Below are 56625 nucleotides of genomic sequence, written 5' to 3' on the forward strand. Positions count from 1 at the left end.
GTGGAATATAAATACAAAGCAAAACAGAATGAACAAAACAGAAGTAGACTTATAGACACTGAGAAGTGATTAGTGGTTACCATGGGGAAAGACTTGGGTTGGGTGTGTAGGGATGGCAAGGTGGATAAAAGGGCACAAAAATTCTCAATAATATCAAAGTTGGTCACAGGGATAGTAGTACAGCATGGAGAATATAGTCAATGATTCTGTAACATCTTTCTATGTTAATAGACAGTAACCACACTAGAGGGGGTGAGGATTTAATAATATGGATAGCTGTTGAACCACTGCTATATATTTGACACCAATATAAGATTATATATCAACAATAACTTCAATATTTTTAAAAAATAAATAATAAAATATGTATATATATTTACACACATACATACATACATACATATATACACACAGACACACACACAGAAGTTTTAAAATGTAGCTGTCTGGGCCTATTTAGGATAGAAAAACAGCTCTGAGGCATTTAAGGTATTATGAGAATGCACTGGATTCTGCGAAAGAATCATGAGGCTTCAGGAGTTCATTACATTCAGTTTGCTCCCGACAGGAGAGTCGGTGTGTGTTTTATTTTAAAAGTTTATCACATAATTGGTTAAACATCTGGGACAGAGCTAGCCATGTATAAGTGCGAGGCTGATGATCATGGTAAACATTAATGTGACAGAGCCAGTAAGTGGCTCACACTCAGTCCTCAAAAGGACTCAAATTCAGTGGTACAACCCAGAAAAGGGTACAACCCTTTTCCCCACACGCCTCTTTAATACCACTAATATTTTTTAACCTTCTAATTTTGAGATAATCATAGAAAAACAATACATAGGGCTTGTACTACTCAAGGATTTATCTCAAAGCCAAAGACCACAACCAAGGAAAACACTGTCAGCTCCTCAGGTCCCCAAGTCCCCTCAGTCTCACCCCCACCTGACTTCTATGGGGACATCCTTGCTTCTTCTCAGGTTTACCACCTACACATGCATTCCTGAACACTAAGGTTTAGTTTGGCTGGTTTGGGAGCTTTACACAAGTGGAATCAAACAGTAGACATACACAAACCCTTTTTAACTTAACATGTTTGTGAGATGACACCTATCCATTCAATTCCGTGAAGCAAAAAATAAATAGTTCATTTTCATTGGTTTATATTATCTGACCACCTTTGACTCAAAAATGACAATTTCATAATAGTATTTCACTGTTTCTGTCACAGTTAATATTCTATTCTGTTAATGGACATGGACATCTGAGCTGTTAGGGCTGTGTGTGCTGCACTGGGCAATTTTGTGTGTGTCTTTTGTGAACATATGCACACGTTTCTCTTGGCCATATGCTCAGGAGTGGGCATATATACACTGGGCTTGAATCTCACTATGGTTTAATCTGCGTTTCCCTCAGTTGTGATACAGAGCACCTGTTAATGTGTTTATTAACTAGCCTCATTTGTGAAGTGCCGGTTCTAGATTAAAAACTGGATTTTGCTCTGGATCTCGAAGGCATTCTTTACATATTCCAGAATAAGGTCTTGACCAACTGTGTGTTCTGAATCTCTCCTTCCACTCTAGGTCCCTTTTCACTCTCTTAAAATTGTCTTTTCTTTATATGCTTAATACATCATGTCTCCTATTTAACAAGCCTATCCCTATTTGGGTTTCATGAACGTTTGTCTCTATTGTCCTCTAGAAATCCTGTTATTTTGTCTTTTACATTTATTTAGATAAATTATTTTGTGTATAGGGTGTGTTAGGTAAAGGGTCAAGTTACATTTGTTCTCACTGGGATATCCCTTTATTGCAGATTATCTTTATTACTGTTCTGCAGCTTATTGTTGTAAACCAAGTGCCCAAATATGTCCCCGGGTTTTCTCTCTTTCATTCCACTCATCATACAAGTCCTTTGGGCATCCACATATCCCAATGAAGAAAAGGAGGCAAGAAAGTAGTAAAAAATTTGCTGATTACATGGATGAAACTGGTAAATGTGTTAAGGTCCTAACACTGCCACTTAGAAGTCCTGGGACCCCTGTTTCCTGGTCTTTGTATCTAGCTCATTGTGGTATTAGGATTAATGACTTAATATATGTAAAGTGTTTAGAATGGTAATTGCACACAGAAAGCACTCAAATAGTGTTCATGATATATATAATCTGCAATTTTAAAACTCATTCAGTACCAAACCCTAACTTGAATTGATGATATAAACTAAAATTAATTCCACTTGCAATATATATACATTTTTACAGCAAAAATATCAATGGGTTTGATTTCAGGACACTGTCCAGGTCCCAATGGAGTGTCTACATCATACTTTCTAAAAATGGAAAGTTCTAAAATCTGAATCACATCTGGCCCCCGGGGCTCAGTAAGGCATGTGAGCCTATACTAACTCCTAGTTCTTAGCTTGGGCAAGTCTGTGTATCATTTCACAATGATATCATTTAATCCCATCTATTCTACCTTACAGGATAAGAGTATGAACAAAAATGTGCTGAATGAAAGTACTTTAGAAAGTTAGTGTGTAATGATAAGCTGTATGTTTAAAGTACTGAATGGTGATAGCATTCTGTATCTGAGATGGAATGAAGATAGGAAACTATTCTGCAGCAAGACTGTGTTCCCCTAAAGGGAGAAATTCTAGAGTCTCTCTCCCTCACCATCTACACTTCCTCCACACTTTGCACAAAAAGTAATGTAAAAAACTACCATCCAAACTTAGACTCAAACAGATGTTCCTGATCTATTACCAAGCTCCATAAACATTGAAAAAGGTTTGGCTGAACCAGCACTTTGCGTTTTCAGTTGGAACATAAAAGGGAAACCTTTCCTTATCCAAGTTTTCAAAATTTCAATCTATTAGCTCCTTGTGTGGAGTGATAGAAAGACAATGTGAAGGCAGTTAGATCTGTGCCCCACATCAAAGCCCACAGTTACTGCGGGGAGGTTTGTGGGGATGAATGTCCAATTAAGACCCTGTGACCCCTGAGGGCAGCGCCCTTGCCTAGGGCTGGAGGCAGAAGTCAGCTAAACCAACATAGGCCCCAGGGATCCTTATCATCTGTGAACTCGGCTTTACAAGTCCCTCCAAGGAAAGGTGCTGGTTGATCATGATCACTGTCTCCAAGGGCTGGCTTTTGTGTCCAGCACCCACTAGGAAATCCATTATCCCTAATAAGAACAGCTTGGGCTAATTTGATTCTAATTCCTACCCTTCAAACATAACAGCCACCCAGTTCTGAGCAGGGGGGACCTTCTCCAAGCCCAGAGAAACACCTTCCCTGGGGCGAGAGGAGCCCCTTCCTAGTTAAGGCTAGGAGGCAAGGGGCATGCAGAGGGTTACTCAGGGTTTGCTGAGTAGGGATCTAACCTGGTCTTACTCCCAAACCCAGGACAGGTGGCTGTCCTGGCCCTTTGACTGATGTAACCAGCCTCTGAGAAGGCTATGGAATTATGACCTCAGAGTGCCAAGCTTCTAGACGAGTGTAATCAAAGCTTCCCACCCATCTCCCGACTCCAGAGGTTCCAGACAAACTATAATGGTTAGTGTCTAAGTGCTCATGTACCAGGTATGTTCCATGTACTGTTTATGTATAATGTGTTAAATAATTTAGTTCATTGTACTCTAACAGCTACGGGCCATTTTTCCTATTTCACACATGAGCAAATAAAGGCAGGGAAAGCAAAGGACAGAACAGGAAAGTGACCTCAGGCACTCTGACCCCCGAGTCAGTGGGTGTAACCACTAATGGACTAACTCAGCCTCACAGACAGCCTGGCCCTGCGGGTTCCTGAAGGCAGCCCTCCTGACTTCTTCCCTCTGACGGAGGCCAGAGCTCTTGGTTTGGGAATGAAATCAGCCTGGTTCCATTCCAACAGGGCACTTCCGCCATGAGCTGTGGGCAGCTGGGCAATTCGCGAGCTCCCCGAGGCTCACCGCCCTCAGTATAAAGCCAGGGCTGCGTGGCAGCAGCGGGAAAGGGCCTGGGTTTGGGAGTAAGACCAGGTTAGATCCCTACTCAGCAAACCCTGAGTAACCCTCTGCATGCCCCTTGCCTCCTAGCCTTAACTAGGAAGGGGCTCCTCTCGCCCCAGGGAAGGTGTTTCTCTGGGCTTGGAGAAGGTCCCCCCTGCTCAGAACTGGGTGGCTGTTATGACAAACGTCACGATGGGCTCTCCCAGAGGTAGGTCTTCTCCCAGCCAGGATGGGCAAAGTTGTGTGGCCACAAGGGAACACACAGGGCAGCGCAGAAGGGGAAACAGGGCTCTGGTTTGCGAAGCCCCACCAAGCTGTTGGGGAGCAGATCTCCTGGAGGGGAGCAGCGCCCCTTCCCTTTTGTCAGCCTGGCAAATGCAGCCCTGGCCTATTGCAGACCAGGCCAAACAATCCTGGCTTTGTTTTGGGAGGATTTTTCCCTGAGTTTCTAGTTGGCGTTTATCTGTATCTCAACGTCTCTGACCTGTTCAGCCACAAAGGAGCTAAACTAGAAGATTCAGGTTGTCGAGGAGGACAGAAGGGGACAGACACCACCCCAGCCCCGGCTTGATGGGCCCCAGGGGCCCGCGTCGGGGCGGGGCCTTGGGTCCTGGCGACCATCAGAGGTTTCTCCCCTCCGCCCGCCTTTCTCCGCGCAGGAGGCGAGGTCACGATGGGCTGGTTAAGCCGGCAGGTAGGCAGTGCCCCGGCGGCCGCGGCTGCTTGCGGTCCTGGAATGTGCGAGGGGCGTGATGACACCAGCTGCCGGGGGCCTTTTTGCGCAACATCTCGGTTATATACCGGGGCCGGCCCGCTCCCCCTGGGTGCCTCCCTGGGCCCTGGACTGCGCGGGGGCGCTGGTGAGTACCGCGGCTGGGGCCAGGGCGCCTCCTCCTCCCTTCTCGCTCTCAAACCAACTTTAACTGGCTTCTAATTAGTTCTTTTAGATATCTCTCCATGCTGAGCTTCAGGAACTTGGCTGGCTTTGGGCTGCAGAAGGGAAAAAAATAATACACATCCCCCAAATTTGCAGACTTTTTTCTTAATGTTGCAGCTATTGCTGTTATCAGGACCCCACTACTGCTGCTGGCTGTGTTATTAACCAGCCACACAGGGACTCTAAAGTTATAGATTATTAGGGATTTGTGTTTGGGGAACAAAAATGGTGACTAAGGTATCACTGGACTCTATATTTGACCACTAACTAGCTGTGGGACCTAAGACAGGTCCCTGTGAGCCGCCTGGCCTCAGCATGCCCCTCTTTACCAGACGGGGATGGAACCACCTCAGAGCCTGCCAGTGATGCCATGTCCCCAGGTGTGACTTCCATGTGCTACCATTCCTGTTTGCAGAGTTACCTAAAGTGACTGCTCCACACAGTCCTACTTTGCTGTGACCATCAGATCAGCAAAGGGTCTGTCCTTCAGCCTGGCTTGGGAGAGCAGAGCCCACAGTTTTCTGGTGTTTTCAGATTCAGAGGCCACCAGGCGAGCAGGCTGGGAAATGGCTTACAAGGAGATGAGTGCAGGTGCTCTTGGGCTGAGCTTCCCAGGGAAAGAAGGTGGCACATGGACAGGAGTCAGTGCAGTCATCAGATTCCCTGGGGCAGGTGCCGGCCATGGGCAGCTGGCACTGAACTGAAGCATTTTCCTTGCCAAGGAGGCAGCTTTCTCAAAGATGTTGATTTCTTGGAGGCAGCATGTGGATCTCCTCACTTGGAATCCCTTCTCCCATCCTGTTTAGGTTCACCAAGAGATTTCTGTGTTAGCTCTGCTTCTCTGGCCCTGATTGTCTCTCTTCCTTTCTCCCCTTTTCGGTGCTGGAGTTCTTTTAGCCTGGTCTGTGTTGGGTATTCCTGAAAAAGTGGTGACTCATACGAGGGACATTGATTCAGGCTTTTAAGAGTGTTTGAACCTGTCCGCTGTGCCAGCCAACCTGCTGATAATGATCTCTTCTGTATTTCTGTAATGTTGGGAACTGGTGGCAAGAAGGGCACGCGTTGTAGAAGGTTTGGATGTTAGACCGATTGCCCCCTCCACAATCCACCCCAAATCACTTAAACATGTCACTGAAACAGGTCCCAGGGGTGGGAGGACTGTGGTGTGGATTATTGCTGTTACGCACAAAGCCAACATGAAAATAGCCTGGATTCAGTTTAATGAAGAAAACAGCTTCTCGGGATCAGTGATTCGGAATACAGTTTCAATACCACTTCAGCCACCTTCCGCCCACCTTCCTTACTCGAGTGGCCCCCTCTTCACCCTGGGGACAGAAAGGCAGTATCCACAGGGCACGGTCAGGACATCCCAGTGAACTAAAATGCACAAGAGTACAAAGTCAGGACTGCAAAGGATTGCAAGCTGTTTAAGACATTTATTTCTACTTATTAGCCCTTTTACCCCCTAATGCAATGCAAAAGAATTGATGTTAATTACAGGATTATTTAAAAATATCATAAATAGAAATCAAAATGTACTATGAGGGTGTGGTTTCTTATTAGGGTTCTAGTTAAATTGACAGGGTAAAAGACATTAAAATCCTATTTGTGCATATCGTCAAGTCTAAACTAAAGCCATTTATTAATGTAAATCTCAGGCCAATTGCTTTTCTGTCTCCTCAGAGGTGCCATATATATACTTCCCACTGCCACCACCTCCGTGGGGAGGTGGGGCATGATTATTTTGCCTTGTGATGGCTAAAAAAAGTTGGAGAAAAGTAGTCATCACATTCTTGGGAATTTTGGACGTCTTGGTCATTCTTTCAAAGTATAAGCAACTATTTCTTGAGCATATTGAGAATACTGGAGTCAGACTAGCTGAGTTTGAATTGTCACTGAAGGTGTAGTGTCCATGTGACTTGAAGCAATTAATTTTTCTTTGTGCCTCAGTTTCCTCCTATGTAGGATGGGGATAACATAGGTACTTAAGTATAAATTGCATGGGAGATTAAATGGGTTAATGATGTGTGGGGCTTACAGCAGCACCTGGCACAAAATGCTTAATAATACCTGGCAGGCTACTATGTGCCACACACCGTCCTACATGCAGGGGCTGCAGAGGACTTCCTCACTGTGCTTGGGGAGGCCACGGCCTGATGTTTCCATCTCTGCAGGACACTGGCCCATGCCTCCCCCTCTCCCCACTTCTTCAAAAGGTCTTGGCAAAGCTATTCTGAGCACAGGTGGCCCCAGAACAGGTCCGAGTTGGAGAGGCTCAAACAATGCAAAGCTTGGGGGTTGGTTGACTGTCAGGAGCCCTGCATTTACCAGCTACCCAGGTCTGAGAAGAGCAGAAAAGTTTCTCTCCGTGGCCTGCAAGAGTTCTTTTTGGCACTGGGTACCGTGTGGGTGCAGGAAGTTGAGCCCAAAGGGTTATCAGTCCAGCCAGCTGGATTGTAAGGCAGAGTGGTGTGAAGCAAGGGAGCAGATGCATGACCACAGCCCCTAACCTCGTGTCTGGGCATTAAACATTATCTTTCTGGGTATTAGTGCCAAAGTGCCCAAGTGGATGGCTTTCCCCTTCCTTCTCTGCTTCTTCTGGCGAGTAGCAGCACTGCGCTGAGGATGGCTTTGGGGGAAGGCAGGGAGAGGGAACAGGTGGGTCAGAGGAACGGGCTTGGGGGAAAAGCCTGTGGAGGGGCACAGGGGCTCCAAGGACCCCTGCTGGCCTCAAGCCCCTCCCTAGGGAAGCTGGCTCCCCACAGAGGGGTGTCTGCCACACCCCAGGATCAGTGGCCTCAGAGTCAGACTGCATTCTCTATCCAGTGCATCCAGTGCTGCCCCTGCTCAGCTGAGACTCCTGAGAGGCTGGGCCTCCGCCCAGTCCAGGCCTCTGGTGTGCCCGAGCGTTGTGGGGACTCAGCAGCCTGCCAGCATAGCATCCTTGGCTGGCACTTCCAGCTGGCCGAGTGACGAGGCGGGAGCAACCCCTGCACAGGGAGAAGCCCAGCCAGTGATGCCAGGAATGCCCGGGACCCCCAAGGCCTGGACCTGTGCCCCTTGGTGCCTTGGCTGCTCTGGGCTCAGGGGGGTCCCCTCCCTCTGTGCCAGCTCCTGGCTCACAGGTCCTTGGGAAAGCCTCATTTTTGCAACTAGTAGTCTGGGGTTCAAATCTTCACTCCATCTCTAAATAGCTGCAGGACTTAATTTCTCTGTGTCTCAGTTTGTTTGTAAACTGGAGAGAATTTTCTTATTATAAGACTTGATGAGGTCACAGATGACATACGATACTTTCCCGTCACACAAAGAATATTAGCTCCTTCCTCTTGCATGGTTTGAGTTCATTTATTGCACAAGTATTTATTGAGGGCCCCCTGTTGTGCTGAGCACCCTGATGAAGGGCTTTTGGTCTAGGCCAACATGGAGTTTAGGCTATTCAGTGTCCATGCAATTCATTTCACAAAGTTATGAGGGTTCACTCTGCCAGGCACTCTGCTCAGGGCCTCGTCCATGCTCTGTGGTCAGTTAGTTTGGTAATAGCTCAGTGAGGGAGATGGTATCACCCCCATATTTGAGATGGTGAAAAGGGCTGGGAAAGGCAGGATCTGAGTGAGCAGCAGGGATCTGCAGAGCCGGTTCTCACCCACTGTGGGGTGCTGGGCACTGTGTGGCAGATACTCTGATGAGGAGTGGGTGTGGCAACTCAAGGGACTTGGGGGAGCCCTGAACAGCACAGAGTCTCAGAGCTGCTCATGGAATTTGCTCCAGGCCCACCCTTTACTGCAGATCTGTGGGGTCAGCCTGCACAAGACCTGGGGCTTTGCTTCCCAGGAGGGCCCAGTGAATGGAGCTTGTGTACCCACACGGCTGACTGTAGTGTTTGGGAGCCAGGTGCTCTACACTTTCCCATTTTCCGCTAATTCCTGAGTCCTGAGCAGAGCAGAGGGAAGTTTCAGAATGCTGGGCTGGCTTGGATGGCTCTCCTGGCTGCCTGCCCCTCAAGGGGCAGTGCTTAGGTGTGAGGACCTGAACCTCCTTTCTTACCTGCAGATGTCCAGCTCAGGGAACACTCAACAAAGGGTGGTGGGGACATGAATGTACCAGAAAATGAAGTTGCCTGGGGGAAGGCCATTGCTTCCTCAGCGAAGTGTCTGTAAAGAGGAAATGGGCTTGTGATGGATGGCCGAACTCAGATTAGGGAAGGCAGGACTTCCAAGCAGGAGGAGTAGAGACATTTAGTAAGAATCTATCATTGCCCTTTGGTGATGCTGACCAATAGTAAATGTGGACGTGGAGGTGAATGAAGCCAGCACAGGTCTTCACCCAGAGTAAGTATTTAGGACATTTTAGCTTGTTCGGTCCCTTGCCATCATTCCCTGTTCCTCCTGTTCAGTTCAATGGAAATGCCCATTCCTTTGCTTGTAGTGTTATATATCACTTAGGCATTGAGCCATGGAAGAGTCTGCTTCTGTATTCACAGATACTTTCTGTTCACTCCTTGCAAGAAAATCATGCTGATCATAGAAACCCAGTCAATAAAAGTGGAATTTAAATAATAGGCAAATCATCCTTCTTACACCTTACGTGCTGGGTCTCCGATGTGGCATCCAGACTGCAGTTTCTTGGTACAGCTGCTCCATGCAACAGATCTTGGCCAACCTACCTTGCATATGGGAGTGAGAAACAACCACCGTCAGTGAGATCCAGCCTTGATTGTTTCCTACACACGACCAGCATGGATCTAGGGCATTCCTTCAGGCACACTATATGTGGACTCTTCCTTTCACAAATGTAAAGTGCCTACTATGTGCCACCTACCAAGCCCTGGGAAATAAAGCATTAACAGATGGTTCTTGCCCTCTACAACTTCAGTTCTAGTTGAGAAGACAGCGTAAGTGTGCAAGTGTGCATTAGAAATAGGATAAAAATTCTAGAGTGAATGAAGATTATGAGACAGTAGGTAGAGAGTCTCAATAATCAGATTTTTCCTTCAAACTGACCCCAACAGCAGAAATACAGGTATGTGAATCTCTGGAGGTTTCAGCCCATTCCAAGCTCAAAGCAGTCATTTAAAAAACATTTTTAAATCTTGCATTCTGTACTATAATATCCTTGCTTGTTTGAGTATGATAGGTGACAATCACACAAGGTTTACAATGTGTCAGTTACAATTCTGAGACTTAAAAACATAACACTTAATCCTCACAGTAACTCGTCAGAGGTATTGTCATCCCCCAAAGTCACAGAGGGAATGGCACCACTGAGACTTGGACCCAAGCAGTGGGCACCTAAAGTCTAATATTTTAACCTCTAGACCAGGAGTTCTTCACTCTGAACAGACATTTGGCAGTGTCTGGAGATATTTTTGGGAGAAAAAACTCAGGATGGGATATGCTTCTGGCATCTGCCAAATATCCTACAGTTCACAGGACAGCCACCCACAAAATAGCGTTATCTGGTCCCAAATGTCTGAGTACCAACATTGTGAAACCATTTGCTCCATGTAAATATCATTTCAAATGTGAAGCACCTCCCAGTCATATTACTCACTATCCCTATTCCCAGTTATGGGAGTAAAATGAGTGATGCAGGAAGATGTTCATCTCATGGCCAAGGATGTGGGGGATAAGGGCCCCAACCGCACTGACAGGTAGAGCTGTGTTGAACACTGGCTCTGTCACTGACCCAGTGGGTGACTGCAACAAGCTGCTTAATGTCTTTGAGCTCCAGTTTTTCCCATTTGCAACTGGGAAAGATCATAATCCCTTTCTTGCATAAAAATGAATATTGTCACGCACCAGCACAGCACCCAGCACCTCTTTCGTGCTCATTCAATGATGGCTGTTCTTAGAAATCAATTATAAGGTGTCACTTACACACGTGGGGTGTGATAGGCTGCCGGATGAGTCTCACAGGTACAATGGGCACAAGGAGGGCAAGATCAGAGAGGCCTGTAAAAGTCAGGCAGACGAGGGAGGAATTGGGATGCACCCAAAGGGGGGACAGAAAGATGAGGGGGAGGCTGCTGGGCAAGAGCAGAGGGTGGGACTCATGGAGAGGACTCAGGGTCCCGACCTGAGGCCAGTGTGACCCCAGGAGGGATCATTTGGGGGGACTGTGGGCAATAAAGACATGAGGAGCTCTCCTGACCATGGCTGTGTGTTAGGGCAGATAACCCGGGGAGGGACCTGGGCCCACACCAGTCACACAGGTTGCCGGGTCTGTCTAGGCAGCAGATGCTGAGGCCCAGCGCGGGAGGTGACGGGACCCAGTGACCACAGACCAGATGCTCCCAGGTAGAGCCAGGGGGTCCTGGCGCCGGGTGGATTTGGGGTTTGGAGATGACTGTGAGGTTGTGGGAGGACGAGAGCAGAGTCCTGTAAACAGCAGTTCCACAGAGGGGACGGTTTGGGGTCATGAGGAATGGGTGGGATTTCAGTCAGAGAGGCCCTGAGGTGCTGCTGACTGCTGTAAATGGTCCGTGAACAGTGAGGATGGGAAGCCCAGAGATCAAATGCAGGACAAGTGCTTTTGTCTGAGTACCTGGGCTGGGAGGTGCCTTGAGATCCAGATCACAGCACCCTCATCTCCCTGGATTCTTACACAGTAAGTGGAACACTGGCGTCCACCAGGATGCTGAAGCATCTTTCCCATTTGCCTAGTAGTGGATCCTTAGTGAGACACATCTCACATTTGGTGCTATTAGTGCCTGACTCACCCCTCCTAGGAGTGTCCCAGGTCATGTAGCAACTGAGAGACAATCAAGGGCTCTGCAGTCAGAGAACCTCGTTGTGCCTGTGGCCTCAGGCTGAGAGGCTTCTCCCCTCTGGGTGCGTGGGGCTCGTGTATGAAATGGGACTGACACCCCTCCTGGGATTGTTAGAAGGAGTGACACAGGCCAATTCATTGGCCATTTTTTTGTTGCAAGCACTTCACAGAAATTAACTCACTGAGGCACCCTAGTAACCCAATGGGTATAAGCTGTTCAGTGCGAATCCCATTCTACAGATGGGAAACTGAGGCACAGCAGCCAGGTGACTTGCCCAAGGTCACAGTGTTTCTGGGGCAGACCTGGAATTTGCCTGTGAACGTCTGTGCTGTGTGAAGTCCCCCGCCTGGTGCCTGGGTGAAACTGAGAGCCCCGTACACTACAGGGATCCCTGTGTGAGGGGAGTCACAGAAGCAGTCATGTCAGCTACAGTCCAGAAACACCCGCCAGCCTGCTAACCTCTGCGTCTCAGACCTGAGCCCGACCCCCACACAGTGGCCTTGAGCTGAGGTTGGGTCCCTCCCAGGTCAGCCTTGGTCTCTTCTCCCCAGTCACCCAGCTCCTCAGCACCGCCCCTGCCAGGCCCCGCCCTGAGCTGCCTCTCAGCTCACCCAGGCAGGAGCCACAGGGTAGGCCTTCAGAGCAGGCTTTGGCCCTCCCTTGAGGTTCAGCTCTGAGGAGGCTGTCCCCTGAGCCTGAGGGAGGAGCCTGACCCCTGGGACAGGCCCCACAGCCCCGCCCCCACCCAGCTTCCCCAGCCACCACCTGAGTGGCACGCGGAGCTCACCCAGCCCAGGTGGCTGCAGGAGAAGGCCGAGTCCCAGCTGACCGGGGTCGGGGCTCCTCCACTCGGGCAGGTCACTTAGGCTCCACGTGCCTGGAAGGCTGAGCACAACCTGGCTACCAAACACTGGCTCTTGCTGACTAGGCACCTCCCAGCATCCTACTCAGAAAAGCCAATCAAGTACCAGGTCCTGAGCTGGGAGCCACTTAAGCTGAAATGAAAGACCTGGTCTGTGTCTTCATGGAAGCTGATGGCTGCAAGATGTTTCCTGTGATCATGCAAGTATGTGCCATGCCTGCATTTGCATGGGGAAAGGAGAACCTTCCTTGGGCTAAGCAGATTCATGCAAACCCATCATGATAGGAATTCACAGAGTCAGCTTATTTTAAGTCCTAGCTTTATCAATACTAATAACAGGAGCAATGCAGGTGTTCCTGAACCATCTTACCTTTGTGGGTTTGCGGATTGAGCAGCATCAAGTAAATAAATTAGGAAATTTCAGAGAAAAGAAAAATCCACCCAGCTTCCCACCACCAACTCTTTGAGTCCCATGGAACATTTCTGGATCCATATTGAGATCATGCTTTGTGAATAGGACAAAAAGTCTGCCATTTATTCACAATTTATCTGAAACTTTTTCCTGTTTTTTCTTGTAGTAGTTGATGGAGTCCTAAGAAGAGTGAAGTTTAGGGTGCTTAAAAGACCACACAGCAGGTACTAGAAGGTGTAAGTACAACACCCCGTCTCTCCCCCCAGACCTTTGCAACCACCCATTGTTCCTGTCACAGCAGCAATTCAGTGACTGCCTCTAAGCTCTGGTTTCTCATGTGCAGACCATGGTGACTTGGCCGGAGTTGGAAAATGCCCAGCCCAACGCCAGTAAATACATCGAAGGGACCACAGGTCAGGAGTCCACCGGGCCTGCGAAAGGCAAGGAGACTGACAAAAGTAAGTGCCGCCCATCAGCCCCAGCCTGGCCCCCGTGCGACCCCACCGGACCCAGTCTGGCTCCTCATTCCGCACGGCCTTTGCCGCTTATTTGGACAGGTGACACGGGGACCCCAGTAACCAAGATTGAACTTCTGCCATCCTACTCTACTGTCGCACTGATAGAGGAGCCCACAGGGGATGCAGACCCCTGGGACCTGCCCGTGCTTCAGAGCACTGGGATCAAGTGGTCAGGTAAAAATGAGGCCCACGGGAGCAGGCGGGAGGGCACTGCCTGAGGACACCACCTTCATGTATCATCTCCATGTCATCTCCCGCTTTTCTAATGTTCTTCAAATGGAGGTCTTCCCTAGGAAGGCACTGTGCAGTCTTTGAGACTTGGAGCCGAAGCACAGTGTGAGGATTGGGGAATTATTTTTTGTTCCATCCTTCATTCAACAAATGTGCCAGCACTGGGGTTACAAGCAGGCCAGCCACTGTGCTGCTCCTTATGTATATGGATTATCCATTGTGTGCTGACCAGCTCCTGGGCTGTCATGAGCTGCTACAGAGGCAGCAGTGAACAGAGCGGGTCCCTGGTGTGAGTGTCCCTGGGTGGTTGTTCCCTCACCTAACTGCAGGCAGCAGGGAAGGCTTCCAGAAGACAGAGTATAAAGCCTGAACAGTACAGGCAAACACTGCACTTCTTTTCCAGGTGCAGGGTGTGGGGGCTGTCTGCAGATCAGAAGGAAGGGAGGGGAAGGGAGCTGGAAGGGAGGAGGTGAGAGCCTCTTTAAAAGTGAGTGGAGAAAACAGCAGCCACAGAAGCAGCATTTCAAATGCAGCCTGTGATTCTATCTTGCAGCCACATTCTAGAAAATATTCGGTGCTGCTCTGAGTGCCTGGTAGAGCAGTTGTGTCTGAACTCCACACTTAGCAGGTGTTGAGTGCTCTAGACTGCCTCTCCCAGTGACACTGGCTCAGCCTAGCATGGAGAATGGCTTCCTGTCTGTGCTCCAGACCACACTGAACCCCTCCTCCTGATGCAAAGCCTTTAGAGACACTTCACACGTTTCAGCTAAATGGACTACACTGGTAATTACTTTCAAAACTGCAGTCACATATGCCACACATCCCAGGCCTTGTATACAGAACAGCTTACAGCCACTTATCAGGGAGGAAAGGTGGGGGAGTTCTGTGCTCACTTTCAAACTTGTTGGTGTTTCAGACACTAAAAGCCCTTGTGCTTTATCTCCTCCCCCAGAGAGAGACCCCAAAGGGAAGCTCCTCTGTGTCTTCCAAGGGACTGGGAAATTCATTCTGTTCCTGGGATTTCTCTACTTGTTCGTGTGCTCCTTGGATGTGCTCAGCAGTGCCTTTCAGCTGGTTGGAGGTATGGCCGAATGGGTCAGAGGGGTGTGGTGGGGGTGTTCTCCCTGGATTTGCTTCAGACCATCATAGCCCAGCAAGCCCTCTTCAGCACCAGCCTTCTGGAGTGTTTTAGGACTGGAAGCCACTTCAGGTCATCCTGTAAAGCCATGCTCTCATGTCACAGAACAGAAAACTGAGTGAGGCCTACAAAAGAGCTGTGGCAGGCTAAGATAGCTTAGACCCAGAGACAGGGCTCGAGCCACTTCCAACTCACTGACCATTGTGTTTGTCCACAGTCCCTGGACAGGAAGCTGTTTGACCTAAAGGCTATCTAATAGAGCCCTGCTGTGCTTGGCCTCCCTACCTGGGGGGATTATTGGATAAAGATGCTCTCTTAGGCTAAAACAACTGCCCAAATCAAAACTAGCCTGTGCTGGAGACGGACAGGGATCACCAGTTGAGAGAATCTGCATCCATATCACATACTTAAGCATCTCCCAGGACTGACTGTGCCTAGGCAGTATGAGCGGGTGTGTGGGGTCCCAGAAGTGAAATCGCCATGTGCTTGTTCACCTGTGAACTCCAAGGGACAAGAACAGTGACAGCTGCTACTTGGTATGCCTACTGGGTGTCTTAAATATTCCTTCCCAAAGCCCTTTCCATTTAGAGACGCAGAAACTGTGGCTCAGAGAGCACAACCTGTAATCGGCCTAGCAGGACTTCAACACAGAAGACCATATATCTGTGTACCCCTTGATGCCTTTCCTGAGAACTTACCTTCATGACCTGGGAGAATTGGGGAGAGGCACCTGTTGGGAGTGTGAGCGGCAGTCTCCCTACCTGGAAGCCACTGTTGGTCCCCCTTGTCCGAGGCAGCTACAGCCCGGGCTTTGCTCTCTGTCAGATCAGTCACCCCTCCACTCTCTGGACCTCAGTCTCCTTTAAAATGGATTGGAGAGAGTGGGTTAATGACTGCAGCAGAACACTCTGCAAAAGTGATGCTCCCAGCATGCAATGCAAGCAGGGGCTTTGGGGTGGGGTTGGGAGTATTAGTTAGGATAGAGAAAAATGAGAAGATCCCCTCCTGGAGTATAAATCTGAATTGGAAATACATCCCATAGAAAGGAATTAGGGCATCAGGAGATTCACTGGTACCACTGGGCCAAGCGCAGTGTTGAGACCAGGTTCATGATCAGAGGTTGGAAGAGGACTTGCTGATGGCAGGAGTGGTAAGAAGATGAAGGCAAGGGTGAAAAGTGAAGGGAGAAGAGGAACATGAGCATAGGGGTGTGTGGCAGCCATATTTCAGAGGTGGAGATGCGGCATCAGGCTGCCTGGGAAGGAGCAAGAGGGTGTGGCTTCCATCCAGTGGTACCCACAGGGCTGGAGGCTCAGCTCCCCCGCCCACAGCCAGCTGGCCTTGGCTGGAGACTCGTGTACTCACCACCCATCCAACCCCTCATCGTGCGGTCCTGGGTTTGTCTTTCAGGAAAGGTGGCCGGGCAGTTCTTCAGCAACAACTCTGTTATGTCCAACCCAGTAGCTGGGCTGGTGATTGGTGTGCTGGTGACCGTCCTGATACAGAGCTCCAGCACCTCCACATCCATCATCGTCAGCATGGTGGCCTCCTCATGTGAGTCCAAGAACCCTTGAATTTAGGCACTTTAGGCATTTCCTTGTGCAGCTGGGGAGGCTGGACTTTACTCTGAATATGTCCAGGCCTGTCACCACTATCCTGCCATCCTGTGCAACCAGGATGTGTTCTGCTTTGATCCCAGGCAGCCTCCTGTTTCCATTCCTGTGTCCGAGTCTGCCAATGGACCCAGATGCTTAAAACTCAGCTCTGAATTCTAGAACAGTGCTGCCCAATCTGAAAGCCACTATGCACATGTGGCTACTTAATGTTATTTAACCTTAATTGATTTCAATTTAGAATAAATAATTCAGTTGCACTGGCTCTATTTCAAGGGATCTGAGTCAGAAGTGGCTAGAGGCTGCTATGTTTGACAGCAAGGATATAGAACATTTCTGTCCCTACCTAGTGCTAAGAATAAAGACATCTAATCACATGACCCACTGGCTCTGGGAGAACTGAGCTTGGGGAGCTAGCACTCCGCACTTGAACCTGCTGATACTTGCTCTGGCTAAGTTGGGACACTCTACGGGGGACGATTTGAACAGGTTCTTTCTCAGTCCAAACAAACCTTCCAGCCAAAATTACCCAAAACTTTTCTGGATCAAATTGGGAAGAGGTATTACTTCTTTCAAATAACTTTACTTTCATACATTAGAACATTTTGGCAGTTTTGTAAGAAAAGGAAATGCTGCCAGCAATTGCCATAGTGTGCATACATGCCCTTAGGCATTGTTTCATGGTCTCCATTAAGCTGGCCTTGCTGCCCTAGGGAGGACAGAGAAACTTAGAGTCACTTTATGCCGGGGCCCATAGGCGGGCTTCATGGACTCTGCAGATACCCCCGAATTATGGGCTGGACACACACGGACCTATTTCCAGGTGAGCTGCCCTGGCTTTCATCACATTCAGTGAGGTGCTGCCCTGAGAGCAATTAGGAACTGCTGCTTTAGGGGATCACCAGCCCAAATGAGGTCAACGTGGCCAGAAAACCTTCCTGAACTTGCTAATTTGCTAACTTACCCTTTCCCACCCTGTAGTGCTGACCGTGCGGTTCGCTATCCCTATTGTCATGGGGGCCAACGTTGGGACCTCAATCACCAACACCTTGGTGGCGCTCATGCAGGCAGGAGACCAGAGTGAGTTCAGAAGGTAAGAGGCTCAGAATCAGCCTTTGCCACCAATTGGCCCTTGGGTTTTGGCCAGGTTGTGTGGCTACCTTGCAGTAGTCAGTGAGAGCAGGCTTATCATTCGTGGCACTCAGAATAGACACAGTGGAGGCCTTCTGGGTCCTGGGGTCATGTACTTACCAGTGGTTAAACTCTGCTCCCTGATCTGCACAGCTGCAATAATAGTATACGTCACCACTGTGTTGTCTAAAAGGAGTAAACATACTCACACAGGAGAATGCTTAGCAAAGAGTGTGGCACACTGTCAGGGCTTCCTCAATGTAAGACCTGGGCAGAAGTTTTCCTACCGAGTGATGTAGGTGAAACCAGGACAGTTAGGCTAGGATTCTCTGTCCTGCTTAGTCACAAATAATTATAACCTCCTAAAGTTTCCATTCTTGGTCAGCCCAACCCATACTACCTTTTCTTTGTTTTTTACTTGCAAGCCAACAAAAGGCAAAATGGAGCTTTGTGGATGAATAAGATCTGAAAACGGACGGGGTGGGTCAAATATAAGCATAAGCAAAGGGATGCCTTTCCTTTCAAAAGGGTAATGTGAAAATTAAGCACATTTCCCAACCTGTCTTCTAATTGGTGATGGGGTTTTCCATGGTTTATGAAGATACAGAAGCACTTCCCAGCATCATGTATGTGATGTCCCCACCAGGTGTTCAGACAGAGGCATTAATCAGGCTGCTTGGGTGGCCAGCGAATGTCATCCCTCACCCACTGGTGGACTGGCCAGCAGAGGATGTCTCCAAAGCCATTCATTTCTGCTCAGCCACACAGAGCCTTCTTTGGTCCCTGATAAAAGCATCCTGAGGGTCACAATAATAATACACATCATCCAGGGAGTTTGCTTATTTGATTTTCTCCAGAAGCTAAGTAGATTTTTTCCATGTCCCATTTTATTAATATGGACATACAAAGAGGTTAAGTAACTGCACTGATGGGCATACCCGGGACTCCTTCCATGTTTTATTATTCCAGATTTTGGATTTTCACTGTTAACACTTATTTTTGCTTCTGGACAACCTATGAGATATAAACATGACTCATGAAGGTTGTTCCACATAGGGTTATGATTGACTTAGCTCACCCCATTTGGGATATTTAAGTAAATTGCCCTCCATAGTACCTTTGAATGTGTGTATCATTCTTTCCTGGTGGTGTGGATTATCTCCTTAGATTTCTAGAACAATAATTAGTATATCAAACACCTGTAAGCCTCTTAAACCATTGTTCCAAACTCCTAAGAAATATTTGTATCCCTTTACATTAGCTCTGTATGAAAATGTCTTAAATCACCCTCTCCAGGAAGAAAAAGTTACTTTTTAAATACTAGCTGATACACAGATGAAAATTTGTACTTGCACATAAACTGTAAATAAGTTTCTGTTATGACCAGTCATGTTGAACAATTTCTCCCACATGTTTATTAGCTGCTGTCCGTTTATGTGCTATGTTCCATCTGGTTTTGCACATTTTTGCAAGTATTTTTTAAAGGAAAGGATTTTCATTGACACAAAAGAAGTCAGTAGAGTTCCTTAGTGTGGAAATAGAGGCATACAACTCAGGGATGTGAATTCTCAGATAGCTGCACATTGTGGTGTAGATTAGCCTTGTCCCCTGTGATGACTGTGCAAATGTTTCATCAGTTTCAAGATCTTTAAAAAAAATTAAGATTTCATTTGTGTAGATGGCTTTGATCTTTGCCTTCATACTGGTCCCCACTTCCCAATGAAAGGTTTGTCTTCAACATGCAAGACTCAAAAGTGCTCTTGATGCAGTTCTTCCCTACCTTGGCCTCTGACCTAATTATTGCAGCTTTGACATGGCCAGTTCCCTTTCCCCCAAACAGAGAGAGCTGGGTGCTCCAGGTGGTGGGGTTGGCTCTGTCAGGTAGTGGGAGACACCAGCCCTGGACCTGGCACCCATGCAGTAGTCTGCAACTCCCTTGTGCATGCTGGCCCTCAGTTTTGACATCTGTTGAATGGGGATATTAAGGTCACTCCCGTTGGGACTGCTCTGAGAATGAAAAGAGAACGCACCCCTGTGGGCATGGATATCACCTGGCAGGCAGTATGAGTAATGTCCTATCTACAATGGTGCCCACTCCCTCATTGACTAATCTGGCTGCTGGCTCGGGGTGGGGTTTCCCTCCTGTAGGGCTTTTGCAGGGGCCACCGTCCACGACTTCTTCAACTGGCTCTCCGTGCTTGTGCTCTTGCCCCTGGAGGCTGCCACCCATTACCTGGAGAACCTGACTGATCTGGTGGTGAACACATTACATTTCAAAAATGGAGAAGATGACCTGGCACTTCTGAAAGTGATCACAGATCCCTTCACGGAGCTCGTTATCCAGGTAACCCCGCTTCCTTGAAAGATGGAAAGGAGCTAGCTCCATGCCAGCGCCCCCACCCACTCAGCTGGGCAGAGACGGTAAGGCTGGAAACAGTGCTTTATGGCTGCCTCTGAAAAAGGCCAAGGGAGGCATAACCTTTGGGACACCTGATAGAGGAATGGGCTTCCTTTGTCCTTGACTTGAGTCCTTGTGTCATCTGCATTGGGCTGGGGGTGTGGAGTGGCAGGTGCTTCTCAGGGGCTTTCCATTGGATACTTGGCACCACTTGTGCACACTACTGACCTCATCCCCAGTGGGCACACTGACAGGGTTCTCCCACTGGGAGCCAAGGAGGAAGGCTGCTGCCCTCTCCTTCTCACTCCGCCCTCTGCTCACTAGGGTCTGTTCATTCTACTGAAACCAGTGAAGGAAGGCTTTGTGCATGTTGCCTTGAGGCGAACCGGCCCACATGGACCTTGACTTTCACTCTTACCTCCTGGTTTCCTGTCACTCAGTCATGCAGTGGGGGTCTCCTGCAGGTTCTCCTAAATACCAGTCCATGGCACCTACATCATTTGTTTATCTATGAAAACCTGCTAACGCCTAGGTGCCGCACTCCATCCCAGAAGTGCAGGTAGAGAGGGTCCTAACTCACCCCTGTAGGGGCTCACAGTCTAGTTCATGCCCTCAGAGACCCTCTTAAAAGTAACCCCTATGTGTCCTCCCATATCTGTTCTGAAGATGCATTGTCTTCTGTCTGCTGCCCTCCTCAGCTGGATAAAAAAGTTATCAATCAAATTGCAATGAATGATGAAGCAGCAAAAGACATGAGTCTGATCAAGATTTGGTGCAAAACGTTTACCAACGTGGTAAGTCTCAAAGAATATTGCTGGGTGGGTAAAGTCTTGTGTCTGTACTTTAAGCAAAACGTTTCATTCAAAGAATGTGAATTTTAAAAAAGGCAAGGTGAGAGAAAACTTGAGACTCCTACAAAATCAAAACTGGCCAGTGAGAATACTTAAGAAAACAAGTCCTAACTGCTGGATGAACAGACAGAATGCAATAGGATAGAAGGACCCCGTTTTCCCCTGCCGGCTTGTTGTTTTCTTGTCTCCTGGATTAGCTCAGCTGCCTCTGTTCCCATCAATGGAGGGGCCCATGGAAATAGCACATTACATTTATAGATGCACATGATTTGTGTCTGCTTCCTGCTGCCACATTGCCCACCACTCCCCACCGAAAGTGAGTCCTGTGGACTATACCTGCCATTTCTCATGTTTGCCATCCAGACTCAGATGAATGTCACTGTCCCCTCACCTGAAAACTGCACCTCGCCTTCCTTCTGTTGGACGAATGGCTCCCACACCTGGACCATCAGGAATGTGAGCCACCAGGAGAATATCGCCAGATGTGAGTGGAAGTAACTCCGGGGAAATGGCAGCCAGATTGGAAGGGGATGTGGGGCTCACACGGAGCAGATAGATTCACCCTGCAGTCATGAGCCCCTACTGTACAACAGGCCCCATTCAAGGCGCAGGGGCTGTAACCCTGAACAAGACGGTGAGTCCTCAGGATGCTCTGATTCAGTAAGAAGCTATACTTTTGCCCCAGGCATCTGTTCAGGACCAACATCCTAGTTCTCCTAATTATCTTTACATCTCCATCTGTATATCTCTGCCTCTCCTCCTCTCTCCCACGTTAAGTGAGCAGTATACCTTATTCTCCAGGTATGGTTTACCTCACAGAATCAACTGAACTTAACACCGCCCATGTTTCAGCCCTAATACACCCTCTAAAATCACCACAATTTGCTAGACTCATCATGGGGATGCATTGGGACTTGCAAGAAACAGAGTTTTATTATTAGCGATAGATCCTGCTTCCCCATCCTGTACCAGGTCACTCCTCAGATGCTTTAAGCCCTCATTATCAAGAGGAAGACCCAGCAAGGGGTTTAGAGATGGAAGAGTGGGGCTGGAGTCTCCCCCTCTGTTCCCATCTATGGAGGACCCAGGACCTGGGTCTGCCCCTGACGAGCTGTATAAATTTACGGATGTCACCTCATCTTCCAGCCTCATCAGATGCCCCTGGTCAGAACACAGCTTTGGGTCTACACTTCACCGTGGGGCAGCTGGGGGATCAAGCTAACAACCACAAGTTACTTTGAGGCAGAAGGACATTGGGGAATAAACAACCATGTGTGGCCTCGGGGGCCCCAGGCCTTCCTCACACAGGCTTTGTATGGTCTCCTCAGGCCAGCACGTCTTTGTGAATTCCAGTCTCCCGGATCTGGTTGTGGGCGTCATCCTGCTGCTGGTCTCCCTGCTGGTCCTCTGCGGCTGCCTGATCATGATCGTCAAGATCCTGGGCTCTGTGCTTAAGGGGCAGGTAGCCGTCATCATCAAGAAGATGCTCAACACAGGTGGGTTCACTGTCCCCCATCCTTGGCTTCCTAGGAGGTGGCACCAATGTGGCCACCACAGTGGGGCTTTAGCTTCTCATCAAGCAATGGCCTCTGCTCAGTATTTCTCTCTTAGATCTGATGAACCGCAGAAATTAAGGTGCCACTCATCCTTAATCATCTTTGGTGTCTTGGGTGGGACCTGGGGAGCAGGCACAAATTTCCACATGCAAGGTCCTCAGAAAGAGCCAGCTCAAATGCAAAGAGCCATGAGCTCAGTCTTCCTTCTTGGCACATTGTCTATATGCTCAGGAATTTTCTGGGTCTTCCTGGATGCATTAGGAAAAGGGTATCAGATGCTCACCCTATTCCCCACTTACCTTCAATTCTTGGAAACAAAATGTGGTTCTGGATAAATACATCAGCATCTTGAGGCAGCCAGGGTGACTCCAGTGAATACATGTTTTGGTCTTCATAACAAACCCACATATTTGGTTCCACCAACTGGATGTGCAGGGTGAAAGAATTCTAAACATCCAGTTTGCAATTCCATACCACAGTGGGGGTGTATACACAACGCAACCTTCCAGCCCAGCCTGTGCTCCCAGATGCTATGAAGTTGCCAAGTAGGCCTTCCACCCCAGAATTGGGGGTAACAGATCTCTTCTTTCTGTCTCCAGATTTCCCTTTTCCCTTTGCCTGGTTGACTGGCTACCTGGCTGTCCTCGTGGGGGCAGGCATGACTTTCATGGTGCAGAGCAGCTCCGTGTTCACGTCTGCTATGACTCCATTGATTGGTGAGTTTCCCCCTGGCTTCTCCCTCTGGCCACCACTACCATCTCCTGTCATCCGTGGAGCTGATGCTATGGGCTTTGTATCTTTCCCCCAGGTATCGGTGTGATAAGCATTGAGAGGGCGTATCCGCTCACGCTGGGCTCTAACATCGGCACTACCACCACTGCCATCCTGGCCGCCTTAGCCAGTCCAGGCAACACTCTAAGGAGCTCCCTCCAGGTGAGGAAATGCTGCACGGGGCAGAGGCTCTGGGTGGGATACAAGCCCTTCTGTGGTTTTGCAAGCAGATGGTTTCTAACAAGAACCAAGCTTTTGTCTGTTATATCCAAAATTCTGATGTAGATGAGAAGCCACAGGAGAACAGAGTTGAGAACAGTCAAAACCATCTAGTCCTTAGAGATAATGAAACTCAACACTAAAGGTTGTATAAAAAAAGGGTGGCCACTTGATGGAGATGGAAGAAGTATTCAGGAAGCATAGGTAATCCTTCCCAAACTCCTTGACCCCCTCTTGGTGAACTCTGGCTGGATGTTGAGAGGTCCATGTGTCCTGGTCCTGGCACTAAGAAAATCAGGGGGAAATGCCTTACCTGCATTAACTAGGTGACCTTGCACAAGAAGACCTTTGACATTGGAACCCTTGTCCTATTATGTAGACACTTACTGACCTTAGACAGGTGACCTAACCTTTGCACATCAGTTCCCCCACTGACAAAGGGGATCCCTATCTCATTAGGATTAGTCTACAGATCTGATGAAGCTCTATCTAAAGCCATGCTGTCCAGTAGAATTAATGTGAGTATATGATATCAATTTGAACCACCCAGCTAATTTGAAGTTTTTAGTACCCACCTTTTAAAAAAGTTAAAAGAAACAGGGAGATCAATGTTAATAATGTATTTGATTTAACCCATTACATTTTAACAAAAATTTTACTTTCTTTTGTGAACAAAGTCTTTGAAATCCGGTATGTATGTTACACTTATACCACATCTCAATGCAGAGTAGCCACATTGTGAGTGCTCAGCTGCCACATGGGGCCAGTGGCTAATGTGTTGGACAGGACTGGTCCAAGACCCTTAGCATGATGCCGGGCACCTAGGAGGCACACATAAAAATGTGGCAAAGTGTGTGGCTTCTGGCTCCTGGCTACCAGGGTTTGAAACCCACCCCTGCCATCTCCCACCTGTGTGACTTTGGGAAAATGACTGACCCTCAGGGTGCCCCAATTTCCTCCTACATCAAGTGGTTGCCCCTCACAGGATATGAGATTCTTAGACTAGTTGTTTCACACACAGAGAGCCCTAAATATTGCTGCTGCTAATTTATTAACTGTAACCATCCTTCCCGCCCTCGCCGCTCCTGGCGTGGGGCACTGAGCCGGGAGAGCCAGCCCTCCTGCAAGCCCTTCTGCCCCACAGCTGTAACTAACTGCTCAGCTGGAAGCAGCAGGGTCCAGGCACAGGTCTCAGGGGGTACATTCCCAAAGCCCAGGGTTAGATTTTGCCTCAAGGGCTTCACGCCCTGAAAGCTGAGCTGTGTCTGGGACCCGCCACCTCCCAGCCAGACCCACAGTGGGGCCCCAAGTCATGCAGGTCCCACTCTGGGCTGAGCTATGAAGACGAGGCAGACCCGTGGTTCTGCTGCCCATGCCCACTGGACGCCCCCCTCCTTCTCCCCGACTCCCCAGCCCACAGCCCATTCACCGGTCCAACCTCCTGTGTTTCAGATTGCACTGTGCCACTTTTTCTTCAACATCTCAGGCATCTTGCTGTGGTACCCAATCCCATTCACCCGCCTGCCCATCCGCCTGGCCAAGGGACTGGGCAACATCTCAGCCAAGTACCGCTGGTTTGCCATCTTCTACCTCATCATCTTCTTCTTCCTGATCCCGCTGGCGGTGTTCGGCCTCTCGCTGGCCGGCTGGCCCGTGCTGGTGGGCGTGGGGGCGCCCGTCATCTTCGTGCTCCTCCTGGTGGTGCTGCTCAAGCTCCTGCAGTCCCGCTGCCCCGGCGCCCTGCCCGCGAAGCTGCGGAGCTGGCACTTCCTGCCACTGTGGATGCGCTCCCTGCAGCCCTGGGACGACGTCATCTCGCTGCTCGTTGGCTGCTGCCAGAGACGCTGCTGCCGCGTATGCTGCCTGCTGTGTGGCTGCGGCAGGTGCTGTCGCTGCAGCAAGTGCTGCGAGGACCTCCCGGAGGCGCAGGACACCCCCATCAAGGCCCCTGAGGCCTTTGACAACGCGGCCATGAGCCAAGATGCCCTGGACGAGGACCCCAAGTCCCAAGCAGAAGCCCCGGGCACGGAGACCATGTCCAGCAGCACAGCCTTGTAGGGCCGCCCAGAGGAGGCAGCAGGCCCCAGGTCCGCAGCGCCTGCTCCCTGCTGGCTCTGCACGCCCTCTCCGCCTCGCGGGGATTTGCCCTCCCTGAGGAGCGGAGGTGACCTCAGTCCTGACTCTCATGCCCCTTAGCCCAGCGGAACAGCTCGCCCTGTACTTTCATCTCACCCCTGCTCCCAGCGTCTTCCTCACCCAGGAAAGCGTGGATTTCCAAACCTTCTCTCATTTCCCAAGGATAGAGGAACTTTGATTTCCTGCCCTCTGTCCAGGCCTGCAAAGCTCCCACCTTCTCTCAGAGGGTGGGAAGCAGGGCGTGGCTGGACCGCCCCCAGAGTCACTGTGGTCAAGCAGCAGGAGGGGTCCGCGCGCGTCTCCGGGTCCATGTGCTCCTTCCCGCCCTGGACGCCTCTCATGCCCTCCAGAGCCCTCCGCTGACTTCACACCTCCTTCGTCCACAGCTTGTCTCCTTGAACAATCCCAGTTCCCCTCGGAGAGTGAGTGACCTTCAGCCAACTCTGAGAAGGTGGGGCGGGAGGGTCGGTATCGCCATCTTGTCTTATCTATCATAACAGGTTGAGATACAAACTGAGCCCTGCCCTGACTCCCCCAGTGTAGATACCAATCCCAAATGGAGCCACTTATACTCTGTTTTTACAGTCCTGCACCAGTGCAGCATTTTTCGTAAGTTATACAGTAAATAGTCATGGGATTCTTGTTTTATGGTGCTGTCTTTGGAAATGATGCTGGGCTCCACTACGAAATGTAAATACCACCTCTGTATATTTTGTAAGGCCACCTTTTCACCCTGCCTCTGCAGCCACGCCCCCGCCACACCCTGTAAATACGTAAATTAAACCTGGTTGGGGCTGCGGCCCTCTACACTCTGATGGTTTTTTAAAAATTGCATTCTTGTCCCTGCATTGACTTTATTTGTTTACTAGTTGTGGGAAGGGAAAAATAAAATAGACAATCAAACCCAAAAGAAGTGTGCTGTTTTTGATTACAGTGAAATAGGGGCCTCCTTCATCTGCTTCCTAGAAACCATTAGATTTTTTTACTTCACTTAACATCAGCACCTTGACCCCACCTCCAGGACCTGCTATGTCATGTATGTAGCCCAATGTTTATAAAGCAGGGGAAGCAGGCCATCACTGGTCCTAAATATAAAAGCTTTCCTTTCCTCCATGATCTTTCTCTCAGGGTATTAAATTGTCTTCTATTTAATGCTATTGTAAGTAATGCAGAAATCGCATGTATTTTGTTCCTACCAAAACAGCAGGAACACTGCATAAAACTAACTCAGTTGTTTTTATTTCTTTTTGTTGTGTGCATATTTTACGAACACTCTCTACCTTACTGATGAGCAAGGGGGCAGTGGAAGGGACCAGAACTACAGGCTGCCTTTTCTTCCTATGTCAAGATCGCTTTCAGCCTAAGTAGATGGCCAGCATTAAGTGGACTGCAATTAATGCATGTGAGAAAGGATGTGATGGGGCTCCTTAGTCATTTTGCTGCATTCAAAGAAAGCTGTGGTTTGAATGGAAAGTGTGTCCTCAGGGCTGTCAGTGCCCAGCTTATTTTGGGTGCAGACATAACACACTTAGCTTGTCCTTGGTTTTGAGCATTGCCACTCGCTGTGGGTCTACTGGAATTCTGTTCTCACATGGGGCATTGCAAATGCCGCATGTGAGTGGGTGGCAGGGAACAGTGAGCACATCGAGCCCATTCTGTGCTCACAGGCAGGCTTCATTGTGCCATTGGACTTTGCTAACAAAACAGTTAAAAGGTAATATTTGGAAATTCAGGACCCTAATAGAGTATTTCAGCCAAAGAGGAGGTCATTTTCAGGATGGGGTTCTGTGTAGCTGCATAAGCAAGAAGCCAGCCTGGTTCACCACCCCATGCCAGTCAAATAAATTGTTAAGGTAGAGTTGGGTTCCACTCTGGGCTCTGTCATTTACTAGCAAACCTGTTAAGCTTTCTCAATGTCAATTTCCTTTTCTGGAAAAGGACAGTAATATGATTTCTTATGATTTTAAAAATGAGGTAACATGTAAATATTTAGCCCAGGATTGGTTTACTGTAAGTGCTCTTGGCATAAAGCCATACCTTAAAATAGAGATGGCTAACTAACATGCATGCAGTTGTACCAGATGATAACTTCCCACACTTGCTTGCAGTTTTCTTTCTCTGGGTATTTCCAAAATGAAACACCAAATCATAAAAGCTGCCATCACCTCAAGCCATGGAAGACAGAACTGCTCTTGGATTCAGGATTAGGATGAGCTGGACAAGGGGCAGTCAGACAGGATGCAAAGAACACTTCATGTTTTAGAAATAAAACTCCTGTTCTCCTCCAGGGAGAGGCTCACTTCCTAGTCCCAATCTAGACCACAGAGACAGGCATGGTTTTAAAAGAGGTTTTCACATTGCTTTTATGTAGGTTAAAGATACAATTTTTGCAGAATCTGTATTGTCTTTTGGCCCCTCCCTCTCCATGCTCCTGTCTGGTTCCACAGAAGCAACCCTTTGCAATATTGTAGTGTTTTCTTCTGGTATTTTGCTTCACAAGAATCATGTGATTTTAGTGGCTTTTTCTTATGCATCTATTCACCACTCTTTCAGTAAATGAAGTTTAGGTCTCATACCTTATGTCCACTGCTACCCATTTTGCAAACTAGTAATCAGTATTTACATTATTATGATTATAGAACTGTGATAAATTGTAGAACAAAATAGTGGACCAACATTATTTTCTCTCTAATTGTTTTCATCACTGCAGTCACATACCTATATATTTTTTGCCCTATTGCTCCAAAGTGTCTGATAACACTTTGGCTTCCTTCTTTCTTTTCTTACATATATATTTTTTTATCTTAAAATATATTTTTTAAAATATTGTCAAAATGACCATCCTGCACAAAGTGATTTACAGATTCAATGCAATACGTATCAAAATACCAACAGCATTCTTCAATGAACTAGAACAAATAGTTCTAAAATTCTTATGGAATCAGAAATGACTGCAAATAGCCAAAGCAATCCTGAGGAGGAAGAAAGCAGGGGGTGTTTTGTTCCCTGACTTCAAGCTCTACTACAAAGCCACAGTAATCAAAACAATTTGGTACTGGCACAAAAATAGATCCATAGATGAGTGGAACAGAATAGAGAGCCAAACTATAAACCCATGCATATACAGTCAATTAATATATAATAAATTAGCCATGAATATGCAATGAGGAAAAGATAGCCTTTTCAACAACTGGTGTTGGGAAAACTGGACAGCTACATGTAAGAGAATGAAACTGGGTTATTGTCTAACTCCATACACAAAAGTGAACTCAAAATGGATCAAAGACCTGAATGTAAATCATGAAACCGTAAAACTCATAGAAGAAAACGTAGACAAAAATCTCTTGAATATAAGCATGAGCACTTTTTTCCTGACACATCTCCTCAGGCAAAAGAAACAAAATAAAAAATGAACAACTGGGAGTACCTCAAACTAAAAACTTCTGTACAGCAAAGGGCACCATCAGCAAAACAAAAGACATCCTACCATATGGGAGAATATATTCCTAAATGACTCATCTGAAGTGGGGTTAACATCCAAAATATATAAGGGATTCATATGCCTCAATCCAAGAAACAAATAACCTGTTTAAAAAATGGGCAGAGGACCTGAATAGACACTTCTTCAACGAATAAATACAAATGGCCAACAGGCACATGAAAAGATGCTCCACATCACTAATCATCAGGGAAATGCAAGTCAAAACCACAATGAGGTATCACTTCACATCAGTTAAAATGGGCAACACTATATAAAAAACAAGGAACAACAAATGCTGGTGAAGATGCAGAGAAATAGGAACCCTCCTAAACTGTTGGTGGGACTGCAAATTGGCACAACTGCTGTGGAAAGCAGTATGGAGGTTCCTCAAAAAAATAAAAATAGAAATACCATTTGATACAGCAATTCCACTCTTAGGAATTTACCCAAGGAAATTCCCTGATTCAAAAAGATACATTCCTCCCTGTTTATCACTACACTATTTGAAATAGCCAAGATACATAAGCAACCTAAGTGTCCATCAATAGATGAATGGATAAAGACGATGTAGTACATATACACAGTGGTATATTATTTAGCCATAAAAAGAAAAGAAATCCTGCCATTTGCAGCAACATAGTGGATCTAGAGGTTATGCTCAGTGAAATGAAGCAGGTGGAGCAAGACAAATACCATATATTTTCACTTATTTGTGGAGTATAAAAACAAAGCAAAATAGAAGGAACAAAACAGCAGTTGTCTCATAAACCCTGAGAACTGACTAGTGATTACCAAGAGAGAAGGGTTAGGGTGGGTTCTGGGTGGGGGGAAGGAGGAAGGTGATAAAGGGGCACAATAATTCACAATAACAATATAAGTTGATCACAAGGACTGATGAACCATGTGATGTACATTTGAAACCATCATAAGATTGTATATTAGTGATACTTTAATAAAAGAACCTCCATCAGTACTTAATAGTTTAAATTACTTATTTTATCATATTGAAAGCTATTTAGACAAAAACCCTAACTCAACAAGGATGGAAATATTTGGATGACTAATAACAGCAAAGAAAAATTTCTGTTTTGATACTTCTATTTTTTCATTTATTTAGACAAAAGGACAAAAATAAAGGTCTACCTGTGTAAGTGTATGATAACTCATTTTTAGTTATGATACAGAATAAATGATTTTTTAATCTGTATGTTTTGTGCCCTAAGCGGGGGGAAAAAAAACTTATCCTCCTGTCCCAGTATGGACAAGTGGTTCTTTCTACCTTTCAACCAGCTATCATCATTTGTTTTGCTGCTTTCCTAGGATGGAAGCCCTGTTTTCTTAAGTTCATGCTTTATTTCCTTACCATCCAGTTCACCTGGATTACCCAAGAAACTTTTTGGGTCCAAGCAATGGTGAAAATTTATTTTATCCCCACAGCCCAAAGAAGCTCATCCCAATTGCTGACCTATAGTGTGAACAAACAGAAATGGTGGTTGTTTTTAAGACACTAAGTTTTGAAGGTATTTGTTACACAGCACTAAATAACTAACACAGAACTCAACTGGCCCAAAGTATAGAATTTCACTTCAGTCTTTTTTTTTCTGTACCTACTACCTCTTTTGTGTCTTACCACCTGCTCTTACCACAACTCCTTTGGTTTACATCCAGAGAATGCATTTTGTATTTCCTGCCTGGAATGGTGGAACAGACCAACAGGTCCACCAGGGGAGCATTATTTAATTATGAGCTTCAGCTTACTGCCATCAGTGTGTTATATTAGCAGAATAAATCCTCCTCCTCAGGTACTGGCTAACTGATGGCCTCTGAATAAAGCATAAATTATGCTGCATGAAATAATATCATCCTTCTCATTTGGCTCAGGTTAATTACATAGGATCCAAAAGGGTTCTGGGATCTGCCCATTGGTGCTGAGGTTGTGTTTCATATTCTTCACATCATTGGAATCTGAGATTGTCACTAAATAACATCCTTTGCTTGCATTACAGAATTTAATATCAATTGAAAAGACACAGAAGATGCCCTGATTGACATGAAAATATCTTTTATTACTAAGGATGCTCATTGCCAGATGTGGGAAATATTAAGAACTTAGATGTGGGGGAGGGAAGACATTACTAGGTGACCATTTTTTAGGCAGAGCAGAAGACCTAGGCAGAGGCAGGCCTAGTTGTTGGCAGCCCAGGCTGAAGCCCAGGATTGTTGGCTGTGACCATCAAGTCCTGCTCCCCAGCCCTTCACAGGTTTCTGTCTGCACACCAGTCCAACATGGCTAGACTTCCGCCCTCACTCAGGTCTGCTGAGGTGGCTTCGATGGAACCCTCAGAGAGAGAGGTGGGAGTGCTCTGCTCTGGGGACATGATAGACTTCTACCCAACTGATGATGTGTGGGGAAAAGTGACTGATGGCAGCAGAGGAAACGGCTGTGTTTGAGAAACAACCGCACTCCACCCTGACAGCCAGTTGAATGATGTCCAAGATGGCTCACTCGCACAGCTGCTGGCCGGAGCTCAGCTGGGGCTGTCAGCTAGAGTGGCCTGGTTCTCGTTCATGGGGCCGCTCCATGTGGTGTGGGTGTCATGTGGCAGGAGCCACAGCTCTCTTCAGGACCGGCCTCGGGAGTTACACAGCATCGCGTCTGCCACCTTCTCTTGATCAAAGCAAGGGCAGCTCCAATTCAAAGGGAGGGGAATAGACTCCACTTTTCCACAGGAAAAATGGCAAAGAATATTCAGTCGTCTTTAATCTACCAGTACAGCTGGTAATAGTCACATGTGGCTGTTGAGCATTTGAAAGGTAGAGACTATAATCAGGAAATTGAATTTTTAATTTGAAATTTTAATTAATATAAATATAATTTTTAAATGATATTTGATTTATTATTGACAAAATTTTAAGAATACTTAGAACAACACTTTCAACTGTAAACTTTATGGAATGCTTGAAACAGTACTTTCAACTGAACATTTGATGGAATCTTAGTAGAGATCAACTATTTCTGATGACAGTTTAGCATCTGAATTGAGATGTATGATAAATGTAAAATACACATTGAATTTTGAAGACCTAGTATGAAAACAGTAAAATCTCTCATTAATATATTTTATACTGACTACATGTTGAAATAATATGAAAATACAGGAATTCTCTCCTAAAGAGCTCTATTGTCAAAGATGAGACCAAAATGCAACGATAGGATATTTAGGAAAAAGCAGTAATGAGCCTACTACTTAGCAACCTTGTCAGATCCCGATAAAAATATAATAGAACTAAATTCAAATTAGCAAATGCTTTCACTACTAAATAAGCAAGAATGAAAGCAACAGAATTAACCAGTCAACTCAGGAAGTTAGAAAGCAAAGTAGCTTTAAGGAAATCCAAAGGAAGAAAACCCAAAGATCAAACAGAAAACACTGAATTAGAAAATAGAATAGATAAGTAAACAGTCTTAGATTTAAAACAACAATAAAATAAATAACATTGCACTTGTATAATAAAAAATGTCAAAAACTCAAATGCCATATATTACCTAAGTAAAAATGGCCCACATTTATGAAATATTTCTCTTACGCTAGGCACTGTGTGAAGTACTTTACCAGTTCTAGTTTTTGTCCCACAATCGTTATGAAATACAAATTCTTATTATCTCTGTTTTTTGTTTTCTACGTTTTTGAAGCCAGGCTCAGAGAAGACGTAGTAATTTACCTAACTAGGCTTATCATAGGAGTCACTAGCAAAACAGGGATTTGAACCCAGTTCCTGTGGACCTTAGGGCTTGACATTTTAAATCTCTACACTGTAGTGAGTAGTGGATAAAATTACAGACACAAGAATTTAAAAATTCTTTTTGCAACTCAGAGCTAATACACGTGAAAATCCTTACAAAGGGTATGATTCTCTAGCAAAATGTAAATTACCAAACTTGAATCAAGAAAGAGATAACCTAAACAAAGCAGTAACCATGACAGACAAGTTGATTGCCCCCACAAAAAATGCTGGGCGTAATGACTACATGAGAAAATTATTTTAAAAGATACCTACTATTACTGAACCCCCAAATCCAGATTCACATGCTCAAAGCACACTAAGTCAATCTCTGAGTCACTGGGTTTGAAGCAGAGAAGTTCTATTATTGAAGGGCCGCCCTGCAAGCAGGCAGGGGACCTTTCCAAATCTGCCTTACCCATTGAACCAAGGGATGGGTTATATACTATCGGCAAAGGAATGTGGGGGTTAGGGCAAAACTGCAGGGGCCTTGAAACTTCACAGAATTATGCACCAATCCCATCTCCCCGGAGCTGCCTAGGAGTCCTGGTGAGGTTCATGTATGCTCTACATCCGATATCAGCTCTGCAACACCGATGTTATCAGCTAAATCCAACCCTTTGACCCATACCTTTAACCAGCTTCAGGAAAGAGGACAAAGGGCAGGACAAAGTTAATGATTCTTGAAAGTTCATGCAAGGGTAAGGTCACTATGGAGGGAGAGCCTAGTGAATATTTATAAGTGAAAAAAGAAATAGATGTCCAGGTTCAAGTCCCCTCTCCTGCTGTATAATTCCTCCATCATGGGGAATAGAAAGATCATCATTCTCCACTACTTCTTGCTGACAGTGAGCAGAAAGGAGGCTGAGGAATAAAAACAGGAGACCTGCTATTGGAAATAAGTTCAGGTACCTGGACTTCAGTCTAATAAAGATGGACAACCTTGAGATTCCCAGCTAGGGATCCCGGGATTATTCTAAACTCCTTCTTTCCCGCCTTTGAACCAATCTCAGTCTTGAGAATTAGGTCAGTTCAGTGAACCGGTTGGTCTCATTTCAGGAGTCAGTCTTGCAAGTGGGTTCCCAAAGTTAGGCCTATATTATGCAAGCAATCAGGTAATTAGTAAGAGGCATTTTTACAGGCTCAAAAGAAAAACAAAGGTCAATGTTTGGAGCAAATCAGAAACACAGGAACTGAGTCCTGAGCACTGCCAGGGAGACAACTTCAAGATGTTAGGCTCCAAGCGTCTTCAGACAGAATGAGTGCAGGCTGTGGTCATTTGAATTTTCCTCACTTGCAGTTTGAATGTCTTTGGTGATGTGAGTGGCCCACATAGCAACAGAAGTATGGGCCGTGTGTGGTGGTTCTTCTGAAGTCTGTATCAAGTCACCTAGTTTTAGCTCGCAGGGCTTCAGAAAAAGAGCAGCTTTAGTTCTTAATGATTCTAAGCTAAAAGGATGAAAGAAATTGGAAACATTATTTGGAGAGTCATAGCTGGATATTTCAAGAAATCAGAAGAATTCAAGATCCAGTCCAGTTTATAAGCAAGCAACAAATCCTCAGAGACAGTTATCAGAGCTAGAGCCTAGTATCCCAAATGACGTGTTAATGAAACATAATTTTTCTCTCTAAAATCACCCTCATTTTTATCAAAGATAACCATTTATTTGTAATTTAAGTACAACACACTCGGTCCAATTATTTACATAAATGCAGCAAGAATAGTGATTGATCATATAGATGCCTTTCAATTTACTTTACTGAAACTTTTCATAAGAAACCTCAGATGGAACTTTTAAAAGGTGTTTTGAGGTCAGGGAAGCCAAGCCAAGGACTTTGCCATCAGAATTTGCCTGAAATACCTATATGGTTTGGGTTACTTGCTTTCTTCATGAGGTCCCCAAATTATACTGATATCCCTGTGCCTGCCAGGAAGTGATCTTAGTCACCTGGTGAGGCTGCTTGGAACTGAGTGAACAAGGCAGCAGGCTAAACACTTCCACGGGCTTTATTGGCTCCGTAAGGTCAACCTTAGTTCCTTGAAGCTGTCTGGTCATTTCTGAGTCTATATCTCAAGTACAACATTCCAGTCAAAGCCTTAATAATGTTACCAATGTTTTTGGTTCTAACTTATGCAAATAAAAATATAAAAATACTCACTGAGAGTTTTCAAATTCTAGAGGGATCAGGTAGAGAAAGAAAGGTAAATGTTTCAATTCTGCTTATAAAGGTATGATTTACTGAATCGCTATAAGACCTAGATGGCTTAAGAAAATGTTTTCTTAAATCTGGACCAGCAAACCTTAGAGAACCAGCAATGTTTTAAACAAGAGTCATAAAAATTATAATCATCTCCTTCAGTTCACTCAGTCCCATGTTATTAATTCTTTTTCCCGTTATTAATTCTTGTTCTGCTTAAACCCAGTTTTCCATCAGTTTCAGAAATTCTTACCCATTTCAGTCTTATAATCTGAAGGTCATCAGAAACCTTTATTTCTCAGGCTTCCTTTCCATATACTCCTTAAAGATAAGACTCTTTTCCAGGGACACTTTCGTAGGAGCAATCTGACAATAACTGTCTGCTAAAGACAAAAGACTTAAAAATGGCCATGGTTAAAGATCTGATGAGAGTTCCTCATAATGTGATTGAGAAGGAAATTTGGTTTTTCTGTAACATGTAAGCTTTTGATAACTATAATTTCAAGTAATAACATACTAGGATATATCAGATTTCTAGGAGTTTCATACAATTTCTAGAACACTTATTTTAATAACATTTCTATACAAATTTAATAGAAGGTTTAGCATCATGTATTGGACTATGCTTTCCATTTAATTAACATACCAAATATACAAAAGAAAGCCCTCTGATGTGTTCCAGAGGCCCTCTGGAAAATCTTAGGGGTAACTAGAGGTAATAGAACTTCATTTATAACCAATTTTTGGAATTTTATAAAAAATACCACAAAAGATTTTAATGCATTTGCCTAAGTAGAATCACAGATCATTATGAAACAGTACTTAAGTTATCCATTTAACCAGTGACAGTAAAAGACTTAAACACAAATGCAGAAGGTTATATAGTTAGTTGTTAGCAAGTTCTAGTTCTTGTAATATTGAGAACATTCAGTTTTCTTATTTAATTAAAGACCTGATAAAGACAACACAAGCACAAACACTTGACAAAATTATTACTTTAGAGGCAAAAAAAAACCCTTCATCATCTCTTGATATCAAAAGCAGACCAATAGTTCATTTGTCCTTTGGCAGATAAAAGAGAATTAAGTTCCTGTTTTACGTAAGATCACTATTGATATTAATGGCTATTTTTGACAGCCTTTTGACAAATTCATTGTAGTTTTAGCTGACTTGAGAACATTAAAATTCCCTTCCCACAGACCTTCTACAATTATGCTCTCACATTCAGATTCTGTCCTATGTTTGTCTTCTTTAAACAACCAGCCTCTCACTTTTATTACAAAATTACTTTCTTTTTTCTTCAACAAAAATCCATTTCTATTCCTCAGACCTTCTTTCAATAAAAGCATGTATCTCAGTTTTCTTACATGCAGAGATGTTTCCCTTATTTTTTTCTAGTGGTTTTAATTATACTTTGTAGAATTTTTGCTTTCTAGAAATCTTAATTTCCAGTGAAAACTAAATGTAACTAACTGTGAACTGCTACACTAGCATTCTTTAGATTGGCAAATTTATGAATACATTTCATAATTTCTAGAAACATGTGCTTCTTTGTAGTACAAACTTTCAAAAGCTCAAAACATCTCTATTAACAGACCCAAATTTGTCTTTAGTAGACATCTCTATAATAACAAAGCCAAAAGTAGATAACCCTACATTCAGTAATTAATGCTTCATTAATCATATTTGGAAGTGATCTAGACAGTGAATAGCTAACCTAATCACTTAGCTTGTCAAAACTTTAGGATTTCAGGTTGCCCAAATCATTTAAAATGAACAACCATACTTAGATTACCCACAAATCATTACTGGACATCAAACAAAGCCAGCCATTCTCCAAAAGTTTTTTTTTTAATTTATTAATAGATAACCTTGACTTATTTGGCTTTAAGTAAACCAAGCAGAATAAAAGTTTAAATTCTAACTCTGATTACCTTTAGCACCTATTTTAATTAAACTAAACTTAGTACTAGCATTAATAACAAATATTTTCCCAGATCACATGAACCTGAAAAACACTTGGATTAGTTTCTATTAGAATTTCTGAGAGTTTTGTAATGCCCAATTCTTACAAGTGCTTATCTTAAACCAATTAATTTCAGCAATATCACACAGAGGTAAAAAAAAAATCTTCCATTTGTAACATATAAGAACACATACATAGAAAAACACAAACAGATGCAAATAAAGATTTCCTAGTTACTAATATTTGTGAAAATTTCATTTACCCAATTTCTAATTTCTAAACAATTCCTTTCTCTCTCTTTCTTTTATTTGCTGATGAAAAAATGCTCCCGAAAGTCTCTATGTCAGAGAATGGCTCTTATGTCCAAGGGAAGATGGGGTACAAAATTTACATCACAAAAGCACAGATTGAGTAGCCAAGTTTTCTTTCAAGGTTGAGTTTGAGGGGGATGCACATTTGCCTATTATCACAGGCCTACATTAAAATTTTTCCTTTCCTCAAGCCCAGCATGGTCCAATTTTCAAATATCCTATCTTTTCTAATATATATAAGCATCTTAAGTTCAATAGACAAAGCCTGGGAAAAAGTGTTTCTACAACACAGCCTTGGTCATGTAAAAACTCAGTTTGCAAAATAAGAACCCAAAGAACTGGGCTGCCACCTGAATGCTGTCAAAGGACTGACACTCCCAACCACCTTTCAGAGAATGTTTTCTTATGCCAGTTGGTAGATATTTGGATCCACAGCCTATTGGGCTGCCGGCTAGATGCCTGGATGTACGTGCATCCTCCAGGCAGCAGAGCCCAGAAATAATGTTCTCCCAGGTCACAAAGGTCACAAAGCCAAGCTCTCAAGACACACAACAAGGCAAAAGGCAGACATAGGCACACTGACAGCTTTAACTAAGCCTTGGGCCTTCTTGGAAGCAACTAATACCCAGGAGGGATGTGCCATGGGGCTGGGGATTGTGTGTTTACAGTGTACCTCTTTGCACAGAAACTTTTCTTGAGGTTGGCAGGTGACCCAGTGTGAATCTAACCCTGTGTATCGTATCACAGGACTCTTCTTGAGGTGGCAAGTGCTCTGATAGCCTTGAATTGCTAAACCCATGCCAGCAATTTTATATCTCTGGCTTCCAAGCTATCCCTTAGCAACAGCCTTTACTGTTCATCTTTACAAATGGCACAGAAGACACACAAACACAAAGAACACAAGACCATGAGAAGGCAAGACCTTCCTTCTAAACAAGGATTTCACACCTATTTTGCATAAAGGACTGAACATAAAGTATTTCATCTCATTTTCCTCTCCTTTTACAAAATAATTCCATCCAGAAAACAGTACCAAAATTCAAAGACCCATTAACTGGCCCAAGTCACCCAAACCCCAAGGAAGATGGACACCAGGCTGCATTACTGTAAAACAAACAAACAAATATGCCACAACACCTGAGACAGCAATTAGGACACTGGAAGAAACAAAATCAAATTGGCCCCAAAACAAAAGGCGAGGGTAATCATATCACTACTCTACCTGACTCGAGTCCCAAGATCATCTTCCCTGGTTGCCGGCTGCTTCAAAGCAAACACCTTCTCACCAACACTCGTGACTTGAGTCTTGGCCTTTTGAGCGATGAGCAGCAGACCTGGGTTTGAAACCAGGCTCCAGCCCAGTAACACCTCAAGGAATAAATATATAATGCCCACGGTAAAGAAATTGTTCTAGGACATGGGACAAAGAACACTACGATTGCACCACAATTCAGTTTATAAAGCTCATTCAGACGAGTTAAAAAAAAAAGTATAGATGATGTTCACTTAAGTATATAGAAACAAAATTTTAAACAAATTTCCAGTAAATAAGCCCAGCAGTGTATAAAATACTAAATCATGTTGCATCAGAAATGTCAGGATGGCTTAATATGAAAACTCCACTCATAAAATTGACATCGATATTTTTGAAAAATTTGATACACTTTGATACTTCTGATTCATTTGATGTATAAAACATGTTTTCCTTCATGATCAAGAACATCTATCTCAACATCTAACTGGTGTATATAGGAATCAACATCATACTTAAAAGGGAAGCAACAAAACCATTTCCAATGCAATCCAGAACAAGAGAAAGATTTGACTACTACCCCAATTATTCACCATTGTTCCAGAAGTTTTACCCATTCCTCAATAGTAATGCAGAGAGAAATCCCATTCACAAGAGCAATGATGTGATTAACTAACCAAGAATAAACCTAGAAACAAATGTGGACAAAGAAGGAATCAAAATTATATATACGATATAATCTTTACTAAAATTTTTAAAATGCATGTACAGTGAATTTTTATGCTGTCAGTTCAGCATATGCATAAGTTTTATGATGAGGAAAAGATGAAGAGCAACAAAAAAGAAAAAAATCCCTAGTGAGGGAGAGTAAGAGTAGAATGAGAGCAGTTTGCACGGCCAGGACAGGGTGGAGTTGGCACAGGGACGGACTTGGAGCCAAGCTGTGTACGCTTCTCTCCCAATAGCTTCTAATGAAAGCCTGCTTCCTGGGGGATGTCTGTATTCACCCAGAGCTGAATGTGACCGTCAGTGGCTCAAATTCCTCAGTGAGTTAAGCTACTGAGGTGGCAGTAAAAGATGCCAGAGGACAAGCATGCTGTGTGATAAAGTATCTCCAACTGGTTAAAGTCCTCCACCCCCAACAGCAGGCCAGGAGGGCTTCGGGGGCCCTAAGGCCTTCTCCTGGCCCAAGTCTTCTAGGTGAGTAAACCTCCCAGCCCAAGGCAAGAATGAGGCTTTCCTGGCCAACTTTATTTTGCGCTTCCACTTTCCTAGAGTCAACCTAGACAGAGGGAAAAAGAAGAAAGGTGTTTGTGTGTGTCTACACAAATGTCACTACATTCTCCCGACATTCCCGTTAAAAGTCTCCCTCTGACTGGGGTAACAGAAATGCTGGCTCGCTTCTGTAAACCTCTCAGGGTCTCTGGGCTGCATGTGGCTTCTGGTTGTGACGAGTCACCTTTCATTCCCAACTGGACCTGTGTCTCCTGCCCCAGTTACCCTTTCCTTCTCGCACTTAAAGCACCAAGACTGAGCGGTTTGAAGTCACAGGCTTTCCTAAAAACTTGAAAATGCCATAGAGGTGACAATACAAGAGGGAAAACTTTAATCCCAACTGCGTCTGTTAGCCACATGGGCCACCTGGAGTCCCTTCTGCTGGGCTTTCTCTTTGGCCTTCCTCAGGGGCAGCCAGCTCCTTCCTCTCAGATCTCAGCCTCTGTTCACTTTTGCCTCCCCTCAGGCCCAGGGACCTCCACACACGCTGTATCCCGGGCGCCCACAGAGGAAGCGTGAAATCAGCAAACATCCCAGCAGCCAAGGCGGCCACACTTACCTGCGGCTGTGCAGGATGGCGAGCTCCTTCCAAACGCCTCCCCTTCATCCCCCTGTATGCAGAAGGACTTCTGTGGGCCCCGGTTCCAGGAGTCTTTGAACTTTGCAGAACTTGTTCAAATGCACAACCCAGGCCCCTTCCTGGAGACCCCAACTCAATAGGCTGAGGGCCCAGAACCTGAGCCTCTGGAAATTCCCCAGTGATTCTGATGCAGCTGATCCTCAGGTCATAGTAAGAACTCTGCCCTGAACAAAAGGGAAAAATTGAGACCCTTTTTGACCCAGCTTCCCAGGCCCTGTCTCTCTCCCTCCTCACATCCCTCTCCCTCCCTCCCTTCCTATCTTTTTCCTTTTCTCCTTCTTTCTCCTCCTTCATTTTCCTACACATGTAAAAATGTTACCAGTCATTTATGGGTGGTAAGAAATACTTGTAAAGAAAATCATAAATATACATTATGTATTTATTTATACATTTAAAATTGTGTTTTCCTGTATGTGGAGGTTTAAGAAAAATACAAATATAAATAGCCTTCCTCAAATTTTTGGACCATGAAATTATATTATTTTGTCACAGTAAGAAAATGTAATGAAGTACAGAAAAACTCAAATGGCCCGCAGGAAGTGTGTCCGCTGGGAAACCGGATCAGACCCAGGAGTCTCCCCTGCACGGGGACAAGGTTCATCTCCTCATATCTTAGCTGAGTAACCGGGAGGCTGTTCCCAGTGACTGTCAGTGCTCACCGAGGTCAGGAGTGCCTGTGACTTTGGCCTGCTGAGCTTGGCAAGGGAAAAGGTGCTGGAGGTTAAAGGTTATCTGCCCCAGGTCTGCAGAGCACCACCTGGTCACTTCCCTTCCTTCCCTCTCTGCCTTGCACCCTCCTGCCCCTCCCCGTATCCCGGGGCCTCTGGCTCTGCGGGAGCTGGATCCCACTCTGCCTGCTCTCAGCGTGAAGGCAGGTCTGGTCAGCTCTGCTGTCCCCGGGGAAGCAGGAACGGGGACTGAGAATCCTTCATTTAGAGGAGTATTGGGAGCATTAAATGAAAATGTTTGGGAGGGCTTGGCAAACTGTACAGGGAGTCAGTCCAGAAGTCATTCACTCTTTCCAAAGGACCATAGCAAATTCTATGCTGAATGTGTTAAATGCACTGGACGTGGGTTGTACAGACAATGAAGACATGTTCCTGCTTTCAAGGACCTTCAACCATCAACAAACAGACAGACAGACAGACAATGTTGGTACATGAGCTTTGTTAGGGTAACAGGAGTCAATCCCACCTGAAAGGAAATCTTAACCCCCCTTGGGAGTGCTGTGACCTGAGGCAAGCTCTTCAACTCCTGTGACTAAAGGGCTTCTCTCTCTGAAATGTGAAGATACTTATTTCACAGGGTTCCTGCAGGGATTTAATGTGCTTTACCCACACCTCATATACTAGCGTGTGTCTATGGAAATGTTTGCCCCATCTCCCTGCAACCTCTACAGTTAGCTCATTAACACTGCCACCCACTTTGGCTTCATCTTAAGCAGCAATATTTGTGAAATTCTGGGTTTAGTGCGAGTTCTATTATATTTTTTATAGTGAACTTTAAAGAAGTGCTTATCTATTAAAATTTTGAAAGTTCATTCAGGTCAGAAGCATTTCACATGCCCCCAAGGGAAATACTGAGGTTCAGAATTTAAGCACTGCAACACATGGCTGCTTCCTGGTAAGGCTTAAATACATACAACTTTGCTGATTCTGAGAGATAAGAACAGAGCAGGTGAGGAGACACAGGCCTTGGAGCAGAAGGAGGAAAGAGAGGCTGCCCAGAGCGGCAATGCGATGCCCAACCGGGCCTGAAGCCTGAACTGCCGTCAGGCAGGTGGAAGCGCTGAGGGGAGGCAGGAGGGAAGTGGGGAGGTGCTTTCCAAGAAAAGGGTACAAAGGCCAGGATCTAGAACAGGACCTTAGAACATTCGAGGAATTCCCTGCAGGGCAGCCAGGCTGGGTTAGGGGGGAGCCTGTGAGAGATGAGCCCAGAGGGACTGTAAAGCCATTCAGATCAAGATAAGGGAGGGTGTGCTTGCTCTCCAAGCAGTTTGGACTTAATACTGATGGATATGGAGAAACTTGCTGAGGAATCACAATCCCATTTACAGCTTGAGAAGGTCTCAGAGAATGACTCAGAGGGGCTCAGCAGAAGGCTGCACCAAGGCTGCCCGAGAAATCTGTAAAAACGCCTCTCATGCATCCAGTCCCCATCCTTTCATTTGCTGACTGGGGTTTCCAAATAGAGCAGCCACGTGGAACTCTCATTAATTATTTCGGCAGAAATGAGCACTCTGTTTCTGACATGAGCTTCTTCTGCCCAAAGAGCTGCGCTGTTGTGATCGTCATTCCCCACCCAGTGGTGGGAGCTCTTTGCAGCTCCTCCCACTGCCCCACCCTCCACGGCCAGCAGTGACAGGCCCCTCAGCTTCCCTCCCCAACACTGATAACTATTGTCCCTCGTCTGCACGCACCGTCCTGCAGTTCCCACTCTCCGCTCCGTGCTTTGTAATGGTCTCCAAACCAGTCTCACTGCTGCTCGCATCGGGATGCTTAGACAGAGGAAGCTACAGGATGCTAGGCAAATCACTTTATCCCCTAATTTCACTAAGTCTCAGTTTCCTCATCTGACAAATGGGGACAACACATTCATATATCTGTCTCATAGGGTTGTTTGTGGGGATTACATGAGATACTGAGTGTAGAGCACTTACTATGCTGCGTGACCCACAGAAGTTTAGTAAGCGTTTGGTATGAGTATTATTATAGTCCACCCTCTCCACTCTGTAATCTGTAACTGCCTAAATTACTCAAACACGGCAAATGAACAAATGGGCTCTCTGGTGTCAGTCACCAGCTTCCTAGACTGGCTTTGTGGCAGTCTGTGCCCTGAGAGTCAAATCTGCTGTGTGTGTGCAGATTACTGAGCCAGGTGTGGCTGAGGGCCAGCAGGGTGAGACCGAGTTGAGGCAAGCGTGGCACCAGGGGCACAAAGGCTGAGGAGGCCCTCACTCTCGGGGTCATGCAAGTGCTTCATTATGTTTTGTGTCCTAGTCCTAAAGTGGGATTTGTTGTCCTCTGACTGAGGAGTCCCAGACTCCCCAGCTTGCGACCAAAGCAGACAAGCTCCAGGGCAGCCATCCAGGCACCCAGGACCCGGGTGGGTAGGAGGAAGAGGGGAGAACCTAGGGGAAGTGTAGGGCCACAGTGACACCACGTGAGGGGAGGTTTGGGGAGGACATGAGAATCAGTGTCACAGGCACCCAGACTGCCCAGGGACAGAGACCTGCCATCAGCCCTATGTACGTGGCCTGGCTAATGGGCTGGCACCTTTTAGTATTAAACTGGGGATCTCTACTTTCCCCCACTCACACCAGCTCAACCTTCCAGCAACAGTCCCCGCCTCTCACCTTTTGGTTGGCTCTGACCCTGAGCTACTACAGCACATGCTGATTAGTTGAGGTCTTTCTCCCACGCCCCCAACAGCTGCCAATCACACAGACAACCCCGGGTCCACTGGGAGGGACAGTGGTGCTCTGGGGGGAGTAGAGGACAGGGACGAGGCATTACCCTATTGGGGTGATTCGGGCTGACACCTCTGTCTTGAGCCCCTCACATCCAACATGAGCAGAGCACAGAGAGAGGACTCTGGTTCCCATGCATTTTCCTGGCCAATATCTTAGAACTCCTTTCTGATCAGCAGGTTAGTTTAATGAGGTGAGGCCACCTCATGATGGTCCCAGTTTCGTGCTTGGGATTAATGTATCATGAAAGGAACCAAGGATATAGCTGAGGCCAACTAGAAAGTTGGTGGTGCTGGGCACACCAGTCAGCAGGGTTGGCACACCCCTGGGGGGCTTTCCCGATGCCCCGTGGTTCTTGCTCCCACCTCCGCCTCTCACCCATGTCCCGCTCTGATGAGCCTGGCCAGAGACTGACTCCTAGGAGGGAACATGGGGCACTGGACTCGCAAGCGTGTGAGTCTGGGTAACCACCAGACTGGGTTTGAATTCTGGACCATCTGTGAGGTACTGGTCAAGTCAGTTAAGCTCTTTGAGCCTCAGTTTCTCCAGCTGCAAAATGGGGACCATAGGCCTTCCCAGAAGATGGAAGGATGAGTGAGGTAGTGTTTGCAAAGGACCTGGTTGCGGATCCCCCTGATGCTAGTCACACTCAGGTTGCTCTTGCCCCACCTTTTCTTTCAAATGAAGGACTATTTGATTTTTTATTATCTTAATAGGAATGAAGGAGGAAGTGATTTGCATTAAGACTTTTTGGTGAAGCTCTCTAGTGGGTACCTTGGGTAACAATTAATAATAATGATAAACAACGTGCATAGAGTATATACCATGTACACAGCCCTATTCTAAGTACTTTCCACAGACTAATTCATCTATCCTCTATTATCATCAATTCTGGAGTCAAATTCATCTATTTTGGAAGAGCAAAGGGATAGAAAACAGTTAAGACAATTTTGAAGAAAAATAACTTGCCTTACCAAGCAAATATTAAGTTTTATTACTAATTATTGAAATATAGAAGTTTGGCATTAAGGTAAACAGACTTGACTTTCCTCCATTGTGTCGAAAATGTCCTCTAATATTGATGCTGTCAGTTTGTGGGGTGGTTAGGGGAAGCTGGAGGATGCTGAAGCTGGACGTGAGGGTTGGGGGGCAGTGGGAACAGGACCCTGATAGCCTGTTCCATTTACTTCAATGTGTCCTATGAAGATGATGATTCTCTAAGTGGTTCATGATGTGTAAAGGTTAGAAAGCATTGAAATTGCCTTTGACTGTGCTTTTCTTTATCTAGGAATTTGTTCCCTAGATATATGTGTGTAATAATAAATACAAGTGTGTAATGATAAAAGAACAAGGTTACTCAATACAACATTGTTTGTAATAGCAAAAGATGGCAAACTACCATAATAAGCAACTGGTTAAATACAAATTATAGTGCATTCATAGTGTGGGATATTTTGGAGCTGGAAAATGAAAACTCTTTCATATGGTACTGCTATGGAATAATCTTCAAGATGCATCATAAAGGGAGAAAGAACCCCAGGATATATGATGGCATGTACAATATATTTATATTTGGGTTAAAAGTTGAATATATTTATTTATATTTTGCTTTTGTGTACATAATATAATTTTGGAAGGATAACAAGGGAAAGGGTGATGAGAAAGTACAAGAGAAGAGAGACTTGTCATTGTAGGCTCTTGGTACTCTTGCGTTTTGAGCTATACGTATGTATTATCCTTCAAATAAAAGGTTAATATATTTAAAATTTAGCAAATTAGCTCCATTGAAATAAAAAATTTCTATACAATTAAAGAAATCAAAAAAAGGTGATAAGATAAGTCATATACTGAGGGAATGAATGTATTTTCAACACATGTAACTGACAAAAGATTAGTATCCAGAGCTCCAAATCAATGAGAAAAAGACCAATCCAATAGGAAAATGGACAGAAAATAAGATCAAAACATTCATAGAAGAGGAAACATTGCTGATCAATTAACATATTAAAAGACACTTATTCTAATAATCAAAAAACCACTCCATCCTAAATAGAATACTCTATAACTGGCCTAGAGGCATTGACCTGCTCCCAAACCAGTCAGTATATGGCGATTATTGTGTCATTCCACATAAGTGGTATTGAGTTGGTCATTCCTGCCATGTTCAAATGAGTCCCACTCAGATGAATTCACATCTTGCACTTTCTATGGGAGGCCTGTAGCAGAACTGGTAGGGAGCTCCTGCACACCCAATAGGCAGACTTGTTGGGAGTTTTTGCTAGAGTATGTACCCAATCCACAAAAATACTAGAGGAGGTTAACATTAAGGGTGATAAGACACATGTTTTAATGATACCAACCTAGGTAAATCTTGTTCTTCAGGTAGGAAGCATGCAAGGGAGTGGTCCTGCGATAGGACCAAAGCAAGAAGGGGGTCCTGTCAGGGTCTAGTTTACCATACTTTTACCCCCTCCCTGTGGGGTTACCAAGGGGTCTACATATAGTGCTACTGGAAGTGCATGCACTTGCCATAAAGATAATACATCCCCGATAAGATACCCTTATCTTCCAGCTATTTAGAGTGTACTCCTGTGATGTGGGGCACTTGTCTGTTACTCCAGGCATGCACAGGAGGCTGGACTCTGGGTTTTGTACCCAGATCATTGCTTGTTTGCCTGTCAGAATGTCCAAGGCCATGTCCACTGACTGAATGGAGTCTCCAGGGTTTATTGCAGTTTGTGCTGGCAGCAAGATATTATGTTGGTGACCAAACCCAGGCTTCAACAGTTCCTTCTTGGTTTGCACTTGCAGTTGTATAGGGAAGGCAGCAATATGTGTTAGCATGTCTATGGGGCTCAAGTAGTACCCTCTTCCAGGTCTTCTCATTCAACCGCCATAGCACTGTCCGTAATAGGATGGACCTACCCTGTATACGATCAGTGTCTGATTCAGACCAGCTTTTAACAAACTAATGTACCTGTTTATTACACCCACACTGGCAGAGTTATATGGTACATGAAACTTCAACTTTATCCCTAATTGTTGCACACAGTTTTGAAGTGCATGTCCAGTATAGTGGGTACCTTGATTCCTTTTGATTACCTGCAGTTGGCCATAGGCCTAAAAGAGATTCTCTAGACATTTTTTTGGTTGTTTGCTGGTCTGCATAACATGCAGAAAAAGCAACCAGAAGTGCAGCAGCTGTGTCCACACCAGTTATGATACATCAATACCTTCTGACATGGGCAAAGGCCCAATATAGTCTATTTTCCACCTGATCAGGGATATTGGGCCCTTAGTTATTCTCCCAGGTTTCTGTGGGGATCAGTGTAAAGTCCCTTTTAGACCACACAACACATTCCAGCTCCTGCTGGCCTCTGCTGACTTCCTTAAAGGTTAGAGGGAGACCCCACTGGTGGGCTAGAGCCCACATTGTCTTTTGTCCTGCATGGAACAAGCACTGATGTGTCCACTGGGCCACATCAGAGGCAGACTTCCCTTCCAACCAATGCACCTGGGCCACTTTGTCTGCTTCATCATTTCCCAGGGATGCAGCAACAAATGACTTGTCACATGATATACTGTAACCATTTTAGTCTGGCCAGAGGCCCATAAGTCTTGCCACAACTCTTGCCCTGAAAGGGCTTGGTAACCAACCCACTAGTTGGCATGATACCATGTCAGTAGCCACAGGGTCAAGCCTTGATAGATGGCCCTGCTGTCAGTGAAGACAACGAGTCGGGAGGGTTCCCGGGTGATCACGTGCCACGCCTCTCACAACTCTGCCCATTGACTGCTCCTCCCCTCATCATCTTTCATCCATGTTGTCTCAGTCTTAGGATGGAAAGCTATAGCTCTCCATTTCAGGGGCTACCCATGGCTGGAGCCATCTGTGTACCATGCATCTGCACGTATGGGTGTTCTTCCCTCCTGATAAGGGCTCTCTGTTACTAGTGGGTCTAAGGTGGGTTCTTCCTGCCTGTCACTGGTATATGTCATTGGCCCCAGAAAGTGTTGGAGTTCTCCACTCAATGGGCTAGTGGATAGGGAGCTATGCTGCCATGGGTATGCACCCCACTTGGCCAATGCAGGCATCTGTGCCATGCCACTCTGTAGTTTTGGGGTTGAATCTCATACCTACACTTTGATGAGATAGGTGGTTCTAACCTGTATGAGGGCCATGCTGGTAATGGGCTCTATAGCCACTGAGGAATGGTACACTGAAGCTAATTATTTTTCTATTAAGGTATACCGTACCTCTGCTCCTTTCCAGAGCTGTGATCAGAATCCGATAAGCTGACAAGCCTGTTCAAGCTGCTGCTAGATGCCCCAGCCATAACGGTCTCCAGTCACATGGACATCAAACTCACAGGGCCCTGTTGGGTCTATCACACTCAAGGTCTGCATGCCCTTGACCATCCATTGTGCAGCAGCAAAGGCAGATTCACATGTCTCATCCCAGTCCTGCCTGACACCCTTTTGTGCCAAACAGTATAATGGCTTCAGGATTTGTGCAAAGTGTGGGATAAACACTCTCCACTAGCCTAAAAGATCTCAAAACTCTTGCAATAGTGTTATAAGGGGTAGGGGTAGGAAAGGCCTGAATTTTATTTATCACTGCTTTCAGTATTACTTTAGTCTTACCTGACCAGACTACCCCCAGCAATTTGACAAACAAGGCAGGTCCCTGGACTTTGGTGCCATCATGGCCCATCCTTTCTCCTGCAGATGTTGCAGCAGTCTAGGTGCTGCTCCGTCTAGGTCTGTAAGAGAATCAGGAGTAAGCATGACACCATCAACACAATGGTACAACCATACCATTGATGGTTTCTCCCATGCCACCAAATCCTCAGCTACAAGCCCATGACAGATGGTGGGACTATGGAGGTAACTCTGTGAAAGGATGGGAAAAGTCCATTGCCACCCTTCCCATGTGAAGGCAAACTCTTCCTGACTTTCCTTATCTATATCAATAGAGAAGAAGGCATTAGCAAGATCCAAAACGTGCATGACTGAGTGTGTCCATGAGGGTAGCAATAGAAGGGATGGCAGTATTCAGAGGGGGTGTGACTTTACGCAATTCCCAGTAATCCATGGTCATAAGCCGTCTGGCTTTTTTAGTGTTTGGGCTGGGGAATTGAAATGGCTATGGGTGAGCCATATAATATCCACCCTCTCCAGTTCCCAGAGGGTTTCTCCAATTTCTTGATGTCCTTCCAGCAACTTGTATTCTTTGGTATTAGTCTCCCACTAAGGCACGGCAAAGCTATGGGCGGGTGCTTAGCATGTCCCCTTGAAACTGCCTTCACCACATGTATCCTCAGTCTGAAGTCACCTGCAGTGGTCTGTAACCATAGGCCCTGCAGGATATCTATCCCCAGAATATACTTGGGGATGGGAAGTACTCCTTTGGGGGTAGACACTGCAACATTTACAGGAGAAAGGATGGGCTGTGAACAGCACCAAGGTTCAGAGACCTGGTTTGTCTGTTAAATTCTTGGGTGTCGTCTGGTCGGGTAAGACCAAAGTTATACCAGAAGCAGTTATAGACAAAGTCCACACCTTTCCTACCCCCACAACTGTAGCATTGCTACAGGAATTTCTGGGTCTTCCAGGCTACTGGAGAGTGTTTATCCCACACTTGGTGCAAATTCTGAAGCCCTTATACCAGTTGGTATGAAAGGGCGTCAGGTGGGACTGGGATGAGACATGTGCATCTGCCTTGACTACAGCAAAACGGGCAGTCAAGGACATGCAGGCCTTGAGTGTGATAGACCCATCAAGGCCCTGTGAGCTGGATGTTCATGTCACTGAAGATGGTTATGGCTGGGGTCTCTGGCAGTGGCTTGAATGAACTCGCCAACCCATTGGATCCTGGTCACAACTCTGGAAGGGGGCAGAGGTACGACACACTTTGGTAGAAAAACAACTGGCTGCTGTGTATCACGCCTCCACTTGCCTCCAGTCCTGGGGTGGGGCCCAGTCCTCTAGGAGGCCAGCCACCTCAGACCACATATCCATTGGGGGATGATCCACTGTCTCCCCATTCACAGGGGCAGCCCGCTGAAGCACCCCTCCCATAAGGGCAGCCTGTCTTTTCTCTTGGTCAACAATGAACCCTGCTGTCTTGCCGATGGGTTTCAGGCCAGAGGATGTTCGCTCTGGATTCAGTGTGACCAAAGAAATTGACAGCAAGACGTTCTTGGGGTGAAAGGGTTTATTATCCGGCTTGTTCTCCAGCAGTAGGTCGAGCACTAGCATCTCTGCCTCTGCCCAGAGGACTGGGCCGAGCTGTCTATATAGTGTAATAATAGCTTATTGCCCACAGGTGTGGAAGCGGCAGCCCCGCAACAGGCCAGTCACATCATCAAGCAGCTTAAGTTCGATGAGGATCCTGGCCATAGGAACCCCTCCAGGATTCTCGCCTTACAATCTACATGCTTTCAATCTTCCGCAATGGTCCCTGTGCGAGAAAGCTGGAGCACTGTAACCAGATTGCACAATAGCAACAAAGGATAATAACAACTTAGAGATAATAAAAATTAAGATACAGCAAGATTTTGATACAAAAATTATAATAATCCTCAAGCCAGAGGAGGTTCCTGATAACAAAAATTATAATAATCCTCAAGCCAGAGGAAGTTCCCAATCCACAAAGACTTTAGGGGCGATTAGACACATGTTTTAATGCCACCAGCAAATGCAAATCTTGTCCATCAGGTAGGATGCATGCAAGAGAGTGGTCCTGTGATAGGACTGTAACAGGAAGGGGGTCCCTCCCAGGTCTGGTATACCATACTTTTACTCCTTTCCCCGTGGGGGTTACTGAAGGGTCTATATATAGTGCTACTGGAGGTGCATGCACTGGCCATAATGATAAAATAAACTCCCCGGTAAGATGCTCTTACCTCTGGTCGTTCAGGATATACTACTGTGACCTTTGGCGGCCACTCTGCTGTTATTCCAGGAATACACAGGAGGCCAGCTTCCAGGCCTTGTCCCCAAGGTGCCAGGAGAGCCAGCCATCATTGATACATGTGTTGAAAGGTCCAAGGCCACATCCACTCAATGGAGTCTCCGGGGTTCAGTGCAGTTGGTGCTGGCAGCAAGATGTTATACTGGTGGCCAAACCTCGGCTTCAGTGATTCTTCCTTGGTTTGTACTTGCAATTGTATAGGGGAGGCAGCCATATGTGTTAACATGTCTACAGGGCTCAGGGCTCCCTTTCAGGGTCTCTCATTCAAACACTGTAGCATGGTCTTTAAGTAGACTGACCATCCCTGCAGACTATTGGTATCTGACTTAAGTCTGGATTTTAACAAGCCATTGTGCCTCTCTATCATGTCTGCTTCTGTAGGATTGTATGGCACATGAAACTTCCACTTGATTCCCAGCTGTTGTACCCATTCTTGCAGTGTATGTCTAGTAAAATGGGTGCCTTGATCACTCTCATTCACCTGTGGTCAGCCATAGGCAGCAAAGAGACGCTCCAGGCCTCTTTTAGTTGCCTGCTGGTCTGCACAATGGATAGGAAAAGCAACCAGAAGTCCACTAGCTGTGTCCACACAAGTCATCGCGTGCCGATATCCTTCTGACACAGGTAGAGGCCCAATATAGTTTATCTGCCACCTCACGAGGGGTATAGTACCCTTAGCTATTGTTCCATGTTGCTGTGGAACTCAGTGTAAGTCCCTTTTGGAGCACAGGACACACTCCTGCCGGGCTCTACTAACTTCTTCGAAGTCAAAGGCAAGCCCCACCGACGGGCTACAGCCCACATTGTCTTTTGCCCTGCATGCAACAAATGCTGATGTAGCCATTGGTCTATATCAGAGGCAGGCTTTCCTTCTAACCAACATATCTGGGCCAATTTATCTGCCTCTTCATTTCCTGGGGATGCCAGTGGCAAATGACCTGTCACATGGTATACTGTAATTATTTTGGTCTGACCACATGTCCATAAGTCTTGCCAAAATTCTTGCCCCCAAAGGGGTCGGTGACCAACCAGCCAGTTGGCATGGTACCAGGTTGGTAACCACAGGGTCAAGCCCAGATGATCACAAGTCACACAGCCCACAACTCTGCCCATTGGCTGCTCTTCCCCTCACCATCTTCCATCCATATTGTTTCAGTCTTAGGATGGAAAGCTATGATCCTCCATTTTGGGGGCTGCCCATGGCTGGAGCCATCAGTGTACCATGCATCTTTGGGGTATAGGGGCTCTTCCCTCCCAAAAGGGACTCTCTGCTACTAATGGTTCAAAAGCAAGTTCTTCCTGCTTTTCACTAGTATATGTTGCCAGCCCCAACAAGCGTTGGAGTTCTTCACTCTAGGGGCTGCTAGAGAGAGCACTACACTGCTGTAGGTAAGCACCCCACCTGGCTAGTGTGGGTGCTTGTGCCACACCATTCCTTGGCTTTGGGTCCATTGGGGCCATTCCAGTGGTGGGTTCTGTAGCCAGCAAGGTGTGATACACAGCAGCCGGTTGTTCACTGTGGGGATGAGAAGCCTGGTGCTTCATGTAGGGCAACCTATAAGTGAGGTTACTTGTACTATAGTAGATCTGGCAGAGGTTGAAATAATAACATTTTTCAACCAATATAATATTTCCTTCTGTAAAATAAGTCTGTGACTGAAAGAAGAGGTTCATAGAGCCCCATGATGGTCTCGAGGACCCAGATGTGGTTGCTTTGATAAAGGCAGGAGCAGTGAAAGAAAAACTTGATGGACAACCCCATAGAATCTTGCTAGACCTGTAGCATCAATTAAATATGGAGCAGCAGTCCCAGCCCCTGAGGTCCAAGACACAGGAACCAGAGGCAAAGCCCCATGTCTGGCCTGTCTGCCTGCAGGATTTCCTGGGGGAGAGTCCCCAGACCCCACCTGGGCCCCCCCCACCACAGGAAGGTTATTGGGTGGGTTTGACTGAGGGGGAGGGTCAAGTCTCCCCTGGCTGCAGGGGATGTGGTGGGAACCAGAGGCCACATGTGGAATTAGCAATTCATTGGTTCCCCTTGAATGTATAACATGTCCTGGCGCTGGTGGACAGAGGAGCTGAATGTTCTCTGATTTATGGCAAATCTGAGTGGATTCCTGGGACCGTTACTGTGATAGATGGCTATGGGGGTAAGGCATTTAGAGTGAAGAAAGCCCAAATCCCATTGGGACTAGGGCATTAACCCCCAAGAGTATACTGTGTATATTTCTTCCATCCCTGAAAATATTTTGGGAATGGATATCCTGCAGGGCCTGTGGTTATAGACCAACCTGCAGGTGAGTTCAGACTGAAGGTGAGTGTGGTAAAGGCAGTGTTGAGGGGACATGCTAAGCACCCACCTGTGGCTCTGCCTGTACCTCAGTAGGTGAAAAATACTAAGCAATATAAATTGCCTGGGGGCACAAAGAAATTGGAGAAACTGTATAGGTTGGGGAAGGTGTGCATAATAAAGCCCACTCATGATCCTTTTAATTCCTCAATGTGGCCAGTAAAGAAGCCAGACAGTTCCTAGCATGACTGTGGATTACAGAGAATTGGATTAAGTCACACCCCCTCTGTGTGCTGCTTTTCCCTCTCTAGCAGCCCTTATGGACACCCTCAGTCATGAGCTAGGGACATATCATTATGTTGTGGACCTTGCTAATGCTTTCTTCTCTACTGACATAGCACAGGAAAGTCAGGAACAGTTTACCTTCATGTGGGAAGGATGACAGTGGGTGTTCACTGTCCTTCCACAAGGATACTTCCATAGTCCCACCATTTGTCACAGACTTGTAGCCCAGGATTTGACAGCATGGGAGAAACTGCCAATGGTGTGCCTGTATCATTATAATGATGACATTATAGCTCACATGTAATTTTCTTGCAGATCTAGAAGGTACAGCACCTAGACTGCTACATCTACAGAAGAAAGGATGGGCTGTGAACAGCACCAAGGTTCAGGGACTTGGTTTGTCAGTAAAGTTCTTGAGGGTTATCTGGTCATGTTAGGTAAGACTAACATTATACCGGAAGTAGTCATAGATAAGGTCCAGGCTTTTTATACCCCTACAACTGTGACAGCATTACAATAGTTTTTGGGTCTTCTGGGCTACTGGCAAGTGTTCATCCTGCACTTGGCACAAAATCTGAGGCCCTTATACTGGTTGGTACAAAAAGCATCAGGGGGGACTGGGATGAAACATGCACATCTGCCTTTACCACTGCTAAAAAGGCAGAAAAGGTCATGCAGGCCTTGAGTGTAATGGACCTATCAAAGCCCTGTGAGCTGGATGTCCATGTAACCAAAGATGGTAGTGGATGGGGCCTCTGTCAGCAGCCTGAACAGACCTGCCAACCTATTGGATTCTGGTCACAGTTCTGGAAAGGAGCAGAGGTCTGGCACACCTTGACAGAGGTGGCTGCTGTGTACCACACCTTGCTGGCTATGGAGTCCATCACCAGAACAGCTCTGACCAAGGTAATAACCACCTATCCCATTGTGGGGTGGGTCTGAGACTGGATCCAAAGGCCATGGAGCAGTGAGGTGTGGGCACCAACACTGACCAAGTGGGGTGCATATTTACAGCAGCATAGTGCGCTCTCCATTAGCCCTTTAAGTGGAGGACTCTAACACTTACTAGGGCCAAGGACATACACCAGTAGAAAGCAGGAAGAACTTGATTTGGAGCCATTAGTAACAGAGAGCGCTCATCACGGATGAGTAGCCACTATACCTGACAATGCTTAGTATACAGACAGCTCCAGTCATGGGCAGTCCTGAAGTGGAGGGCTGTGGCTTTCCATCCTAAGACTGCGACAATATGGATGGAGGCTGGGGAGGGGAGGAGCAGTCAATGGGCTGAGTTGCAAGCAGTATACTTTGTGATGCCCTCCCCAATAGTTATCTGCACTGACAGCTGGGCCATCTATCAGGTTTGACCCTGTGACTACACACATGGAACCATGCCAACTGGATGGTTAGTGTGGGGAAATTGGGGTTCCTATGGCCAAGATCCTCATTGAACTTAAACAACCTGATGATGTGACTGGCCTGTTGCGGGGCTGCCGCTTCCACACCTGTGGGCAATAAGCTATTATTGTGCTATATAGAGAGCTCGGCCCAGTCCTCTGGGCAGAGGCAGAGATGCTAGTGCTCGACTTACCGCTGGAGAACAAGCCGGATAATAAACCCTTTCACCCCAAGAACGTTTTGCTGTCAATTTCTTTGGTCACACTGAATCCAGAGGGAACATCCTCTGGCCTGAAACCCATCGGCAAGACAGCAGGGTTCATTGTTGACCAAGAGAAAAGACAGGCTGCCCTTATGGGAGGGGTGCTTCAGCGGGCTGCCCCTGTGAATGGGGAGACAGTGGATCATCCCCCAATGGATATGTGGTCTGAGGTGGCTGGCCTCCTAGAGGACTGGGCCCCACCCCAGGACTGGAGGCAAGTGGAGGCGTGATACACAGCAGCCAGTTGTTTTTCTACCAAAGTGTGTCGTACCTCTGCCCCCTTCCAGAGTTGTGACCAGGATCCAATGGGTTGGCGAGTTCATTCAAGCCACTGCCAGAGACCCCAGCCATAACCATCTTCAGTGACATGAACATCCAGCTCACAGGGCCTTGATGGGTCTATCACACTCAAGGCCTGCATGTCCTTGACTGCCCGTTTTGCTGTAGTCAAGGCAGATGCACATGTCTCATCCCAGTCCCACCTGACGCCCTTTCATACCAACTGGTATAAGGGCTTCAGAATTTGCACCAAGTGTGGTATAAACACTCTCCAGTAGCCTGGAAGACCCAGAAATTCCTGTAGCAATGCTACAGTTGTGGGGGTAGGAAAGGTGTGGACTTTGTCTATAACTGCTTCTGGTATAACTTTGGTCTTACCCGACCAGACGACACCCAAGAATTTAACAGACAAACCAGGTCTCTGAACCTTGGTGCTGTTCACAGCCCATCCTTTCTCCTGTAAATGTTGCAGTGTCTACCCCCAAAGGAGTACTTCCCATCCCCAAGTATATTCTGGGGATAGATATCCTGCAGGGCCTATGGTTACAGACCACTGCAGGTGACTTCAGACTGAGGATACATGTGGTGAAGGCAGTTTCAAGGGGACATGCTAAGCACCCGCCCATAGCTTTGCCGTGCCTTAGTGGGAGACTAATACCAAAGAATACAAGTTGCTGGAAGGACATCAAGAAATTGGAGAAACCCTCTGGGAACTGGAGAGGGTGGATATTATATGGCTCACCCATAGCCATTTCAATTCCCCAGCCCAAACACTAAAAAAGCCAGACGGCTTATGACCATGGATTACTGGGAATTGCGTAAAGTCACACCCCCTCTGAATACTGCCATCCCTTCTATTGCTACCCTCATGGACACACTCAGTCATGCACGTTTTGGATCTTGCTAATGCCTTCTTCTCTATTGATATAGATAAGGAAAGTCAGGAAGAGTTTGCCTTCACATGGGAAGGGTGGCAATGGACTTTTCCCATCCTTTCACAGAGTTACCTCCATAGTCCCACCATCTGTCATGGGCTTGTAGCTGAGGATTTGGTGGCATGGGAGAAACCATCAATGGTATGGTTGTACCATTGTGTTGATGGTGTCATGCTTACTCCTGATTCTCTTACAGACCTAGATGGAGCAGCACCTAGACTGCTGCAACATCTGCAGGAGAAAGGATGGGCCATGATGGCACCAAAGTCCAGGGACCTGCCTTGTTTGTCAATTTGCT

General features: G+C 46.1%; 1 protein-coding gene across 1 annotated transcript; it reads left to right on the top strand.

Annotated features, from left to right (window-relative positions):
• The first annotated feature begins 13309 nt into the window (after positions 1 to 13309).
• Positions 13310 to 26074, top strand: LOC118920115 (sodium-dependent phosphate transport protein 2B-like). The gene is made up of 12 exons (XM_036900540.2): positions 13310 to 13422; positions 13522 to 13656; positions 14666 to 14794; positions 16262 to 16405; positions 17446 to 17557; positions 19744 to 19939; positions 20692 to 20787; positions 21208 to 21328; positions 22173 to 22340; positions 23000 to 23116; positions 23209 to 23333; positions 24843 to 26074. The coding sequence occupies exons 1-12, from the start codon at positions 13311 to 13313 to the stop codon at positions 25446 to 25448; spliced, it is 2061 nt and encodes a 686-aa protein (XP_036756435.2). The 5' UTR covers position 13310; the 3' UTR covers positions 25449 to 26074.
• The last annotated feature ends 30551 nt before the right edge of the window (positions 26075 to 56625 follow it).

Source organism: Manis pentadactyla, chromosome 5 (assembly GCF_030020395.1).
Source record: "Manis pentadactyla isolate mManPen7 chromosome 5, mManPen7.hap1, whole genome shotgun sequence".
Taxonomy (NCBI): Eukaryota; Metazoa; Chordata; class Mammalia; order Pholidota; family Manidae; genus Manis; species Manis pentadactyla.

Coding starts and splice junctions, on each gene's coding strand:
- LOC118920115 (XM_036900540.2), top strand. CDS start 13,311: ATGGTGACTTGGCCGGAGTTGGAAAATGCCCAGCCCAACGCCAGTAAA. Junction 23,117..23,208: donor TGCTATGACTCCATTGATTG/GTGAGTTTCCCC, acceptor TCTTTCCCCCAG/GTATCGGTGTGATAAGCATT. Junction 23,334..24,842: donor CTCTAAGGAGCTCCCTCCAG/GTGAGGAAATGC, acceptor CCTGTGTTTCAG/ATTGCACTGTGCCACTTTTT.